General features: G+C 41.3%; 3 protein-coding genes across 5 annotated transcripts; 1 reads left to right on the top strand and 2 right to left on the bottom strand.

The window, feature by feature from the left end:
• Positions 1-19,736: 19,736 nt before the first annotated feature.
• sec22bb (SEC22 homolog B, vesicle trafficking protein b) lies at positions 19,737-27,158 on the bottom strand. Its single transcript, XM_034081452.2, has 5 exons — positions 26,954-27,158; positions 24,924-25,033; positions 22,700-22,860; positions 21,735-21,881; positions 19,737-21,156 (listed from the first exon to the last, which is right to left on the bottom strand). The coding sequence occupies exons 1-5, from the start codon at positions 27,026-27,028 to the stop codon at positions 21,002-21,004; spliced, it is 648 nt and encodes a 215-aa protein (XP_033937343.1). The 5' UTR covers positions 27,029-27,158; the 3' UTR covers positions 19,737-21,001.
• Positions 27,159-30,465: 3,307 nt separating this feature from the next.
• On the bottom strand, positions 30,466-37,244 carry npl (N-acetylneuraminate pyruvate lyase (dihydrodipicolinate synthase)). The gene is made up of 12 exons (XM_034081685.1): positions 37,141-37,244; positions 36,517-36,599; positions 36,271-36,344; positions 33,720-33,807; positions 33,560-33,617; positions 32,474-32,549; positions 32,225-32,317; positions 31,955-32,100; positions 31,787-31,833; positions 31,609-31,693; positions 31,476-31,515; positions 30,466-31,366 (listed from the first exon to the last, which is right to left on the bottom strand). The coding sequence occupies exons 2-12, from the start codon at positions 36,594-36,596 to the stop codon at positions 31,272-31,274; spliced, it is 882 nt and encodes a 293-aa protein (XP_033937576.1). The 5' UTR covers positions 36,597-36,599; positions 37,141-37,244; the 3' UTR covers positions 30,466-31,271.
• Positions 37,245-38,287: 1,043 nt separating this feature from the next.
• On the top strand, positions 38,288-59,138 carry edem3 (ER degradation enhancer, mannosidase alpha-like 3). 3 transcript variants are annotated; one of them, XM_034080827.2, is made up of 21 exons: positions 38,288-39,498; positions 39,605-39,650; positions 40,616-40,716; positions 40,938-40,977; positions 41,317-41,429; positions 42,048-42,201; positions 44,152-44,286; positions 47,484-47,589; positions 47,798-47,895; positions 48,531-48,656; positions 48,745-48,828; positions 49,084-49,167; positions 49,482-49,606; positions 50,213-50,384; positions 53,311-53,456; positions 53,553-53,697; positions 54,386-54,577; positions 54,834-54,999; positions 56,046-56,231; positions 56,589-56,603; positions 57,708-59,138. In XM_034080827.2, exons 1-21 carry the CDS (start codon positions 39,377-39,379, stop codon positions 58,226-58,228), a joined length of 2,877 nt encoding a protein of 958 aa, XP_033936718.1. In that variant the 5' UTR covers positions 38,288-39,376; the 3' UTR covers positions 58,229-59,138. The 3 variants fall into 3 exon arrangements, with proteins under 3 accessions (XP_033936718.1, XP_033936717.1, XP_033936719.1); XM_034080826.2 differs by having other exon boundaries at positions 56,589-56,636; XM_034080828.2 differs by lacking the exon at positions 56,589-56,603 and having other exon boundaries at positions 39,381-39,498.
• Positions 59,139-59,667: the final 529 nt, after the last annotated feature.

Genomic DNA, 59,667 nt, shown 5'->3' with positions numbered 1-59,667 from the left:
CTTCACACTGATTTGGAGCTCATCAGTCAGGGTGACTGCAGCTGTCAGCCGGGTAGATGTATACTGCAGAACAGGGTGTTCAGAGGGCAGATAGTAATGACTGATTACACGTGTGTGTGTGTGTGTGTGTGTGTGTGTGTGTGTGTGTGTGTGTGTGTGTGTGTGTGTGTGTGTGTGTGTGTGTGTGTGTGTGTGTGTGTGTGTGTGTGTGTGTGTGTGTGTGTGTGTGTGTGTGTGTGTGTGTGTGTGTGTGTGTGTGTGTGTGTGTGTGTGTGTGTGTGTGTGTGTGTGTGTGTGTGTGTGTGTGTGTGTGTGTGTGTGTGTGTGTGCGTGCGTGTGTGTGTTCTTGAGCACACCCCTTATCCCTAAACACGCCATCTTCTTCAACGTGATAGCCATGGGAAACCAAATCAGCGCCTGTAATTCAAGACGAAGTCACCCGGCCTTTACGTTCTAGAGAGCAGGGGAGGCAGCATGAAGTATATATATGATGCCTTTCTATAATTAGTAGTGGCAGGGACTGATTCAGTTTTCCTAGCTGTGGCAACTGATTTGCTTGCATACACAGTCATACATACTGTAACTGAGGAAGGTCTTGTTCTTGGTTCAGAGACACTCAATACTTTTAATCACGCTTTTTGCACCATAGCATTTTGCAAACTGTTAAAGCAGCCCTGAACGCTACACTGAGATCAGGTTTGTTGTTCAAGCATTTTGTGCTGGCTTTGCAGAGATGAACATGTGTGAACGTCAGGCGTTGGGTGTGAAGTTTTGATGCCCCCAGTGCCCCTCGTCAGCACGGAAGCATCGTCTGTCTAAAGACGTCTTCACTGTGTAAGCAGATCTGTGGGACAGGAAGTTAAAGGGGATATATTTAGAGTTGATTATCACCTCCTTTCTCACTGACCTGTTTTGACTGCTGCAAAAAAAAAAGCCCACTTACAGTTGTACACATGTGTTACTTGACCCCCTCTCTGTCATAGTCTGCAGACATGTGGGTGTATTGAGTAAAGTTTCATATTGAAATCAGATGGGCTGGAAGACGGTGTGCTGCTCTGTGATTGACACCATGATAACAAGTAAGAGAACATCACATGAATTGAGTATCAGTAGTTAGAGTGTTGCCACTAGTCATCAAGATGAGGAGCCACACAGTTAATAAAATGTAGATGTAGAGCTTATTCAAGGGTTTTCCAAGTATTTAATTACAGTAAGTCTTTTTTTTCCTGTGTGAATTTGAGGTTATACGAGTCAAATGTCAACATGGGTGCAGATAATGCGCACACAATAAGCAAAACAAATTGGCACTAAATCAGTGTAATCATTTACTTCCTGGGAAGTAAACATACCTGGGCACGTTTTACTGCCTTTGGTTTTATTGTAAAATATTAAGATAAAGGCTGTGCCGCAGAAAAAAAAGCTCAGAACTGATTTACGAGAGAGCCCACTAAGATTAAGCTACGGTTATGTAATTATGGAACTCATTTTCAAGCTGTCTTGGTAAAGTCCCATCGCTTCGCCAACAGTGAAACGATGCAAAACAAGGAACGCATTGTAACTCCACCTTGAAAACCTTGTACGTTTAGCTTCTACCGACATATTTTAAACAAAATAAACAACTTGCAGTCATACATTCTGGAGTTAAGGAGTGATTTTGTGACTATGTTCGTGTGAAAAACCAAGATAGTGTGTGTATAAGTGTATGTGAGCATTCGTGGGAGTCAGCAAGCGCGAGGACCCGGCGTGATGTGGGCCGAGACCTCCGCCAAAAGGTCTCTGATGGGGAGGGAAAAGGGGAGTTGGCGGAGAGGTGAGGAAACAGGTGATAGAGGAAAGGTGTGTGTGTGTGTGCGTGTGTGTGCGTGTGCGTGTGCGTGTGCGTGTGTGTGTGTGTGTGTGTGTGTGTGTGTGTGTGTGTGTGTGAGAACATGTCCTTTGGCAGGGCCAGGTGGATGGGAATGTGTGGTTGTGTGTGGATGCGATCCTCCCTTGAGAGCCCCTGCCTGCCCACCGTCACCCCACACTAGCAGGCTATTTATATTGCACTGTGGGAAAATAACGGCCCCACCAGTGTCATCTGGGTTCTGCAAGGTTTATACTTCCCACCCACACACGCACACACACACATGCATAACACCGCCACGCTTCCAAAATCCGTCAGTCACAAACAACTTCAGGACAAACTTGGGAATAAGTCATTTTGATGTATGCAGAGGAACAAGTTGTGAAACTAGACACACAAGGCAACACAATAGTTTGTAATAGGAAAACAGGTCTTAAATACATTGATTAGAACACACAAACACCTGTACCTTTACTCATGCATGCACGATTATTATTTGAGGAGAGCAAACATTCCTGAATGTGCTCCAGGGATGAATTTAGTGGGGAAGCAAATATTGATCTTAAATTAAGATAAAGCTTTACGTTTTGAAATACTTCGTCATGCAGAAACATAGCAACCCTTCTCTTGACTTACACACAATATAAAAGACGAACTGTTGGCACATTTTGCTGATTCATTGAGGAAGTTGCAAATAGTATCTTAAATGCCATACAATGCAGAACTGATGGTCAAATTCACAAAAAAATATAATATGCTGTAACCTCAACCCTAAGCTGGCACAAACGTAAATTAAAGATAAAACATGACCTTCCATATGACCCTATGTGAACAAATGTGACACTTGTCGTTAACTTTAAAGGGTGGAGGCATGATTGGATGGTGGGAGTTGGTGGTGTAGTAAAGGGAGTTGGAGTTGAGGACCCGGAGTTAACACCTTGACCTCTGCATGTAATTCACTGCTGGGGACATTTAGATTCAACAAAGGTCTCACTGAGGTCAAATGCAGTCTCCCAACCAAGGTCGTCTCAACATACATACATTAAGGGGTGCGCATTTAAGCACAGCTGCACGTCTGTTGCATGCACCAAAACATAAACACAGAAAATAACTCACACACACATTTGGACCCGAGCCCTGGTCCCCGAGGCCCAAGGGGAGCAGCAGGTCAAACTAATCTGCCACAGGCCGTGATGTTGATGATACCACACAGACGGGATGAAAACAGCACATCGGAGAGGAGAAACTACACTGAACGACAAACAGGATTAAAACATAGTTTGATGTTTAAAGAGATTAAGTGCATAAATGATAAATTTGGTTCTAATCTGCCATAAAATATATTCAACACAAGTGCCCAAATAAGGACAAAACAGTCATTAAAGTCATTTTAAACATGGAAATGCATTGAAAATACATAGTTAATATCTGTCGTATCTGTTTATCCAAAGCGAGGGGGGGGCTTATAGGGCTAATAGGTGACATCACATGTCAAAAGTAGCGGGCTTCAATCAGTTTAACACAGGTTATGTGATAGCAAATAGGTAAAGGAAAACCACACACACACACACACACACACACACACACGTCACTGCAAAGAGAAGTAGGTAAAGAGAACATCAATCATATCTCAGCTCTTAATGTCCCAGCTGTTTGGCATTAAGTGGTGTTATGGCCGACACACTGGTGTGAAAATAAAGCGATAAATACAGAACTAGCGCCCAGACTGAGTTTATTCCTATAGCTCCACTACAGCTGTAGACCAAAATACACATGAAACAGGAATTGCAAGTGTTATACTCTTTGGTGTCTGGAAAGTCTATTTAAAGGTTTTTAGAGAAAACGGCTGGGCAAAAGGTGACAAACACGAGGTATGACTGAAACTGACATACTTACCCAAATAGAGACAAAACAGTGATAAAACCATATGAACATGGCAATGCAAGGACAAAAAACAGACACACGAACATGAAGAATATGGTATGCATAAATCTAAAGTGTGACATTCTTGCACAACATCCCTACATGGTTTCCAGAACATATTTCCTTTTCGTATTCCTCCATGCTCAATACTTAACATGTGTGCAGACTGTGTTTCTCTGCATGTCTGTGTGTTTAACTCACACGCTGAAAGTTATAGAGAGTGTAAAGTGAGTGTGCTCTGCATATCTTCCAGGGTTAATTGTACCATCAATTCACAAGCTGCTAAAAGGCAGGCATGGCTGGAATTCACACTTGAGCCTTCACTTTCTCACAGACACAACTCTGCATTGTGTGAGAGCTTGTGTCTTGATATGACACCGATAATATACCAACAATGGTTACTGTCTGAAGAAATGGAGAGATAAATAATGAAGACACTGGGAAATCTGAGAAGTTTAGGTATAAACTACAATCATTTTATTCATGTAGTGTATACCTCTGTCTGGTTTTGTGTTTATTATCTTTGCTTTTGAATGACTGTTTTTGAAATGCCATTTTATAACGTGATTCTGCTGCACTATTTCGTAATAGCTCTTAATGTTTGCTTTGAATTGCCTTGTGTCGGAAGGTGAATAAACGTGCCATGCCTTGCATTACAATATGTTTAAATAAGGGACCTTTACAGGGTCATTTATACAACAATAGAAATTAAAAAATCTTAATTAAGAAGTGTTTCGTTATTTAATGGCTCTGGGCAAATCACCTCACCCAGTGTGACATATATTTTAATGTGTTTAGATTGTCTTCTTTCTCACTTTTGGTCACATTTCTCTCCCCCATATCCTGTTGATGGCATATTCATACACACCTGAAGGGCAATCCGAGCACACAGTATGAGATGTGCGCACGTATTTAGTGCTGGGAAAAAGGCTCATTTATTACATCGGTTTTATTACAGAGTCTACTCTTTTTTAAACATGCGGTATTATGCTGGCGGGGTGTGAGGGGTCATCATAGGTCTGTGATGAGATGATAAAGAACACAGAGTGCAGAGCAGGTCCACACTGACCCCCCCTGTGAGAAGCTCCCAGTTCCCAGGACCCAATGTGTACGTTTGGGGGCAATAACTCACCAGGTCCCTCCACTTCCTCTTTCGGCCTTCTGCGTTTTATGGCCCTCTCCTGTGCCGTACAGCTGCTGTCCTCGCAGCTTCCCTCGGCTCTAATTGGACGAGAGGCGAGCTGGAGGGAAGAAGATGAAGGGGAAGCAGCTGGGATGAGGTGGTTTGGTATGGGATGCTACAGAGGTTGTTTTTCACATACATTACAGATGACAAGCTGGAGACAACTTCCCTCTGTGTCGTCCACATGCACTGTTTATATTTCCCACCACACTAGCCTGATGATCAGAAAGAAATCCCATTTTGCCGACTTCGTTATACATCATTTCTGGCATAAAAAGTGTGATAAAACTTTAAAGTCCTTTTAAATCTGCAGCGGAAGAAATAGTTAAAAGGCTGCTGTCTATGGTGAATTGAAAGCGAATGGTCTTTAAAGCCCCCACACTGAAACGCTGGGCCAAAGTTTTGGTCAATTTAACAACAACTCAGAAGAGGTTAACAAAGCAACCCGAGACAGAGGTTGTTAGGGGTTTTCTTGCTCCAGGGTTGGCGATGGTGGCCTTTTGCTTCGTTTCTGCGTAACACTTAGATGTGTTGCTGTAAGAGTTTAAACAAATATTCTCTGCATCTCAGCCAGTGGTGGAAAGTAAGCAAGTACATGCACTCAAGTATTGTACTGAAGTAGTTTTTTGACATATTTATACTTTACTTGAGTACTTCTATTTTTGCTACTTTAGCAGCCACTGCATTTTAGAGGCAACTATTGTACTTTTTACCCGACTACATTTATTTTTTAACACTCACAGTTACTAGTTACATATGCTAATACATATACATACACATCTTCCGGCGTAGACTGAAAACTCATCTCTTTCGACTCCACTTCGAGCGATAGAATTACTAAAAAAAGCACTTATATACTAACAAAGGACTGGCTTATCTAAAGCCAGTTGAGTAGCACTTGAAATGTTTTAGCTCTATGAAACCTGATGTACTTATATGATTCTGTTTTCTTCAAAGTTTGTATCTTGTTGGTCGAATGCACTTATTGTAAGTCACTTTTAGATAACAGCATCAGCTAAATGTAATGTAATAGGGTATAATGCAGTACTGTAGTAATCAACACAGTATTTTAAGCATCTAGATTTTGCACACAATGACCAATGACTAAAATGCTGTACCATATATAAAAACAGGATGAAATAATGATATAATATAAGTGTGAAAAGATCCATTCTGCATAATATTCTTTTTATTTAGCCGATTATACTTCTGTACTTTCTATTATTCCGAAATGAGCCATTGTGCAGAATGAGTACTTTGCTAATAGGTTTTACTTCTACTAACGTAACATTTTGAAATCAGGACATGTACTTATAATGGAGTATTTTAAGACCATAGTAACTGTACTTTTTCTTAAGTAAAGGATCTAGAACACTTCTTACAACACTGGTCTTAGCTTTTTGTTGATACCACAGATCTGCTCTAATTTTGGATTACTCTAATTCTTTTCTCAAACTTAAAAGTCCTTATTTGTTGTTTTGTGAGCACTGGGTCATGTAAGGCTCTGACACAACACATGGTATTAACCAATCAACCCAGCACTGTGTCAGATCCTAACTTACATCAGCTTTTAACTCGGGGATTTCTTGCGTACATTTTGTCTGGGTGTCTTTGTCACATCCTGTGAGAGGTTGAGGTTTGAACACCCTCAGGGGAGTACAAAGACCCGTCAGTGTGCAGTGGGACCGACCCTTTAACATGTTTACACTGAGGCGCCCTTCTAACGAGGTCAGCCGTTCACGAGACACAGGGGAACTATCAATTAATTTGCAACTGAGCATATTGTCTGAACAAAGTTTCAGAAGTTGAAAGCTCACGTGATTGAGCTACTTCGACTGAAACATGACTGAAACTCTCGCTCTGCGTCTGGATTTGCATGCTCGACTGTTCCAGTGACACAAAGTGGCTGAAGGTGAAGGTCGAGGTCACGCTGATTTAATAACCTGTTTCTTTAAGATTACACCAGACCCAGGAGGGGCCGAGTGTGGGTGGACGGTCTTGTGGTTGTGACTGAGCCCTTTGACAAGAAATGTAATCAAGATAGTGTAATACGAGTTGGCAAAAGTAGCTCACACGTCATGGTTACTTCTCTAAAACGAATAAAAAAGCACAGCAGCCTTCCTTGATTTGTGAGTTAGTGTTGTGTGTGTGTTTAGCACATGCGCCGTATTCCTGACCCTTGATCACACAAAGTATTTTAATCCAATCAGCTTCGTTTTCACATGACTGTCACACACTCGCTGCTGCCATGGTAACCTGCAGAGGAAGGAGAGAAAGTGCAGGAAAGAGAGAGAGGTATGTCGTCCTCTCTTTAATCACTGTGACATTCTCACACACACACACAGATTTTACTCTTAAAGATGTGGTACTCAGGTTTCTTTCTCTTTGTTGATTCTAACTTCACAAAAATACAAACACTCATATTTGAAGGATCTCTTTATTCCATCTTAACGATTATAGAATGTGGTGTAAGAAAAGAGAAGAATCTTGTTTGGACTTGGGAGATTACCAATAACATGAAACGCATCCACTGAAATATATTTTGAAAAAGGTACAAATGCAAAAGGTCATTCAAGTTTTTTTGTGTCAAGAAAGTCAATCGTATCACTAATCAGAGAGAATTGTTGGGAAAATACTTACAATATGATACAAACTGACAGAATATATAAACAGAACACATGACCTTAGTGTAACACAACAGCTCTACACAGAGACATAACAAACAAGTTCTACATTGGAGGTTAGTAAAAAAAGGAAGGTTTTACATCAGATACTCGCAAGTAATAACTTGGTAGAACAAGATTACAGAGAAAGATGAGGTTAATCACAAATTAGGCCAATAGTCACTTCCCTTGAGAGGTGAAAAGGTTAGCTGTGCCCTGTGGTTTGATTTTGGCACGCTACCCTCTGCTGCTTCTCATTTCTGCCCTGACATTTCCTGTTCTACCTCAAGTTGAAGTCAGCCTGCCGCTCTGTGGGCTAGTGTGACGTTCATCTGCAAAAGTATGTTTCCTTTTTTCTCCTTCTCTTACCCCAGAAAGCTGCAGCCTGTACTTTTCTGTCCTTTTAAAGTAACCTATGATTTTGAGCTCAGCTTGCAGAAGGCCACTGTCAGCAGCAGAAGTTGCAAGTCAGGGAGATTTCTCTTTTATTTACTGCATCAGTGCTACAGTGAGGAAAGCACTCCACCTGCTGGTCTGGAGAGGTATCACCAGACTGTGGCAAACACCAACAGAAGGAGGGTAGAAGTGTTTCTGCAGGTGTGAAGCTGGAAGTGCCCCGTGAGTCACTGGGTTTCTTACCAAGAAGTAAGGGATGACTATACTTTTTTCTTAAGGTTTTTGGAATATATTACTCAGAAGGTCATGGGAAACCGTCTTATGGGTTCAATCTCAATCTTTTTTTAAATGATAAAGGATATACACCCGATTGGTTGACATAGCAAGTCCCTCTCATACTTATTTAAATAACCGACATTTGCATTTCAATAACCTACTTGCCGGTGGCGAGTGCTCCTGGAATTGTCTATATCCACCGCTGCTACTGTGGGGGTGAGCATGAATTAATTCCCTCATCAGGGAAAAGCCATCCTGAATAGTGCTGGTAATGTTGACAATGCTGGCATTCATCTGCTGCATGCTGTCTGAATTTCGGATGGATGTTTGCTCCATTAGCTCCAACATCCTCTTTTTTATTTTGATGTCTTCCTGCACTGCATGGTCAGCTGGAAGTTTTCTCTTCAGGCGGTCACTTCTGTGAATGTTCAGCTTTGCCTTGAATAAACCAGAGCATTTTTATTATTATTACACAATAGGACCATAGCCACCAGATAACATAAGACCAAAGGCATGTTGTGAAATAGCTCTCAATACATTCTACTTTTACAAAGCTTAAACATGTTCAGTTTTTCTGTGGAAGGTACTGTATCATAGTATATAACAAGCCCGTTAAGCTTGAAATCATGAACATACCTTGAGCAGATCCCTGCGATGCTTTACAACCGCAGCTGGCATACTTTCGCTGGATTCGCGCGACTCTGGCTGTGGCGAATCATTGGAACGCTCCAAACTTAGTCCGGAAGACGACTCTTCCAGGTCCCCCGCCTCGATGCCAGAGCTAATGGTGCGTGTAGCAGGCGAGCCACCCCAGACCTCTTCACACAGCTCGAAAAATAAGAACACAACACGTCCTTGGCCACTCCGACGCCCAGTGTCCACCGCATGCCTGTACTTCATGCGGATTTGTTTTAGCTTGGCGGCAAGCTGGGCCTTTGTAATGGTGCCCACGCCGTGAGGGAAATCCTTCGCTGTGTCGGTCTTCGGATACTGCGCCTGAAATAAGTCCTCTATATCGCTATACTTCAACTTGCAGGACTCCCAGTCAACATTCTCCTGTATTTTGGTAGTTTTGTAGTCTAATGTGACCCTAAGTAGAAGTTCTACCTCATCATCAGTCCACGAAAAGACCTCCTTTCTTTCACAAATATCAGCCATCTTCTACCTTGTTTGTTTGTTTGTGCCTTACACATCCGGGGGGGGATCTTATACTCGCTGCTTTTGGTGGAGGAAGTTACAGCGCCACATACAGGCTCAGCATATGTACTGCAGCTTTTCCAGCGGTTGGAGCTAAACCGAGCTGTCTCGTGTGAACAGACACTTTCCGGTGTCTATTGCGTGTGGACGGAAGCCTTTTTTGCGATTGTGTTTGCGTATGCGTTTTACCGTATGCGTCCTCGTGGGGCCGGGGCCTTACTCTCACGTACTTTACTTGTTATGTTCCACAAGATACAATGCTAACTTCAGAACTGACGGCGCTCATGCCTGGTCCCTCAACTCATGCCGTCCTCCCGGCCGGGCCACCTGTGCATCAACAAACAATGTCCCCCTGGCAAACGTATATTGCAACATGTTCCCTTTTTTATATCAGTAACGGCCCGTCCACACAGCGGCGTGCGTTCACGCTTCCCCATTCACTTTGAATGGGGTGACGTCACTTTTAGCCGAAATGCATCGTGGGAAGCGACGTGGAGCGTAGCTGGCGTGGCTCCCTGCAAAAGTTGAGCAATGTTCAACTTTTGACGCCTCGGTGAGGCGTCAGCCAATCGAATCATATGCCAGTACAAGCTCTAGCCAATCAAACCGCTGCTTGTGTGTCAGGGGCGGGAGATTCATGTGATTGGTTGTTGGTCGAGTGTCAGACACGCCCGCCGGCAAGCGTCAACGCACGCCGCTGTGTGGACGGGCCGTAACTGTCCACAAACTGCCAATACTTAACAAGAATTAACACAAACAACAATATTACACAAATGACTAGCAGTCACACATTTGAACAACATTGTATCTTAATGTATTTTCCTGTATCCATGTGGCGAAGGTGGCTTTGTCACTATGGACTGACGGCTTCAGGCCGGGTGATATGGCACTTTGTTAGCGTGATTGCACAGTATAGGTTGTCTGTGGCTGATGATTGTGTGCACCTGGTGTCCTGTGGTGTCTCCTCCCCCCTCACCTGTGTCTTGTTGTGATGATTGGAGGGTGGGTATTTAGGCTCTGTTGCCCTGTCTGTTGAGGGGGCTGGGTGTGTGTGTGAGATCCTTGTGGCTGCAGGATGGGTGAAAGGAGAACCGCAGATTGAGGCGGTGAACTTTGTGCCCATGTTTTTAATAAATGCCCACGCCGGGTTATATTTTTGGACGTTCTGCCTCTGCCTCCTTGCTTGGTCGTGCCGCTCAATTGTCAGCTTCACAAGTGGTGTCAGAAGTGGGATTTGACCAAGTGAGGAGGTGAAAATTGCGAGAGGGAAGAGGAGGGACCAAGGAGAGGAACCGCGGCTGGGGGTGGCTGTGCCTGGAACGGACCAGGGGGCCACGGCTGTTGGGGCAGCAGGAGGCGAGAGACGAGAGACCAGCAGGAGGAGCAGCGTTTGCGGGTCGAGGAGGCGGACCCGGACCCACGAGACTGTACAGACACTGTGCTTCCGGGGGAGAGGGGGAAGGAAATGTGGCGAAGGTGGCTTCGTCACTATGGACTGACGGCTTCAGGCCGGGTGATATGGCACTTTGTTAGCGTGATTGCACAGTATAGGTTGTCTGTGGCTGATGATTGTGTGCACCTGGTGTCCTGTGGTGTCTCCTCCCCCCTCACCTGTGTCTTGTTGTGATGATTGGAGGGTGGGTATTTAGGCTCTGTTGCCCTGTCTGTTGAGGGGGCTGGGTGTGTGTGTGAGATCCTTGTGGCTGCAGGATGGGTGAAAGGAGAACCGCAGATTGAGGCGGTGAACTTTGTGTCCATGTTTTTAATAAATGCCCACGCCGGGTTATATTTTTGGACGTTCTGCCTCTGCCTCCTTGCTTGGTCGTGCCACTCAATTGTCAGCTTCACAATCCATATTATCTTGTTCTTTATATACCTATTCACTAGTATTGAGTAAGTATAACTGTCAGTCAAAGTCCTTCAGATGCGCCGGCCTGTCTGACAGGCCTGTCTGACCTCGTGCGCCGAGTGTGGGGCATCCGTCCGGCCTCGTTTATGCCTCTGCGCTGCTGCTCTCATCCTGTGTTGGTTCAGGCTCACCATTCAGCTCAGCAATAAGCTCCTTCCCCTGCTTTGATGTCCTCATCTAGCTCTTTGGTAATCCTGATATGTCTCCCGTTTCTTCTCAAGACCTGACCCTCCTCTGTCATTACTTCATAGGACCATTGCTCTACAGGTTGAATGACTGTTGCTTTGTTCCACCACCACTTTTGCCCAGTCAGTGGTTCGATTCGCACCCTGTCCCCTCTGTGCAGTTCAGGTAAGTCTTTTGCAGTCGAGTTGTAGTGTTCACTTTGTCTCATTTCACTTTCTTTGACACCCTCATTCAGTCTGCTTGCTGTTGGTCTCAACAGAGCCTCACTCATAAGCAGAAGGGTTTTGGTTTGTCTCCCCATGAGCATCATTGCTGGGCTGCAGTCCGTACCTTGCAGTGGAGTGTTCCTGTGATCCAGCGTGGCTAAATAGGGGTAGCTGCCTGCCCGTTTAGCCATCAGCCTTTTGGCTGTTTTAACAGCCGATTCCACTTTCCCATTGCTTTGCGGGTATCCTGGAGAGGACGTTTTGTGTCTGAAGTCCCATGACTTGCTGAAATTCCTGAACTCCTCCGATGTGTATTGAGGACCATAGTCTGAGAACACCACATCTGGAATTCATATCTACCAAAGTGAGCTTTTAGTTTCCGAATCACTGTTTTAGATTTTGTATTCTCCAGACGATCCACCTCCCAGAAGTTTGTTAGATAGTCCACAGTTATCAAGTAGTCCCTGTCATTAAACATAAACAGGTCGGTTCCTATCTTTTCCCAGGGACGCTTTGCTGTCTCATGTGGTCTCAGCGTCTCTTTTTGCTGCTTTACTCCCCATGCACTGCATATACTACACTGTTCCATGAATGTTTTTAGTTGTGCATTCATGCCTGGCCAGTATACACACTCACATGCTCTTCTCAGACAACGTTGATGCTTATATATTCGAGGAGTGAATTCTCTGCATGATATCTGACCTCAGTGCTGCAGGCACCACCACTCGCTCCCCTCTGAAAATGACTCCATTCTGCATGCTCAGTTCATCTCTGTGGTGAAAATACTTTGCCACTTCTATGGGGACATGTTCTTTTATCACAGGCCATCCCCGCTGAATAACACTCTTTAAGACCTGCAGTTCTGCATCTAGCTCTGTCGCTCTTTGAATTGCCTGCAGTCTCTCACTGGACACTGGCAGATAATGTACCATGTTGATTGACTCCACTTCAATCTCTACTGAGCCTCTGTCCTCCTGCCCTGTAAGCTAGGCTCTGCTGAGCGTGTCTGCCAGCAGTAAGTGTTTTCCAGGACAATAATAGAGTTTGATCTCATTGGCTTGTAGTCTCATCAGCATGCGTTATGCGTATAGTCTCTTTGGAGCACTCAGCAGTGGTTTTTTCATAATACTCTCAAGGGGCTTATGGTCTGATTGTACTTCCACTGGCCGGCCATATGTGAACTGATTCAGCACAAGAGTCTGTGAGATCATCGTTTTAATCCTTTCAAAAGTCTGTTCATGCCGCTGTGCCCACTCCCATATCACATCCTTGTGGGTCAGCTCTCGCAGAGGTTCACACAGTTCAGATAGGTGTTCACAGAATTTTGCCAAATAGATGACCATGCCCAAAAAACGCATTACTGCTTTTGCATCTGTGGGCCGGGGCATCTCTCGGATTGCCACCACCTTAGCTGGGTCCACCTTTAACCCCTCTGAGGTCAAGAGATGTCCAATGTATGGCACCCCTGTGCGCCGATGGTGCGTTTACACCGGACGCGATGCGAATATTCGCTCCTCTCTAATCGCTCCTCTCTAATCGCTCCTATCTGTTACGGTAGAGTGAAGCAAGCAGGACCCAAATGCAGATAATACTGATAATACCTTTATTTTAAGGATAAGAATAAAACTCGGACAAACAGAACACTCCCCGGTGAACTCAGTCACCAACAAAAGACGAACCAACACTGAAGACAACACTGAAGACACAAGACTAAATACAGGGAGGGGTAATCACGAGACGAGAAACAGCCGGGCAGGGGAGGAGAAACACAAGGGCAACAGGTGAACACAATCAGACAATTAGACACACCAGGGAAACTAACGACAGGGAGGAAAAAAACACAGGGAGAGGGACCAGACAATTAAGCTGATAACCCAGGGGCACAGCGGAGGACCCGGAAGGGATCTCGGGCGGACGGCCCGGGGGCAAAGCAGAGACCATGGAGGGGTCTCGGGCGGACGGCTAAAATAATACTTTACTCCGAGTGTTCTTGCTTTTCTCTTTGGAAGTCATCACATAACGGCATTGTAATACACAGTTCGGCTGCATTAAATATTACACATCTGCCGTAGTTCTTTATTTATAGAGCCCTGATGAGAAGACTTCTGGACAAACAGGAAGAAGTGCCGCCGAAACTGAATATGTAATAAGGTCTTGAAACAATATGAAACAATATGGTCGTTTTTTGTAGGAGGACAGACTGATGCGTAACCACCTGTATCGGCCAAAAGGTGTGACAAATGTTGTGAGGTAACTGGATTCTTCCTCCAGCTCCACATGCCAGAATCCATCTTTCACATCGCACACTGTGAACACACGTGCCGCGTTCAGGTCAGGCAGTATATCTTCCATAATTGGTAATGGGTGATGACTTCTCTTGAGTGCTTTGTTCAGTGGCTTAGGATCCATGATACTTCTCAGTTTTGCTGTGGGCTTCCTTATTGTCAGTAGACTACTGATCCAGTCAGTGCTCTTTTCCACTGGCATTATGATCCCTCTCATATAAACTTGCAAGTTCCTCCTTTAGTGGCTTGTATAAAGCAACTGGCACCCTTCTCTTTGGTAGCTTAACTGGTTCTACAGTTGGATCCACTTCAAGCTTTAGCTTTCCCTTGAGGCACCCATCACCTTGAAACACAAGAGATGAGCATGACCATAAGACTAGACAAGCTACATCAGGCTTATGTTTCTTACAGTGCAGACGCTTTTCTGTTTGCTCTTGCCTCTGCTTACTTTTTATGCTGATTTTCCTATTCTTATTCTCTGAAAACTTCTAGCAGCGGCTCCTGGACATTAACTTATCACTGGGACAGTTCATCTTCGTAAATAGACGGAGGGTTTCAGCCATATTTCAACATTTTTACGACGACCTCAGTCTTACAGTTGCGTGGCCTAGCAACAGCTAAAGCCTGGTAGGCTACTGCATGCTATTTAGCTTAAGCTAAATGCCTCCGTTCTCTACAGATGACATCCACAAACTTATACAGAAGATGGCTGTGTTGGAAATGAAAATGCAACGGTTGGAAGTTAACGTGGAAGTGAATGGACTATGTCGTGGGAATGACACCACTTTACCAGTGTTGCAAAATAATGAAAAAGGGTATGCTAACTCACAGCTAGTTAGCAGCTACAAGGATGCCAAGGAACAAGAGGTCTGTGTACTGGGTAATAAATCTACAAGTGGTAGTCCTCCCTGGAACTCTCTGGGTGCAAAGCCTAAGAGTAAATCATTTTCATGGGATTTGGGAGGACGGATAACAGGCAGAGCCCAGCGCTCAGACATCTGTGATGCGACCGGCTGGCCTGCATTGTTATCACCCAGGAAGAGCGCCTCTTCAACCCCTAAACAGCCGTGGATAGCTGCTAAAGGGAGAATTACAAACAATCCTCCTAAACCACCAAGTGTGCCAATCCAGAACAGATACGCTCCGCTGACCGAGAGCCGGAGATCTCTTTCTGATGACCTGGATAACCCGTCCTCTTCACACAGCAGGGTAAGGACCAATAGCTACTCCAAAAGTAAAAGGCTAGAGGGAAAGCTAACGACTGGGCCTGAATCTCGGATTGTGGGTGACTCTGCTGTAAGAGATGTAAAAGGTCTGTGTAGTAAGAACAACACCAAAGTACTCTGTTTTCCCAAGGATGTGGTCTCTGACTTGGCTGAAAAGATCCTGCATATTGGGGCTGAACATCTGACTGTAAAGAATGTGGTACTACACATTGGAACAAATGATGTTGTGAAACAACAGTCAGAAGTGCTGAAAGAAGACTTTAAATGTTTGTTGGAAACTGCCAGTTCTCTAAATGCAGATGTGTTCATCAGTGGCCCTCTACCGCCAGTCAGAAGAGGAGTGGAGAGATTCAGCAGATTGTTTACACTGAACACCTGGCTTTCAACTGTCTGTACTGACCATTCTGTCAATTTTATTGACAATTTTAACTTTTTCTGGGACCGCAGACATCTTTTCAAGGCAAATGGAGTTTGCCTGAACAAGTCAGGAGTAAAATTGTTTATCTCTAACATATTCAACTGCCTGCGTCATCAATCTGTTCCCTCTGCCAAGGACAAGCGGCAAGAGGAATCAAAACAGGAGAAAGACACAACACATCGCTCAGAAAACCCTGAAGAATTATCACTGCACCCGCCTGAGGAATGTTCTGATTATGGCAGACATATGAGACACACGGAGGAGTCTCCACCGCCCGTCACCCCGCCCCCTGTCAACGCCTTTGAGGATACTCCGTTCACCCTTTCACCCTCGCCCACCCTCCTGGAGATCGCTGAACCCACAAAGGAGATACAGAGGGTTGGCACTGATTCCTTCCTGGAGTTCAAAGACCAAACTAAGGCAATACGCAGGGCTGGCACCATGTCCTTTACCCCCGCTCCTCAATGACGCCCACCAAAATCACCGCAGAGACGCGCACCATCTCCCCCGTCTTCATCACCGCGCCTACGTCAACCACCTCCCCCCCCTGGCAGCATGTCCTCTACCCCCGCACCATCTCCCCCGTCTCCATCACCGTGCCTACGTCAACCACCTCCCCTCCCTTCAAGAAAGCATCTGCAGTCTCCGAAGCCTGATAAGAATGTGTGTGTACAAAACACAACAAACTCTTACTGATATGTGCTGGGTCCAGGCTCAAGGGCGTATGGCACTCTCAACTCTTTCCAGGACATGCCGGGGCCCTGCCTGCCAGTAGCTTTGCCGATATCTGTGTTGATAGGTAATAGATTAAGAGCGGTGAATCAGCTTAGAAACAGGAAGCGCTCAAACGTTTGTGTGAGTTTATCTAATTTAGCAGTGATTCCATGTCAGCCACAGCTTGTTACAAAAAACATGACTGATAGTGTGTTTAACAAACTTAAACTAGCTTTATTAAATGTCAGGTCTTTGGCAGGAAAAACATTTTTAATTAATGATTTTATCACTGAGCACAATCTCGATTTTATGTTTTTAACAGAAACTTGGATTGAACAAAATAACAGTGCAGCTGTTCTTATCGAATCAACACCTCCCAACTTTTAGTTTTATGAGTCAGGAAAGAATGCATAAAAAAGGGGGTGGAGTTGCTATTCTGTTCAATGATTCCCTTCAATGCAGGAAGACATCGTATGGAAACTTTGATTCCAAAACTTCCAAATACCTTGTCCTGGACATAGTTATAAACTGTGCAACAGTACAGTAGGCCCACACCAACTGCAGAACACTGGTGCTTTGGGAACACTCAAATGATTGAATTCCCATTTAAAATCAGGAGACTAAATAAGAACATTGTGTGTGTGTGTGTGTGTGTGTGTGTGTGTGTGTGTGTGTGTGTGTGTGTGTGTGTGTGTGTGTGTGTGTGTGTGTGTGTGTGTGTGTGTGTGTGTGTGTGTGTGTGTGTGTGTGTGTGTGTGTGTGTGTGTGTGTGTGTGTGTGTGTGTGTGTGTGTGTGTGTGTGTGTGTGTGTGTGTGTGTGTGTGTGTGTGTGTCATACTTGCCAATGCCAACCCTGCCGATTTTCGCGGGAGACTCCTGATTTCATTGCCCACTCCCGATTTCTGACAAAATCAGATTTACTCACAACTGTTTCCACTCAGACTTTAATACAGCTACACCATTATTTGGTTTCCTTGGTAGCGCGTCTCTTTGGTAGCGCGTCTCTTTGGTAGCGCGTCTATTTGGTAGTGCGTCTCTTTAGTAGCGTGCGCAACTCAAAGTCTGAGAGGGTGAGGATTGGAAGATAGTCACAGAAAACTGAACAAGAATCGACAACTCGACCCTCTGCTCACTCCTTTCCTGTAAAATACAGGTCCAGCCCACACATATGCTCCATGGTGCTACAGGCATTGCAGCCATCCTCATTAACTACTGTAGCGTCACCTTGGATACGAGTCCAAACAACTCACAGACTGCATCGGGCGCTGAAATTCGCGCCCTATGACTATCAGATCTGACGACGCTAATTGGCTGAAATTATGTTTCGGTGGCATAGTTTGATAGCAACAGTCAGCAATGGGTTGGCTGCTGCTGCACTGGCTGAGGGGTCCTTTCTTAGCGCCCAGACGAGAGAGGGTAATGATGCACGCTGCGGCCAAGCAGGAAACATGTGACTTATCAGTAACTTTAGACATCGTAACACAATTTTAAACGAGATTCTATTGTAGATTATACATTTTACTGATACCAACTATATAATATTTACCTTGTTCATTAAAAATAAAAATAAAAAATATATTTTTTTCTTAAATATATTTTTTAATTTATTTTTTATTTGTAATGACAATACAAAACATGTGGGAAGAGGGGGGCGGCGCCCCTAGCGCCCCATATGGGCCGGCTGTCACTGGTTAGATCCATGTACAAACAGAATTCCTCCTTCCATCTTTTCCACGCATGTGACAAGTTAGCATCATCAAAGTCAATTTTACCTGGCGGTTTGATTGCATTCTCCATGTCCATTCCTGCGTAGCGCTGTCACTCGGGTCGTCTTCTTAGCTCCCTCTCGCTATAGCCACTCACTCAATCCTCGTGGTGCGCTAGAACGCTGTTCTCCAGGGCTGGATTCGTGTCGCTGCCACCATGTTTCAATATGTATTGTGTACTATACTGATAATAACGACACACTCTATCTTACTCTCACGTACTTTACTTGTTATGTTCATTCCACAAGATACAATGCAACATCCTAGCCGTGCTAACTTCAGAACTGACGCTCATGCCTGGTCCCTCGACTCATGTCGTCCCCCCGGGCCACCTGTGCATCAACAAACAATGTCCCCCTGGCAAACGTATATAGAGTGGCAAAGTCTCCCCCCTTCTGGTGGACCTCCATGGGACCTTATTTCGAAAAAAGTATGTATTGAAGTCAATGGAGAGAGAAAGATTATCTTTCGATCCCGTTTGAATTGTGCCACGAATTACACATATGATGTTTGTCAATTTAAAAGATAATTTTGCAAGTCAAAAAAAAAAAATGTGTCGTAAAAATGTGAAGTAACACTTTTTTTGTGTGAAACCGCTCAATGAACTACATCTCCCGTCTCGCACCACACACAAAGACAGCCGTCACGTTATCACATTTCACTTCTTTCTGTCAGAATGAGGCGAAAAGTATTAAAAGAGGTGAAAATCACTCCAAGTCTGGGCACGTTGAGAGCTGTACATACACAAAAGGGGAGTTAGTCGGTTCCGTAAGAGCCAGCATGCGGGACCGGGATTCTGGGATTTGTAGTCTTTCTAGTTACGTATTTTTCATAGTCTTATATTTCAACAGTGTTACGACAAACTGTGACTTTTTTGACACGGAAATTATTTTTTAAGATTGACAAACATCATATGTGTAATTCGTGGCACAATTCAAACGGGATCGAAAGATAATCTTTCTCTCTCCATTGACTTCAATACATAATTATTCCGAAATAAGGTCCCATGGACCGGAAGTAGATGGGCGTGACTTCGCCACTCTATTGCAACAGACCTCGGTTCGTTTTCGTCTCTGTGTGGCCGGGGCCTTAGAAACATTTGGAAATGCAGTTTTGTGTTTGTGTCATAGATCTTAACCAACCGTGAGAATTCCCACCACACACACAACAACACAGACTATAACACCCCTTAAATACCAACCAACTATGTGCAATATGTGATATTTGTGCAATATATATTCCATTAATAACTGTGCAATATATACCTGGCTGCTAAATCCTAAGAACTGTTACAAGATGTGTATTTTGTAAATTGTGTGACTTTTTTATTATATTTTGTATTATATAACCTTTTTTTTTTAATGCATTTAACATATGTAACATTAAGCTGTCTTTGGCTCTTTTTCTGCTGTAACAACGTAAATGTCCCCTCTGTGGGACTAATAAAGGTATTCTGATTCTGAAATGTTCTAATGCACGCATCTCTTTGCATTCTTAGTATGAGAACATCAGTTCAACTCAAGGTCATGAAAGGAAGGAAGCGAGTTTTGTGCAAATCATTTTATTCATTGATAGCAGACAGAACAGAAAAAGAGACTCTCTGGTTTACATGTGGAAACTTTATACAAAATAAAAAGGACCCAAGCAGCACACACTTCTTTTTTAATATGCCTGCTTATAGAACACTGCTGGTCCACAGTCGTGGTGCCAGGGAGGATAAAGTGTGTATGAATGTTGAGGTGAGGAACTTTAGGACATTTATTAGCGGGTGGGGGCTGTGGGCCCTCCATTTTTTCTTCCTCTTCTCCAGAAAAAAGGCATACCTAAAAGGCTAAACTCAAAAATATAACATGGAACTAATTATTGTGAAGGCTGATGTGAAGAAGAGGGGAACTAATGCCAGCAGAGATAACTCGATCAGTATTATCCATAAACATAAATATCCTTATGCTATTTTTCCTATAATTGACAGATAAGTCCTATTCACTGGCGAAAAATATCAAATTAAACTTCGACAGGATTGTTGTCATTTGCATGATACATTTTTTTGAGCACATTTATGACCAACTATGCACACTAAATATATGCTTTGTGACAATCACCAAGGCTGAAATATAAATTTGGATTTATATTAAGTTAACCTCTACCCTTCTTTCAGCAAAAAGAAAAACTCCATGACTTTCCTCCTTCTCTGACCTTAAAATGTTTGTGCAGCCACTTATACCACCACTTCCATGCGACAGTTTACTTTTAAAGTACTTTCCCTAGTTGATAGCTGAGTCAATTCAACTTAAAATGATAAATGCCATTTTTGCGATTGTAACTGTGGTACATCCCGTTTGATTATAATGTAAATGAATGCAGATAGCCATATGACGTGCTCAGGATAAATAGGCTTATGTTTTCTTTGCTCTTCTCTGTATTATTACAGACATTATACAAGAGTGAATCAGTCATGTTACAGTACAGATTTGTAAACTCACAAAACAAGAAATGTCTTTACTCTTCATCATCTTCAGAAACAGCAATCACACCAAAACACTCACGATCACTCATTTTGTTTTAACCTTTCTTCAGGGCAATTACAAGCGCAATACTGAATAACTGTTAATAATAAAACTATGTGATATGACATCATTTATATTCAGTCCACACATCCATGGACAGGTGAGAACAAAACGGGCGGTGGCATGTCTGCAAAGTCTTATTAAGATCCTGTTTTTAGTCAAAGGTGACAGCTTTTCTTAGTGTCTGCCGATTCTCTGCAGCTCATTTCCTTCTTCAATTCCTTCTTCTCCTCTTTTTCTCTCTCAGAGCCACCAGAAGCGTACGTAGACAATGAGCATGATGAAAAAGACGCCGCCGGCTGCCAGCTTGGCATAGGTGGAGCGGGTGTTCAGATACTTGGCGTCGCTCCTGTACTTCTTGGACAGGCTGGACAAGTTGCTGGCCTTGGAGTCCAGCGCTGCAAATGGGAGAAAGAGGAGGAAACGAGACAAGAGGAGAGAGGAGAAAAAAAGAGGGGAATGAGACAGATAAGGACAACATCTAAAGAGGATCACAGTGTGAATATGAAAAGCATCCCTCCCCTCTGCATTGATAAGACCTACTGTAACGACCCCAAATTGGGACATTTTGCGTCACAGCAGCATGCTAAAACAATTACACATCAATTGAAAAATAAAAACAGTAGAATAAAACAAATAGAAACATCTCAAAATAGAAAATAAAACAGAACTAAAAAGTAAAATATATACATATATTGTCCTTGAAAGGTACAAATCTGTAGACTATCTGACAAATAAACACGAAGAAGGGCCAAATTAAATCCAACACGGATGTAAGTAGGTGTGCAAGGAAAGGAATGACATATTAAATTAAATGTAAATGTACACTTTGAAGAAAAGTCCAGTTATAAGTTAACAAAAGAGATGGAGCAGTGAGTTCTCTGCCAGCCGGGGGTGAGTTGTTATACAGACTTATTGCGGTCAGCAGGAATGTTCCCCTGTACCGATGGTTTAACCCGGGTTAACGTGGTCTTACCCGACAGAGCCTCTCCTCTCTGCAGCACCTCCTCTATGTTAGCCACCATGATCCTCTGGACGTCCTGCAGCTCTGTGTTGATGCTGCCCAGATTCCTCCTCGCTCGGCTGTCGATGTACGACTTCTTGGTTTTTTGGATGTAGGTGTCTGGGGAGGAAGCGGCATCAAATGAAACAAGCAGATAGGCGTGTGTTCCTCAAACTGCAGCATTAGTTATGCATCAGCTCTTTCTACCACAGTCTTGATATACTTTTATATCCGAGTGTTTGACAACTTCCCCTCTCTGATAGAGTTAATAAGAGGCATAATAAACTAGAGAAGGGGCATTTGAGTTGGCTCCAAATTGATTTCCTATGCAGTTCAAGGGACATTGTTATAACAAGAAGTGTGGGGTAGCAGAAGGGACCAGCGATGCAGGGAAAGTGGGTTGAAAGGTATAAAATGTACATCTTATGAAATGGAGAGCAACATCTGCTTGGAGGCTTTGTTGTGATCTGCCAAAAAACTGCCAAAGAAAAAGTGAAGCAGTGCTGGGCGAGTGAGCGCCAGCATTGGCAGTGATTCATGATATCTCCCCTTCAAGGACCTGGCTTATAATTTGCATGGATGTTAAGACTGAAAGCTTATCTTATTGTGTGAGTAACTGATCAACAAACTCGATACAATGATTGAAATTAACCTCATGCTACATGTCACAGATCTACATTAAATCTTATTTCTTTATCAATTAGATTAAAAAATAGTTTAGTCAGTCTTTCTTTGTTACCTTCTTTTGAAAACGACCCCAAGAGCCAATTATCAGTATATAGATTTCACATTTTGGAAAACAAAGCACTGATCAGAAAATAAAAAAGGTAATGTGGCATTGCAACACATCATAAAACATAATAGTCTCGAATGTTTATGAAACAACTTTCTGCACAGAGTAAGTCATTCAGTTGTTTCTGACTCTCTTGCCTTCTCACCAAATTCAATGAAGGAGTATGGCCGTGAAACTGTAGGGACCTTCTTCCCATGCTGCTCATGAAACTCTGCCTGCAGGTCTTCAAGGTAAGCAAAGGCCAGCTTCTTAGCAAAGCTGGCTTCACACAGCACCAGGTACACCACGCCTTTCTCTATAACATAGCTGCAGGAGAACACACATGTGGGGGAAACTGTCAAGAAACCATTGGAGGGGAAATGTCACTGTAATGATAATTGTTGATAAGACACTGTGAATTTAAAGTTAGAAAATGTGTGTTTCGAAGTGCAAGCTGGATTGAACTCTTTGAAGATGATTGTGTATAGATTTGAGTGTTGCTGAAATCTGGGTTACAATTTCTAAAGCAATATTCTAAGTGTTGTATATATTTTGTCTTTTTGTTCGTCGTTTGCTTTGTATGTTTTATTTTGTTGTGTCTATTATGAGAATGTGTATACTTATTTACTCAGTTTTTTAATTTTGAAAATATTTGTTGCTGTTTTCTTTCATGCTGGGGGTGGGGGGTATATTTGATCTGCTTTTTGGCAGTCTGGTTTAAATGTGCACTGTTGCATCTACAGTAGTGTTGTCACGATACCAACATTTTGGTTTCGATACCGATACCAAGTCAAGAATTGCGATTCCGATTCTTTTTCGATACTTTTCTTAAAAAAAGGGAAACACGGAATATCGGCTTTAAAATTAGGAATAACAGATTATTTTAGCAGTCAGAACAACTAAAGCAGCAGTGTTACTAAGAACAGAAACACCAAAGAGTCACATCTAATATAAATATATATAAAAGCATTTATTTTAATTGTGTAGCAGTGAGTTTAACATTTTGGCAGCACTGTTGAGCATTTTGAAAATGTATTTTCATGCCTCTGTGCAAGGCTTAGTCTTTCTATCTTTATAGCCACTGGTGTAAAGTAACTAAGTTCATAAACTCAAGTACTACTTGGGTACAATTTTGAGATACTTGTACTTTATTTAAGTATTTCAATGTTTCTTTTGCTACTTTGTTCTTCTAATCCACTACAGTTCAGAGGTACATGGTGTACTTTTACTCCACTACATGTATTAATCCCTTTAGTTACTTCACAGATGTGGATGAATGATGTGAAATATAATCAAGTGTTAAATCAGACTTTAGTTCCACCTGGAGTAAATCCACAAGATTCAAACTAGCTGCACCTTCACCAGCTTTGAGAACACTTTCATGATCAATCATTATAAAACACATCATATATATTATTCTGAAATGGACCAATCTGCACAATGACTACTTTTACTGTCGCTACTTTAATACTTTTACTTGAGGAACATTTTGAATGCAGTACTTTTACTGTAACAGAGTATTCTACACACTCTGGTGCTTCTAGTACAAGACCTGAGTACTTCTACTTTTACTGTCGCTACTTTAACTATATTTTGATGATAATACTTGTACTTTTATTTGAGGAACATTTTGATTGCAGGATTGTTCCTACATTCTGGTACCTCTACTTTAACTCAAGTACAAGACCCGGGTACTTCTACTTTTACTCAAGTACAAGATATATACTTATACCACCTCCGTTTATAGCCTATGAAAAAAACGAATAGAAAACGAAGGCTAAAGCTAACGTTAGCAGATAGTGATGCTAGTTTGCTAGTTAAGTTTGCTCAACGATAATATTGCGACAGAAACACTTTTCAGTGCACATCACGCTCTGCAGCTCCGACAGGGAGCTCTGCTCTGAACACCTGAACGGCCCGTTCACAGACTTCTGGCGTCTTTTTTGTCAACAAGCCGAGGCGCAGCGGCAGTTGCACTCCCACTTGCAGCCATGCTTCTCGTTTTCTCACATGCTCTGGCAGCTAGCGCGTGGCCGCGTGCACGAGAGAGGGGAGGGACTTAGAACGTGCTTGAGAGGAGCGGGACTGCAGGCACGGCTGCAGTGCAGGGAGTGGAAGCAGAGCGCTGAATACACACGGCTCTTATTAAAACGGCGCTTTTTCACGGGAGTACTTTTCCCCGTCATTCTTAAAGTACCGATACTAATGAAACGGAGGAATCGTACCGTTTTTAACGGCAGGGTATCGCGGTACCTTTCAAGTATCGGTACACCGTGCAACACTAATCTACAGTATGTATTTGACGGCCCAATGACATTCTGTATGATTTTTTCTTTATAATGTAAACTTTCAGAAAGAAAATGTATGTTTCTCGTGCTCTTCATACTCACTGGAATGCCATGGAGCCGGCCTCTAAAGTGCAGCGTGATGGACTCTGTTCATTGAGTTTCCTGAAGAGCTGCTTAGCTTGACTCTGATACTGCTGAAGGTCCCGACCCAACTGAACATACAGAACAGAAAACACATCAGATACCAGACATCTCACACAGAAAATATGCAGTTTCATCAGGGCAAGAAATTGACTGTTGTTTTCCACATTTGCATGTAGAGCAAATAGCATTTATTTTTAGCATCAGAGATATAAATGACAGATATGAGCGTGTTAACTTGCTTAAATGTTTAAAAAGAGAGATTGAAAATATATTTTGACAATTTCTTGCCCTGTTTAGTGTGCAGGATATAAACCGTCGGCACAAAACACCACAGACAGACTCAGCAGTGTGATGCTACAACTGAGACTGAAGGCAATGCTTTATTTTTGGACAAAAAGCCACTCCAGCTGTTAAACCGTTTATGTGAAGCATGGTGGTGATTGATGAGATTGATTCCATTAATGTTATTTACTCTAGGAAATAAGAAATGTTCCTACAGAAACACTGTAGCATCACAGAAACACGTATGAGGTTGCAGAGCAGAGACACAACAAACCTTTTCACTTCCCTTTATGAAAGCAAACGAGAGAGTGAGGGAGAGATGTTAGACTCCTGGCAGCTCATGCTCAAACATAACACAACAACTTAACATGGTACAATGTTAACGTCTTTCATATGTTAAGTTTATGTTTGTGTAATAGAGTTTAGAGGATAATATCAATCTTTTAAAGTTTTTTTTTGTACCCTTATTAGACATTGTACAGGGTATAGCATGCAATCCAAGCAGGCACGTTGCACCATTCAGCCACTTGGGCACTCTAATATTTAGGGGTCTTTAAACAACATATAAAACACATAAGCCTGTTATCATTTTAAAAACACTTTATAATACTCCCCCTGGTTATTAAAACATTTCAAGCACAGTATCTTCGGAGTAGATCATTTTATATATTTGAAATAAATGAGTCAGTGCCCTCTGCTGGACACATTGTGTAATACGCATTTTTTCAAGTCAAACCTTTTTGTTTCACTTGGATAAATGTATTTAGAAATGCAATAACTCTAACCATCCCTATTGTTCAAACCAGCTTGTTTTTTTAATACATTGTATTTATTTAAATGCTCTGATCAGATCCCCTTTATAATCCCAGTTGTATCTAAGGAGGTCAGTAAAAACAATTGTTTTATGTTTTTGTCTCTTTCTGATTGGAGTAGGTGACCCGAAAAATAAATAAATAAATATATATAAAATATATATATATATTCTGTCATCCTTTTGGTTATTTAAAGATGTTTTGTAATATTGAGACCAATTGTCTTTCTTTTCAGTAATACTTTCATTCATCTGTTTTGTTTCCATTTTTTTGTTATAGTGTCTAGTCTATGGTTTGGCTTTTTTCATTATTCTGTTTTTGTTTCCTTATTTTAATTCAATTCAAATGTTATATTTCATACCGTGTATACTATAGATACTATACATATTTTAGCATAGGCCTATCTTTTCTTTGTATATTCCTTTCTCTTGTGCAATGCCTTATAATCTGCTCCAATTTCACAATTTGGGATCAAGAGCCTATCTACTTATGTAATAATTCAATAACTGTTATATACACAAATCTCATCAAAAGCAACAACAGCCTAATGTCGTGGCAATATCAATATTGAGCCATTTGCTACAAAACCACATTATATTAGATTATCTCCACATAGCCCAGCCCTGCCTCACACAGCATACAGGCAAAGTTATGCGATACTTCATTATAATGAAATAAGGTCAGGGTTGAAACACGGTGAGCCTGTTCTGTGCTTAATGAATCCGTTGCTTTATGTACATAAAAGGCAGGCTATGTGGACATAAACAGGCCTACGGTAGCTGGTGGATGTTAGCTAACGTGTCACTACCATAGCTACAACTCAGAGGCGTCACAGCAGTGATCCTGCAGTGATAACAGAAGCAGCTTGCTAATAAAAAAAACAGAAATGTTAACCTGCTCGTCCTCCTGCATGGAGGCGGCTAACGGCAGCCCGTCCGCCAGCCGAGCGATCATCGTCAGCAGCACCATCTCTCCGGTGACGGTGGTTCTCCGGTGGTTCTCCGGGGGAACAGATATATATCACAGGTGAAGCAGAGAGCGACTGACAGGGAGCTGACAACACCACAGGACTGACGCTGAGCTGGCCGGAAACGTAAGAGCTTTGGGTGTCACCGCTAAATAATTCCGCCCTCTCGTTATGCGGAACCAGGGGATGATCAAAACAGTTCCGTGTCATTTTTTACTTGTGACGTGTTTTTGTTTTCTAGTCAGTTGTGGAATACAGACCCTTAATTGAAATGAGGCTAATTCATTTTACTGAAATGTTTACAGTAATTAAAAACAACTCAAGAAATCAGCCCTGTATTGAGCCGTGGGACAGCTTCTTTTATGCATTTTACAGCTGAGGAAGAATTGCATGACACATATCCTCTTTAGAAGGCAACGTTATAATACACACATACAGTTCTGTGTGACTTTTATTTATATATGTTCTATAAATACATGCTTTGTTTGGTTAATAGCAAGGGGGTTCAATTCAGCTCCCTAATTGAACCATTATAATACAGTTGAATGTGGAAATACTCCACTATAAGTATAATAATCACAATATTTACAGTATTAAAAAAAAGCAGTCCTGTTTCTCGTTTTGTGACAATGTATTTTACATTACATGGAGCTTTATGCAATAGCAAATACTCCGCCTAAAGTATGTGACTATTAAAGTAAAACAATGTAGCCTAGTCATTGTGTAATTTTGTTTTCGTTGTGACGAGGCATTTTACAGGTGATCCAAGATTCCAAGATTAAATAGATCATTTGAGATAAGAATTGTACAATTAGTCTAGTTTGACTAATGTGATGATCTTTTAATGAATGGTTAGTTAGAAAGCAATGATTTGTGCTGTTAAATTAGTGAGTATTATTTTTGGGTTCCTTATTTATTTCAGCAAATATGTGAATATTTATATTTATTTATTTTCACACAAAATGTGCCCTCTGACTTAGAGATAACATGATGTAACAAATTAAATGCCAGTCTAGTTTTTATTTATTTCAAGGCGGCCGTTAAGAATCCTTGATTCTGAACAATGAAAGTGATAGCCTTTTAACATGCCCAGGAAAGGATGCAATATCCACAAAACAGGATGCTCTGCTTGACCTAAATAACTACATAAGTCACTTTTTCATTTCCACTATGCCTCTATGGCACAGAAGGATATCAGTCTTTCTCCACTCCTTTATCGTACTTTACACCACGAAGCAACCAAAGATTGCAATGACTCCGTTTTTCTAGGAGTTGTAAGTGCAAGATATATACAGCTGAGGGCAGCATTGGTAACTTGTAGGGGAAGCCTCAGGAACACAGGCTTCCTCCATTACATAAAGAAAGGGATAACTTTTTTATTGGAGCAACAGGATTCTGTCATCTCTTGAAAAAGAGAATTCAAGGCTTTTCTAAGGTTTTATTATGTAGGTGTCCTATATGACTATAAGAATATATAAACAACTGACTTTAAATGTAAGATGGAGCAATGAGCTCCACTAAAAGCCGTACAGCAAATCATTTAAGCTCCAGCTACGAAAGCCAGCAAGAATCCACCTTTTGTGGTAGAGTTTTAGCATTGGAACTCTTTCCAAATCCATACACACATTGTAAAACTAAAACCCAACAAATGACTGTATATAGGTCTGCACTCACAACCAATCTATGAGACAGCATCAACTACAGAATACTTTGTCCAGATAGTGAGAGTCTCCTTCTTCAAGCTATTGGCAGCCTGGTGAGTGATGCAGAGAGCAACAGACCTCTCACAACCCTTCAGTTTTGTCACTTGTGAGCGAGTCAGGCTGCGTGTCCACAGGGAGTCTCTGTCACCGGCTGCAGCCCTGACCCCACAGACCCCCGGCATCTGCCACACAGCACGTCTGCTGCCTGTCTGACATGTTACTAAGGCCAGAGACGTGGCATGTTCTGAGAGGAATGGAAAAAGATCAGAGTGTATCAATTTTTTAGGATATTTAGAAGAAAAACAGCCCGTTTTCATTTGGAAATCATTAACAAATTATTCCATTCAAAACATATTTGCTTTCCATGCATGCAGTGCTTCTTGTAGAGTATATACGCACATTATATTATATAGCACAGGCTAACTATTTACCAGGATGATAGCAGTGACCATATGACAACAAAACACAACTTTAATAGCTCTAAATTGACACACACACACACACACACACACACACACACACACACACACACACACACACACACACACACACACACACACACACACACACACACACACACACACACACACACACACACACACCAGCCTGAGGCGATGGGTTGCTGAACATGCACAGACTGCACTTGTTACGATTTCAGATGTTTTATTTGGGAGCCAACTCATGAATCATGACTTAGAGGTAGAGACACAAAAACAAAAAATAAACATAAGGCGGTGGGACAGAAACACAGCTACAGAATTCTCAAAAGCTGGTTATGACTAAATATTTTTTTATAATGCTTTTTATTCTCACATCTGTTTCCATACTGATTCTCTAAATTCACATTTTTTTAAATGGCAAATAGAGATGTATTGAGAGCCTACAAACCTTGTAGGCATTTTGAACAGCAGTGATCTACAGGTTTGGTCCAACCATTGACGAGGTCAACAATTTGCACGTAGTCCAAGAAGTGCAAAAAGGCTATTACATTTCTCTTAGGATTTTTTTAAAATGCCCCAAACTCTAAACTTAGAATCAGCAGAAAGATATCCACACAGAAATACAATTTAACTATCAGCTAATTCAATGAATCAAACAAGCACAGGAAATCTGGCAAACTATAACATTAAAGGAAATGTTAAATACAGAGCTAGGATACAGCAGGGAATATGCAGAATTTCCATCTGTATGATTGTGCAGGTTTTAGATATAATCTGAACTTCTGATTTGGTAATGGAACATGTTGGAGCTATATATCTCTTTATATTATTTAATATAACATAGTTTAACATTTATTTTCTTGATGTTTTATAGTGTTTATTGTAAATGTATTCTTAGTTAGTCTCATAAGTTAAAGTAGTTTCTATGCTTTTATTTTGAAGGCATGTTTTGGGCACTGGGTGATTAGAGCACCTGGTGTCATTGTATATATTTGAGACAGGTGGAGGTGGGAGCCAGAGCACTAGCAGGCAAACGGTTTTTTATCAGGGTGTTTCAAGCTGCACAAAGGAAAGCCATAGGAAAGGCTTAAGGAACGAGATATAGGAAACCTGTTCATTGTATTTTGTTATAAGAATAAAATGCACAACGGAGAATCTTGTCTGGACCTGGATCATTGCCCTGCGTAAAATCCGCTAACTAGTGCCTCAGCGGCTGTTAAGTTAACTATCTGTTTTAGTTCTATATGATTTTGGCCGCTACAGAACATAAAAAACAGACATCAAGTCAGAGACCAGTAATTATCAATGGCTTTATTAGTAAGACATTTGCGATTAGTTGTTAGAAATAATACAAAGGATTGGTAAAAAAAGTCACACATCAAAACAGGTTTTATGCTCCCACGTAAAAACTAGGATGTTTCATGACACCCTTTTCCCTTATTTTTGGAGTGATCACTTGTCATGTAATATTGTTCATATCAGAGCACCTTTTATCCTTCATCTAATGCTTAAACCCTGAACCAACCGGTCAGGGCTTTCCATAACTGTGATTTATGAAGAAGAAGTCATTCATGGCAAAACGTTCTACTAACATGAACCACAGCTTTAAATAACAAAGCTGTCACGCCTATTTTATGTTAGTGTATTGCAAAATATGTTTCATGTGCGAGTGCATTTATGAAATATGAAATGACCAAATCCCTCTGCAGGCCGGAGTCAAACAGTCAACGCAGAGAGCTTTAACCAGTGAACTATCCGGTGGCCCTCGTTTTTATTTTATTTGTCACGTTGCGTGTCTGACAGAACAGAACTCAAACAAATGAGATTCTGCTCACACAGTACAGAATAATAAAGTAACACTGTTAACTTTTGATTTTCTCTAAATATAACAAACTAAATTGCAAAAAACCCACGGGTAATATGAGTTAGTAAATTAAAATTGTATAAAATTATAGACACCAAGATTAGAATATTGGTTAAAATATAACATTTCCCTTCTTTTAACTGAGATCTGATTGAAAGTTGAACCGTTGTATCCAGTATGAAAACATTAGCATTGAGGAAAAATGCTTTTATATTTTTGTTTGATGGACGCAGCGACATCAGGATGACACGGCATCAACGGGAGTCGGGGGGGGCCCGAGGCTCAGGCCGGACACCTCCACCATCAGCTGCTTATTCACTCCCACATCAAAGCCTGCAAACAAATATAAAAAAGTGTTACAGGTGGAGAAAGACTTCTAAAAGAGCATTCATTAAATTACATATATTTGTTACAAAATCCTCATGACGCAAGTGTCTCTCACCGAGTTTCATGGCCGACCCGAGAAAGTCTTGCAACTTGAACTGCACATAGAAATGAAACAAATATGTCAGTAACCACAAATGATGTCAAATATGAATGAGAATTGGGAGCAACAGCATGGAGATGGATGGTACCTGTATTGTCCTGGCTTCGACAAGTTCGCCTTTCTCAAATGCTGATAACAGCTTGTTGAATTGGCATCCTACATAGTTATATGTGCTGCGGGCAGAGAAATGAAACCAGTTTAAATGTATAACTGTTAAGCAGGAAAAAACAAAAGGAGACAAACTGCATGCAGGATCACACACTGACCTTCCAACTGCTCCGTCGGCTCCCAAAACCAGACCCGAAAGCATTTGCTATAACAACATGAGAGATATTGATATTCAGGCTGGCTCTACTGTGGAGTCATAAAACGTCACATTGCATGATTAGCGGCTACCGATGGATCTCAACAGATGTGGCGGAATAAAAGCTGACCTCGTCCACGCCGTAGAGGAGAGACCAGTTAGGCTTCATGAGGCTGAAACACAGGCCGAAGTCCATCAGGTCAATGCCGCTGAACTTCACACCTCTGAAGGAGGGAATCTGCTCCTCAATGCCGACCAACAGATCTCTCACCAGCACTGAGAAAAGAGAGAAAAAAGGCCTTGCTGTCATCAAACACGCTCTGACATTCAATGTGCTTTTGCCATAGTTAGGGATGCAGAATTCTTCCATTTCTAAAACGGCATAATCAATGGCACTAACCATTAACTCCGGTGATAGACGGGATGTGATAATAGTAGAAAGGCAGATTTGGGGCAGCTGAAGCCACTGCCTTGAGGTAAGACCTCAAAGCATCTGTAGGATGAGAGGGCAAATAACGGTCATATTTTACTGAGATAGACAGGTAGAGTGTTGACATGTAAATGAAACGTAAAAGTGGGTGTTAAGCGGCACACATTTGCATTTCAAGAAGTGGAAATACATGCTTTTCCCACAAAAACTATTACATACGGGCATTGTTGGGCTTGAAGAAGGAGGGGGAAATGACTGCAATCGAATCTGCCTTGATCTGTGCTGCATGGAGAGCCTGCAGGGAGCATGAACATTGAGAAATGAAAACAAAGGCAATTTGTAGTTCATGCTACAGTACGTTGAATACATTACAAATTATAGTTTGAACAGTAAACCTTTACTGCTGTTTTTTGATGTATAGATAGTTTAGTTGCCTTTGTAAAAAGAAATCCAGTGTACCAAGTTCTAGTCATGCAGTAATTCAAGCTGACAATTTGTTTAAAGAAGTCGTTTTTACTACTAAAGCCTCTGGGTACCCACCATCTGCTCAGAGTCAATAAATAGTCACAAAAAAAGTCACTCGTAAAATGGTGCAATTCCTTAAATGCCGAACTATTCCTTTAATGGGGCATTCAATCCCACTGACACAGCTCAATACTTCCAAGACCACAAGCATTTTCTAGATTAAAGAAGGAACAAAACATGGGAAACATTTGTGTATTTATCAGGAAAGTGATATATACTTGTATATCACCCTCACCGTCTTCACTTACACATTATGTAAATACTTTCTGAACTAAGCTGCCAACGCAGGCTGAAGGAAATCACATCCAACATTAAAACATATTAAATCATCACTATGGCTGTGAAATCAGAGGAGTGGGAACTGCATTGCTATTTGTTAGTGCCGTAACATCAAGCATTTTTGCATTTTTTGGTGATCTGCGCTTTGCATGTAAGCTATAGAATTACAATTGAGAGAGTAGCAAAAGTCGGAAAAGTTTCTAACACTCCCATTCATCAAACTGTAAATACCCGCAGGAAAAACATTGCTTTCAAAAAAGCAAAAAGCCAGAAGGTAGAATTGTCAATATGGCATTTAAAGAGGAAATAATCTTATATTAACTAAACTTAGTTTTTAAACAAGACTTGCCTTTAATGCAATGTGATACTTCCTTCCTTCATTCATTTAAGAGCCTCAGTGGGACCACGCTTGTCTGATAATAATTAGTAATCATACTTCATGAAACACTTACTATTCCTCTTGTGTGTCATGTCTTTTGTTCACATATTAAAGCCACTCACCAGGTCTTGGGAATCTTTAAGACTCATGCAGCCGACATGCACAACAACATGATCCATTCTGTAGAGACATGCACACACATACAAAATAAATCTGTTCACTTTTTCGTGGCCCTCAACATATCAACACATGTCCAGATAAAGATGATGAGTGGCCACTTACTTGCCCTTGGCTTTCTTACACCACTCCTCAGCCAGGAGCTTCCTCTCTGCGACAGTGAGAGACATGCTCTCTCCGGTGGTGCCATTCACTGAAAGCAAGAAAAGTCTTGTTTAATAAATACTGTTTCCCTTGTAACAAAAGCACATCTTACAAGAAAGGAAAGGGAACAAACACACCTAGAACTAGCTGTGATGAATCAGAAAACAATAGCCCACATTAAAGTACAATAGGGCTGGGCGATATAAAGTATCAGAAATACCTTGATATCCATATTGCGACAATATCGTAGGCTTGAATATGCTTTCTTAAAAATATTAATACAATGCAAATATTTGTATAAATAAATCAGTAATGTGGATTTAAGTGGAGGTGAGCAAAGACATAATACAACATAAACGTTACTATAATGCAGCCTTTAAAACCAAAAAGAGATTATTATTATTAAAATCCTAAATCTATGATGATATACAGTCTCAAATCATAATATTTATATAATATCAAGATGCAAGGCTTTTACTCTCATTCGTACATATAGCTACAGTGTAGTTATGACAATGAAAATCTTAGGTCACAGGCTCCTCCAACAGTGCAACACAATATAACAGATAATAGTGCAAGTAAATTAAATAGAATAGAAATAGTCCATATGCAAGTAATTGGAATATTGATATATAAGTTGCAAACAAACATAAACAAACAAATCAATATACCACCCTGTCCGTGTGTGCAATGCGTGCTGGGACATAATCAAATATGGGTAATGTGAGTTATGCAGGCAGTGACAGGAGGATAAGAACAATGTTGAGCACGATTGATTCTATGTGAAATCTAACGGAAAGCAGAGTGATATCTGATACACAGGAAATGCTGAGTAGTCTTGATAAATAGGGAGATAAGGGCAGACTTTGGGTGTTTCTCAATCTCGAGTACGCTTGCTTGGTAGCACATGTCTTCCGAGCGTCTTGCTTCAGAAGCGAGGCAAGAATACTTCCTGGCATTCGGAAAACAAAGTGTGGAACAGGCTAGCAAGTGTGCAGTATATGAGAGGCCCCGCCTTACATTTTCCGCCACAGATTTGGGGAAATTGGTCCGTGCACAAAGCATTGTGGGGATTTTAAGACCGCGGCGTCTACACATGTGCAGCCTCGAAATGTCTACAAACGAAGTACGCCGGGCTCGGTAGATTTCCAAGTATGCTGGACATTGGAACAGTACTTCGGCGGCACTCGATGACGTAGTATGCTTGAAATAGTGGCTCTGGAGCAGCTTTACTCGCGATTGAGAAATACCCTTTATCTCTCTATAATGATTTGATCTTTTCTGTGTTTCTGTTCCAGGGTCAATGAGCAAACAAATAATAATACATTCCTTTGTTGCCAGAAAGGTCATTTAACACTAAGTTAACTGAAGAGCAACACATAACTAAAAGTAAGGGTTTCTAATATGCTTTTCCTGGGAAATGATATGAATTTCAAATGACAGATAATGCCTTCAACTTGTTTGCAAGGCCTAAAGACATTTGTAGTAATTTGGTGAGCAACATGTAAGCATTAATCCACAAAGCACAGGGATAATGCTATAATGTCATTATTTGAGATCATTGTTTTTGAAATACATATTTTAAACAGAATATTAGGGAGAATAATTCCAGCTGATGTGTCTTCTAATGAGAACATCTGCACTAAAAACAAGGAAATGTGCATGTTTTGAGGAAATTATTATGCGAGTCTCACTATGAAGCAATATGTGTCAGTTACAGTGTGTTGAAAACTGATTTTTTGTATTGCTGTCTGAGCAAATATAATCAAACTAACAACCAGAGGTGGAAAGTAACTAAATACTTATACTATAATTAAGTAAAATGTTGAGGTAAGTCTACTTTACTTGAGTATTTCCATTTTTTGCTACTTTGTACTTCTACCCCACTACAATTCAGAGGTAAATCGTGTACTTTTAATCCACTAAATGTATTTAATACCTTTAGTTAGTTACTTTTCTGATTTGGATTGATAATGTAAAATATAAACAATTAAATCAGACTTTAGCTACACCTGGAGTAAATTCTAAATCTACCCTGCAGTATACAAAGTCATTCAAACTAGCTCCACCTTTACCAGCTTTGATAACACATTAATGAATCAATATTTATTATTAAAACATATGATATACATTATTCTGAAACAAAGCCATTTTGGTAAAAAGTACTTTTACTCATGGTACTTTAAGTATATTTTGATGCTTATACTTTTGTAATTATACTTAAGTAACATTTTGAATGTAGGACTTTTTCGAGTTTTCCTACACTTCTGGTTCTTCTACTTTTAGTCAAGTACAAGATGTACTTCTCCCACCTCTGCTAACACCTAACGGAAGTTGGGTATTTCTTTTCAATCCGAAAGGAGGGATAACACGGTTAACACAGGACCAACAAAATGTACATGTATACAAACCAACAAGGTGAAACATAAATCATGTAACACTATGCATTTGATTCCGATTGCAACAGATATATTTACAAATAATAAAAGGAAAATTACACTTGTAAACTTACCAAATATCTTTGTAACACCTTGTCTCTCTGTCAAGTAGTCAACATAAGGTCCGATCTCTTTTATGTTGATTTCACTGTTTTGGGAAAATGTGGAAATATTGTTCTAAAAATGTGTCAAAACAGAAAAAAAACGATGCTCCAGATTTACAGGACTGTGCAATAATCTACACTTTCGCGCAAAACAAATATAACATTTATGAGATGGATTAATGGAACAAATTGAAGTGATTCATAAAGGCTACTCACCCTTCTTCGGTAAGTGGAGTAAACGTAGCTGCAACCAGACCTGTCAGCAGTTTTTCAGAAGAAGAGGCCATGATTGCCATACACTAACAAAATAGATACAAAAGAAAAGAAAATCTAAATGGTCATGTTTCCAAGTGGAACCACTGTATTGTTGTTAAAACGCATATTTAAGTCTGCCAGGAGAGAGCTCCCCTCCACCTTTGTTGTAGAAACATATTATTCTTATATCTGTTAGCGCAATTAGCACCAGGTGCTAATAACCGGTACCTCGTTCCCTCGTTCACTCGCACTCGTTCCCACGCTCACTCGCACTTTGGCTTCGTACAGGGCAAATTAAAAGTGTAAACGGGGTGAAAAGGGTGTTACATTTACTTAATTATGAATGTTGTTACATCAAGGCCAACAATTAAGATGAGCACCAACGGTCACAAATGTTGTTCCCCCTCCCAGAGCTGCCAGCGCAGTGCCCCATCCCCAGATCTGGCGCCCTAGGCAAACTTTTATAACACCAATGCTAAGGACCGGCCCTGACTATACATACATGCCAACAGCGATTATGAAGAGGAAATCCAAATACACTGAAGTCAAGTATTAAATTAAAATAACATTTCAGCTCATGCTTACCTGTTCGTGATTTCCCTTCTGTGCGTCTTGTGCACAGTCTTGTGTCACGCGGATGTTAAGGCAGCTGAGCGTCAGGTGACGCCGCAAAGCTTCATGGGAGATGTAGTTGATGAATACAATAAACATGACAAAACAAGTAGCCTACGAGTTAAAAAAACAACTTAAAACTCATATTTAATCAATAGTTTCCATTCTCGGTTCGATTTTATTATTTAATTTACAAAACATGGACGCTTGCTTCTTGTTAGTATATTTTAAGATGATAGACCTTACCTATACAAACTTAAAAAGGACGTCTTCTATTTTAATCGTGATGAAATCCAAATAGCCTTTTTTTGTGGTGTGTAAAAACAAGCTGCTAAAAACATCAATAGTTGTTTTATTGATTTAAAACAATAGTGATTATGGTATAATGTTGTTATTATTATAAAATAGGCCAACATGACGTAGTAGCCTATCTATAATTCTACATCTGCACTAAAAAATGTTTTCTGAAGAAATGACACTGAAGCTGATCGAAATGAGCATGTGAATCCCACATTATGAAGCAATATCTTTCAGGTACAGTGCGTTGAAAGGGAAACAAGTGTAGTAGCCTTACACATTTAAAAATATAAGACGCTGATTGTCATGGCAATGAATTCCGTTTGCCATTACGACACAGGTTAGAGTTATCCAGACACATAACAGATGATTTCCTGTCTTTGAATGCAGTTTAGCATTTATTTCATTCAGAGTTGTACAATACCACGGATGAATCCTCCAGTCAGTGTTTTGGAATTGTCAGAGCGACTATGCGCTCTCTCTCCCTGTCACCTGTGGTCCTGTTTATACACCCTGTGCAGCTAACCCCCGGCACCAAGTGTTCAAAAATAATATGGCATGATAAATGTAAAAAAAGGCAACACAAGGGAGAATAGGTTATTATTGATTTTCCCAAATGTAGACTTTCAGGTAAATTATCAAACCTCTTACAAAAAAATTCGAATCCTAACACACATCTTGTTTTTAAAGTTATATGTGTTTAGTTGAATGACTACAGTCAAATCTAAAGTTACGAGTGCAATATCCCATCGAAGGCGGGGCGATATGTTTCTCAGCCTGCGAGGAATGTTTGCCTGAAAAACTAAACTCAGGGCGTATTCCATGCCACAAAGATCCAGGAAGCGGATGTTGTTGACGTTTAATCGTCATCCGTTTTTTTAGACAAGCTAGCTTGGCGTAACAGCTTCTTACGGCGGAATTATTACACTTTTAAACAGAGGTACAGAAAAAACAGATCGCACAGGTGCGTTGCTCTACAATGGACGCGTTTTTTGTGGATTTTTCTCGCGTTATCGATCTGTCCGTTATCGCGAGATCGGCTAGTTATAGCGCGGCTGGCTAACAGGCTAACAGGCTAATTAAACCCTGACAACGATAACCTGAAGATAACTGTCAAAGAGGAGGACATCATTAACTTATAATATCTAAAAAAGGTTTGACACACCAGAGTGATAACAGGAACTGGTATGAACAAGTCGTTTCCAAATGGGTTATTGGTTTGACTTGTATATTAATTTATTGTGTTGTAAACGAGTGGGGTTTTCAACACAAACAACATAAGGGTTGGTGTGCTGTGCTTTCTTTGGTTTACAGTGAGTCTTAGATAAGGTGTGTCGTGTTAACGGCATTGTTTCCTTCATCGCTGTTGCTATAAGACTACATCTAGGAAATAATATTATTGTCATGTTTACATTGCAGGGTTAACTTGGGATAACCGGTTTGCTTTAGGTGAGAGTTACATGAAACGTGGTTATGTCAACGTGTCACACCTGACACTTTGGAGAAATAAGCAGGTATAACTCACCAACCTGCGCACAGCAACTTTGCACTAATCCTCATGTCTGGTACATCTCTGTCAATCACACCTCGATATCCGGTTACTTGAAATAACATTCCTATTTAATTGCAGTTTAAGTGCACTTCATACATAGTCACAATAGGAATAATATTGCTGTTTTCGATGTTCGCTGATAAACAAGGACGCTGTGTCAGTGGCCAAGATTCAGCAACCTACTAGCATTACTCTGTGAAGCTTTCTGTGCCTGTAGATGATTAAGTGGTATATCTTAGGCAAAGCCAAACGTGCTTTAAAATGATCTCAGAGGTATAACACTGGTTAGTTTCGGGTGTTTGGTTAGGGCAGTGGTTATGACTAGGTATTTGCTCTGGGTCTGACTGAGAGCGGTAGTTTATGCATATTGCTGCGATCTTGCCGCCTACCACAATGCCGGCTGTACTGTTCTCATTGATGCTGCTTGGAGCATTATGCAGCCTCGGAGAGAGCATGTCACGAGAGGAGAAAAGCCGCTTGAGGTGAGTTGAGAGAAATCAGACAGTTCCCATGAGCAAAAAATACATTTTCACACTGAAAACAATTGAACAATGCTGACTTTTGTTTGTGTTTTCCCCCTCCCTAAAGGAACCAAGTGGTTGAGATGTTTGACCATGCCTATCAGAATTATATGGTAAGTAAATATCTATTTCCACTACCTACAGCTGTTTGTATTTTTGTTGCATGCAGCTTTGATATTTCAATTTGTTTCCAGATTAGATTATCAAGTGATCAGAACGGTTCTCTTTTGCATCCCTGCCCAAACCAGTTAATTGTAATAGAGTAAAGCATATCTATTGTAATATAAGATGTGATGTTTGTAGTTTTGATCATTTATAGTCCGTGCTGGCTTTTTGGATTTTTCTTTCAAGTATCATGTAGCTTTAAGATCAGTGTATAAACTAGACTGTAATTGAACTTAGTTGGAGAGTTGCCTAAAGTGCCTCTGCCTTGTCATACCAGTCAAAGTACGGGGACCCACGATGAGAGCGGTTTAATTAATTATTTCCTTCACAGCACTTGACTGTCACAGTTAAAGGTGATGTTGATGATGATTTTAAGACTAAACACACATCAGGAAGAGCTACAACACTTGGTTACAAACAAATCAAATATTGCTTTAGCCGGGTAAGCCTAAACAAGCTATTAATAACTATAAAACATAATCACAACTTACTCAAATAATGCGTCAACTGGTGAAGAGAGCACGTGGGAACCAGCTTGCTGCCACAGACACGGGAGAGAGACTGAGCGGCTGATTTCAGGCGTTAAGTAGGATCAGGTTTCAACTTTCATGGCTTTTATTGTCATGTGTGCATAGCTACAGTGAAGTTATGACAATGGAAATCTTAGGTCACAGGCTCCTCCAACAGTGAAATACAATAAGACAGATAAAGACAACAGAGCAATACAATAAAACAGATAAAGACAGGAGGATTTACAACAATCAGACTGAGCTGGCCTACTATTGAAAAGACACAAATGTATGGTGCATGGTGTTTAAATTATGTTTTGTCTTTTTAATTTGTTTTGTAAAGCACTTTGAATTGTCGCGTACAGAAAAGTGCTATATAAATAAACTTGCCTTGTGTTTCTCAGGACCACGCGTACCCAGCAGATGAGCTGATGCCACTAACGTGCAGAGGAAGAGTGCGTGGGCTTGAACCCAGTCGAGGTGACGTGGACGACGCTTTAGGAAAGTGAGTAACGCGCTGTTCCTTAAGATCTAATGCAATAACAGAGCAATTATGACATGAGTCAGCACACACACACATAACCACACCTGGTTGAGCTCCTGGCAGAGGTGGAAGTCTGTACTTATAATTGTATATTACATTACTTTTACATTCATTCTAAATGCATTCATTATTGTGATTCAAAATCAACTCCCTTGGTAAATATATTTGTCTCTCTCCGACAGGTTCTCTCTGACGCTCATAGACACTCTGGATACTCTAGTGGTGGGTATTTTCCATGTGTTGTTGTCTTGCAGTCATTATTTATTTGAAAAGGACAGAATACTGTGAAAGTATTTATGAAATTGGAGAAATGTATGGATTTGGCTATACAATTGCAAGACAAAAAATACTGAACTGCAGACCACAATGAAGTCTTGAAAAGAGAAATAAACTATTTATTCAGAGCCTTGTGCTGACATCCAAAATTAACAAAGCCATTCATTTAGTATTATTAAGGGCAGTTGTTTTAAGACCATCTTGAGTCTTTCACTCCACTTTTAAACTATGAAATGCCTTGTACTTAAACCTGATTTTATAGTAATGTTTTTTTCTGATTGACAGCTTTTGAACAAGACGACAGAGTTCGAGGCGGCAGTGAGAAGAGTGCTGAAAGATGTGAGGCTGGACAACGACATTGTGGTGTCGGTTTTTGAAACCAACATACGAGTGCTTGGGTGAGATTGGATCAGACTATCAACACATGTCAATGCTTAACAAATAGCTCTTATGATGTCATTCTTTTTTATTTATTTTATTTTATTCAAACTTATTCTTTATAAGTTATTTTCTCACATTCCCCTTTACATCCTTTAGTACTCCAATGTAGATGAACAGTTTCTTTAACAAGGGGTCACAACATGTAGGAGGTCTCAAATCCAAGAAATTCAACATGAGAATATGAAAAACAAAACGTATAGAAATCAAATAAATATTAACACTGAGAATGTAAATAACACAGGTATAACAAAAATAAAATAAAAGATGGGTTATATATAAGGTCATCCTACAATTACAATAATACAGTCCAATATACTTAGGAAAAATATCCATGTACCAGAATATTTCAAAAATAATAATTCCTAATTTGAAAGAAGCCATATTATATTATTTTGTGGTGTCACACAGTCATTTGTAATGCAGCCTTTATAATCCTTCCATTATTAATCCCAGTTCCCCCCTATTAGTTACCTCCACCAATGGTGTCCATCGTTCTTTAACAGTTTCCCTCTGTAATCGTATTATATATGATGTACTTGATTCTTAATGTGGCTCTTGGTCGTGTCTCTGTTCAGAGGCTTGTTGGGAGGGCACTCCATGGCCGTGATGCTGAAGGACGGAGGTCAGAACATGCAGTGGTACCAGGATGAGCTCCTGCATATGGCCAAAGACCTGGGCCACCGCCTGCTGCCGGCCTTCAACACCAGCAGCGGCTTGCCTTATCCCAGGGTGAGACCACTGCACACAATACAGAATCCAACCCAAATCAAGCTCGGAAACAAACCTACACGCACTGTAGTCTGTCTAATGTGGGGATAATTAACAAGAATGTTACACATAGTTGTTTTTTGTAGTTCTATTATTCCACTTGTGAATATGCTTTATTGTAAATAAATGTAGCTACTCTAGATTAGGTGAACCCACTCAGTTGCAGTGAGAGAAGTCAGTGAACATTGTGTTCAGCACATAAAAACACTTAAAGGTCCCATGACATGCTTTTCCGGTTATCACCCGTCCCCTTGTGTTATGTAGCTTTTTCTGCATGTAAACGGTCTGCAGAGTCACAAACCCTCAAAGTACACCCTGTAGCGAGTAACACTCTAACACAGAGAAGACCTGTCTATGCTGCCCCAGAACGCCTCGTTGGACATTTTTCTTTTTTTTTCTTTCTTCCCGATTATAATAATAATAATGCATTACATTTTTTATTAGAGCGCTTTTACAGGTGCTCAAAGCGCTTTACAAGTACACATTACACATATTAGACATGTAAGAGTCATTACTGCGGACATTACCCACAGGAGCAAATGCAGGTAAAGTGTCTTGCCCAAGGACACAACGGCCTGATGCAGTGGCGGCCGAGGCGGGATTCGAACTGGAGTTCACCAACGCCCCTTGATCTGATGACCAACGCTCTAACCACTGCGCCAAAACCGCCTCACAACCGCCCCACAGTATAGTGACGTAATGGTCATAGTGACGTAATAGCTCCGCGGATTGGTCCAAATGACCCCAGTCTGCGGAGCTCCTCACACACACACTCACTCAGCCTTATCTTTTCTCAGCAACATTCTCATCTGTTTGTCATTACTGGTGTCCTTTTATGGTTGCTAACAAACGCCATTGTAAGGCAAGGCAAGTTTATTTATATAGCACCTTTCAACACAAGGCAATTCAAGGTGCTTTACACATTTTTTTGTAATTATTGTAACACATAATCACTGATGTTCCGCTGTAACGGTGGTGGACTCATCAGAACAGAGTGGGCGAGCTGACCAATCCGAGCACAGTGGGCTCATAGGGAGGGGGGGCAGGAGCTCCAACAAGGCGTGTAGGACAGAGAGTGAATACACAGAGATGCTGTATGAGAAACCAATGTGAGTTTGGAACATTGAACAATGTAAATCTATTCTAGTAGACCTCAACAATGGAATTATGATCATTAGAAATGGCCATGACATGGGACCTTTAAGATGTTAGAACAACTTTTCCTGGCTTGCAACATTTTAAAATGACACTAATAACCTCTCAGCTCATGACCACATCATTAACATTTTGTGTTCCACTTCTCTGCTGGCAGCTTTGGAACATTTCTTGTCTGGCTAGTGATCATGCAAATATTTCTTGCAGAACAAATGCGACTCTTACAACCATACTTGCCAACCCTCCCGATTTTCGCGGGAGACTCCCGATGTCATTGCCCTCTCCCGGTTTCCTCCCGGGGTCATATTTCTCCTGCATTTCTCCCGATTTCTGACAAAATCAGATTTACTCAGGACTGTTTGCACTCAGACTTTAATACAGCTACACCATTGTTTGGTTTCCGTGGTAGCACGTCTCTTTAGTAGCGCGCGCAACTGAAAGTCTGAGAGGGTGAGCTGATAGTCACAGAAAACAGAACAAGAATCGACAACAATACCCTCTGCTCACTCCTTTCCTGAAAACTACAGGTCCAGCCCACACACATGCTCCGTCAAGGATGGTGCTACAGGCTGCAAGACAGTGCACTTCTTACAACTACAATAAGCATGTGTCGATGTTAATCTAATACAGCTCCGGCGATCCTCTAACAACCCCCCTCCCCCGCGGTGGTTTTGAAATGCTCCCGATTTCTGAGGTCTCGAGGTTGGCAAGTATGCTTACAACAGATAGTTTGATGGTCTTTCTTCTGCTTGACAGGTGAACTTGAGACACGGTGTCAGGGGTCCTGAGACGAGAACAGGCACAGAAACAGACACCTGCACTGCGTGCGCTGGAACCCTCATCCTGGAGTTTGCCGCCTTAAGTCGATTCACTGGGGATCCTGTCTTTGAGGTATCAAATCAACAACTACATTAAAATATCTTGCTATTACAGCTATATGATCATGTTGTGATTTATCATGTAAATAGCACTGCTTTTAAATGCAGATGTCAAAAGTGTTCATTTTTTTTATTTGACCACATATTTGAACAAAACTATTTCCCAACAGTCATGATGTCATTTGTCACCAGTGTGAACAGAGGTATACTGCCAAATAAAGTATTATTTATGAGGGGCGATATATTTTAGCCTCCATACTATTCTTAGATATAAATACCTAATTAGAGTCAAACTACTAGCTTATCGGTTATGAACAAGACTTCACTTTAGAATAGGGAACATATTCTTGGATAGAAATACCTAATTTTGAGTTATTTAGACTTAATTAAGGCAAGGCAAGGCAAGTTTATTTATATAGCACTTTTCAACACAAGGCAATTCAAAGTGCTTTACAAAAAATGAAAGACATTAAGAAAATGGCATTTAAAATCAGTCATTAAAAAGAAAAGCTAATAAAATAAACATTAAAAGAAAAAGTACATGGATAAAAGTTACAGTCCAGTTTAAGATGTGAATAGTTCAATTAAAAGCAGCGACAAAAAGAAAAGTCTTCAGCCTGGATTTAAAAGTAGTCAGAGTTGCAGCGGACCTGCAGGTTTCTGGGAGTTTGTTCCAGATATTTGGAGCATAATAACTAAACGCTGCTTTACCATGTTTAGTTCTGACTCTGGGGACAGAGTTAACACTTATAGTTGTCTAGATGTCTTGTTACATAAGAATAGATCATATTTGTTAAGTGTTATTATGGGAGAATTACTATTCTTGTGCTACTACTGTCTTATTAGGCTCATATTGAGCAGCGCATATTAATACCAAAACTCATGTACAACAACTTCCTTACTTGCAATAAATACGCACTAATTAGAGGGTTATTGAGGAAAAACTCTCAACTAATGGCTTATTACTTGTCGAATATGGTCATGTAGAATAAGGAATTAATTAGTGTTTTATAATGACTAATAAAGAGCCAATATACTGCTAATATTTAAACCCATCTCTTCAAAAGAGCCTTTGCCTAGACCTTTTTATCACCCTTTTTTTTTTTTATTGCTTTTTTATTAATTCTACCGTGTTGTGTAATGTTTATTTATACTGTTCATGCTCACTACTTGTAGCACTTCGGGATTTGAATTCAAATATGAAGTGCTTTATAAATGGAACCCATTATTATTATTATTATTATTATTATTATTATTATTAATATGCATGTTAATTAACAACTAGTTGATGGTGAATGTGTGTTCCTTAATATAAAGTGTTACCAAAAATTGTTATTTGGAATAATGACTTAAACGTTATCAACTCAGCTAAATACATATCAACAAAACTATTAGAACAGACAAAACTAAGCTTGTGGATCTACTGCGATGTCATTCTTATGGAGAATCGTTGACATATTGCCTATCATTGACAATGTTTTAAAAACACGTCTAACTTGTTTAGCTACATTTTGTCGGCTTACAGTACGAGTCAAAAGTTTGGATACAACTTCTCATTCAAAGGTTTTTATTTATTTTAATTATTTTCTAGATTGTAGATTAATACTGAATACATCTAAACTATAAAAGAACACATGGAATTATCTAGTATACAAAAAAGTGTTAGTCAGCTTCATGAGGTCGTCACCTGGAATGGTTTTCCAACCGCCTTGAAGGACTTCCCAGAGGAGCTGAGCACTTGCTGGCTGCTTTTCCTTCACTCTGCGGTCCAACTGATCCCAAACCATCTCAATTGGGTTGAGGTCAGGTGATTGAGGAGGCCAGGTCCTCTGACGCAGCACTCCATCACTTTCCTTCTTCGTCAAATAGCCCTCACATAGCCTGGAGGTGTGTTTGAGGTCATTGTCTTCCCAGTAAGAGCAAACCAGATGGGATGGCATGGCGCTGCAGAATGCTGTGGTCGCCATGCTGGTGCCTTGAATTCTGAATAAATCACCCCCCCCACACCAACACACTTCCTCCTCCATGCTTCACGGCGGGAACCACTCATGCAGAAACCGTCCCCTCACCCTCTCTGCGTCTCACAAAGACACTGAGGTTGGAACAAAAAAAACCTCAATTTGCACTCCATCAGACCAAAGTACAGATTTCCACTGGTCTGATGTCCAATCCTTGGGTTTCTTGGCCAGAACAATTCTCTTCTTCTTGTTGTTCACCCTCAGTAGTGGCTTCTTTGCAGCGATTGGACCATGAAGGCCTGATTCACGCAGTCTCCTCTGAACAGTGGATGTTGAGATAGTCTGCTACTTGAGCTCTGTGATCATTTATGTGGGCTCTAATCTGAGGTAACTCTGATGTGTTTATCCTCGGCAGCAGAGGTGTCTCTTGCTCTTCCTTTCCCGGGGGGTCCTCATGAGAGCCAGTTTCATCATAGCGTTCGATGGTTTCTGCGACTGCACTTTTGGATTCATTCAAAGTTCTTGACATTTTCCGGATCGACCGGCCTTCATTTCTTAACAGTAATGATGGACGGTCGTTTCTCTTTACGGAGTTGAGTGGTTCTTGCTGTAATATGGATTACAACAGTAGTCAAATAGGGCTATCCACTGCCTCTGCACACAACTGATGGTCTCAAACACATTAAGAAGGCAAGTCAGTCCACAAATTGACTCTTGACGAGGCACACGTGTTCATTGAAAACCATTCAAGGCGACGACCTCATGAAGCTGACTGAGAGAAGCCAAGAGTGTGCAAAGCTGTCATCGAGACAAAAGGGGGCTACTTTGAAGAATCTAAAAAAAAAAATCGTTTTCTGGAACAGTTTTTTGTTTACTAGATAATTCCATATGTGTTCTTTCATAGTTTTGATGTCTTCAGTATTCATCTCCAAAGTAGAAACATTTTTAAATAAACAAAAACCATTGAATGAGAAGGTGTGTCCAAACTTTTGACTGGTACTGTACATTTAAATCGTTAAATGATCATTGATAATGATGGGTAGGGAACCTGTATCTGCGGAGGTATTATGAAACAGTGTTAGATATTTTACCCTGTGCAATGGTATGAGAGCCTGTTACTGGTTCACATCCTGGCAGCGGCAGACTGCTGATCAAGCACAGAGCCAATCACCATAGTCTTTCTCACAGCAGACAGCGACTGCGGATAGATTTTTTCACTTTTTAAAAATCAATAATGCTCCCTTCCTCACAGGCTCATGCCCGGAGAGCTATGGACTTTCTGTGGGAGAAGAGACAGAGAAACAGCAACCTGGTGGGAACAACCATCAACATCCACTCCGGAGAGTGGGTCCGCAGGGGTGAGTGAAGGGGAGAGGGGACCTGAGGGGAGAGGGGAGGGGACCTGAGGGGCGAGTTGTTCATAGGTAGATGTAAACAAGGACATGGGAAGTGTGTATTAGGTAGAAGTGTATCTTTCTGTCTGGGTGAGAGGGGATTGGGTTGACGGGTAAAAATAGAAAACATCCGATATGTCTTTTAAAGTGATGTATGGTTGTGTGTCCCCAGACAGCGGAGTAGGAGCGGGAATCGACTCTTACTATGAATACCTGCTAAAGGCTTACGTCCTCTTGGGAGATGACCAGTTTCTGCAGCGGTTCAATATTGTGAGGACACACACACACACACACACACACACACACACACACACACACACACACACACACACACACACACACACACACACACACACACACACACACACACACACACACACACACACACACACACACACACACACACACACACACACACACACACACACACACACACACACACACACACACACACACACACAGTAATTTGATGCCTCTTATTGCATAATAGCATCTCAACGTGGCCTCTCTGACAAAAAGCGGCGCTACACTTTTCAAATTGTGCATTTCAGGATTTCGTTTTTCGTTTCCAGCACCAAAATTAAATTAAATACTTTTCCTCTGAGGCCGCATCATTAATCAAAATTTCAATATGGACTAGTGCAATAATCAAAACGAAAGAAGCAGTATATATGTTATAGGTTAACAAATGAATGAATATTCTTGACTAGTACCCATATTAAAATATCCCACCATGATTTATTTATTTTATGATCTCTATCAAATATTTATCAATGATAAAGATGCGAAATGATAACTACCTCTAATATCGTGAAACATATCCCAATTGCAATACCAGTAAAAAATAATTGCAACAAGTTATTTTTGTGCATATCACCGAGCACTGCTTTGTATGCCTCATTTAGCACTATGCATCTATCATGAAGTACATCAGCCAGCCCCCGCTGCTGCTGGACGTTCACATCCACAAACCTCTGCTCCCCGCTCGCACCTGGATGGACTCTCTGCTGGCCTTCTTCCCTGGACTGCAGGTCAGACTGGATCATAGATATCGAAGCTGTTACTCTTCTTATGTAGGCTTGTTGTGCCATTTCAGTAATCATTGTTTTCATTCTGCAGGTGTTGAAGGGAGATATCCGTCCTGCCATCGAGACACACGAGATGCTGTATCAAGTCACAAAGAAACACAACTTCCTCCCCGAGGTAATCTGTCTTTGTGTAACCAACATGAAAATAGGTATAAACAGCTCCACAAAAAAGTCACTCGGTGTCTTTTAGTTTGACCGTGGAGTATTAGTAACCCCATATGGCTTGTGTGTGTCTCCAACTGTCACTGTTTGGAAGAGAACCAGCTTGCGTTTCACACGACGCGGCTGCTTTTTAGCTTCGTCTGTCTGTTCTTATTAGGATGCTTTGGATGCTGAGCTGACCCCTTTGTCCTTCTCCGTCTCTCCCCAGGCCTTCACGACTGATTTCAGGGTTCACTGGGCCCAACATCCCCTGAGGCCCGAGTTTGCAGAGAGCACCTATTTCCTTTACAAGGTAATTTATCACAGAAGCCTTTCATAATGCAGGAGAGCCTATCATCAGGCACCAGATTTAGCTCAATTACATTAACTTGCAATTATGAAAAGACTCATTACACAGTTTCAGACACACTACCTCCATGTCTGCAGTTAATGAGCATTATTCAATACTTTGCCTTTGGCCTTCTGGTGTCTTGTAAAATATGTATGAAGGAAAATCTTCGCGTCTGATCAGGGCTCACTGGAGACTTCTCTAACGTTGATGTTCTGTCCTCTGTTATTTTTATATACAGTACAGTCTTTGTTCTGAACGTTCTTCTTTACTCCCAGGCCACAGGAGACCCTTACTACCTGGAGGCCGGTCGCACCATCCTGGACAACCTCAACCGCTTTGCTCGTGTTCCCTGCGGCTTCGCTGCCATGAAGGACGTGCGCACTGGGAGTCACGAGGACAGGTGAGGACATAAAGAATAAAGCGTTTGTGAGATTTATGACATGAGATTATGTAACACATTGTATAAGCCACAGCAAGTGAGGCAATGGAGGGTTTAACAGTGAGATTTCATTAAACTATAACTGAGCTGGATTCATATTGAATTAATGATGTTAATATTTCAGATTTGAAATACATAATTGATAATACATAATGGCTAGTACTTGTGTTTAATCAAACACACATATGCCACGGTCTTTGAAATGATCAAATGTGTTTATTTAAAGAGTTATGTAAAAAAAAAGCGGGCGCTAAAGCAGGTTATTTTAACAATAAAAGCAATTCAAACATGTTACAATTATTTATTAGGAATATTTTAATATTAGAGTAAATATCTGCAATCAGTATTATAAATTAATAAAATGATAATATAATAATTTGAAAGATGCTTAAAAATACATGAATTAACAAGTCAAATACATATCGAAATGTGACCAACAAAACATGAATGTACCACATAGAGAAAACAGCGCAGATAAGGTGAACACATAGTAAGTCTGGCTCTACTCTGAACGCCCTACATGATTATCTGATCAGTTATAACCTCTCACCTCTTCCCTTGTATCAGGATGGACTCGTTCTTCCTTGCTGAGATGTTTAAATACCTCTTCCTGCTGTTTGCTGATGATGAGGATTTACCGTTTGATATCGAGGACTACATCTTCACAACCGAGGCTCACCTCCTGCCCCTGTCACTCTCCACGACGCCTCACTCGCAGTCTATTCCCTCAAACAGAACGGTACTCCATACAGTAACAATTAAAACATGACTTTAAAGGTCACCTATTATGCAAAATCCACTTTTTCATGTCTTTTCTACATCAACATGTGTCCCCTCTGTGGAAAGAGACTCTGGAAGTTTCAAGACCCCCTCTCTTTTTGTCCTGATCCATTTCTATAAAAACCTGTCTGAAAATGAGCTGATCAGATTTTGGCCACTTTATGATGTCATAACGATTTGTTGGCTTGTGTAACCATTAGCCAATCACCAGCCAAGGTAACCCCCCCCCCCCTTATCACCTGAATCTCCTCCTAGAGCACCTTTGTGTTCTTTGTAACCAAATCTCTCTCAGAGGGGCGTGGGGAGGGGCTCCTTACTTTCATCTACAGTGACAGACAGAGAATCAGCACTTTTGAAACAGGGCTGAAACAGAGGGGATTACAGTGTGCGAAAAAGTACACGTCCCACCGTCCGGGACGTGTTATTTACAATATCGGACAAGTAGATCTTTCAATTGACTTGTCCGGAGGACAAGTGACGTTTTTCGCCCCGATCTATTGACAAATTATTGATGCATTCAGTTTACAAAAGGCAGAACTCATTCTCAAATTGTCCGTGTCCGCCATTGTTCGCTTAGAAATGTTAGTTTCGGTTCTGCATGTCGGAAATTCATCTCGCCGCTTTCTGTACAGTTAGACGGGGGCGGGCGGGAAGTGTAGCACAGTGGCCGGGTTGGGACGCAAAACTCGGTTCCGAGTAGGAACAAATAACAATTGTCCGGTCCCGGGATTAATAAGAGTTGTGAGGACAGGAGGCGAGGCCGAGCCCCGCGGACCGTAGCTCTCTTTCTCTCTCTATGCTCCATATCAGCTGATCGCTGCACGGTGCAGCTCAGCGTCTCTCTCCCTCTCTTTCTACACACAGCGGATCCGCTGCCCGTTTAACAGCCTCATCTTTGTCAAACTTTCTTATGTTCTTTGTACGTAATGAAGGTTATTAAGCGTTTTAGCTCCTGTGTTGTTAATATTGACCGCCATTTCCTTTATGAAGTGAAGCAGCCTCCCTGTCTGTGTCCTCGCGCTGTCCTCACATCCCCGGACCCCCAGACTCGGAGGAGCACAGGGATGTCAGTATTGTTTATGAAGCAGGGTATAGAAAGTACATTATTGAAATGAAAATACTATTTATTAACTTTTACAAACAGTGAGTAGCTGGGCAGCTGCAGCATGTGTATTGCAGGACATGTGTAAGCGTGCAAGCATCTTTGAGTTGTTGAAAAGCGCTAGGCCTATAGGCTATAAATATAATAATAATAATAACTTTATTTGTATAGCACCTTTCATACAGGGGATTGCAGTTCAATGTGCTTTACATCAGTAAAAAACAAGACATAAACTCAGTGTAAAACAAGCAGCAAGAGCAAAGCATAAAGTGGGATAAAATAATAAAAAATAAAAACATGGGGAATAAAACAGAGAAATAGTGCAATGTCAATCCCAGAGAATAGTGCAGTATAATAGTGTAAAATCAGTAAAATGCTTTGGTAAAGAGATTAAGCCTTTTAAAAATGCCTAATGTATTGGCTTCCCTAATATTGTTGGGTAACATGTTCCACAGTTTTGGGGCGTAGTTTACAAAGGCTGCATCACCGATCTTCTTATGACTCTTTCTGGTGACCTCTAATGGACCTGCATCTGATGATCGCAGTGTTCTGGCAGGTGTGTAGTTCATTAGAGAGTCAGCAATGTAGCTGGGTCCTTGTCCATTTAGAGCTTTGTATGTGAGGAGAAGCACCTTCAAATCAATTCTAAAAGTTACAGGAAGCCATTGTAGAGTAGCTAAGACAGGACTAATGTGTTCCCTCCTTTTGGTATTCGTCAGTAGTCTAGCTGCAGAGTGAATGAGCTGGAGTCTTCCAATAGCTTTCTTGGGGAGACCAGTGAATAGTGCATTGCAGTAGTCTTCGGCTAGATATAAAAGCAAGAATTATCTTCTCTGCATCATTGTGATTTATGAATGGTCTTACCTTCGCTATATGTTTCTGAGATGAAAGAAAGCTATTTTGGTCACTTTGTTTAAATGGGCGTTGAAGTTCAAATCTGAGTCCAGGATGACACCGAGACTTGTCACCTCCGGTTTTATCCAAGTGGTTACATTTCCTAGATTATTTGTTAGCATCTCTCTTTTTGAGATAATAATAATGTATTATTATTATTATTATTAGGCCTATGTGTTGGACATGTGTGGTTGGACTCTGTCTCACAGGCAGGTTGCAGTGTAACATCAGAGGACACTGGGCCAATTGTACATTCTAAAACTGCACCACAACTAACTAAACAATGCAGAGATTATTTTTTTATATTATTGTATTCAATAACCGTAAGAAATTAAACACTATGAAGTGATTTTTAAATAGGAATACAGATTTGACTTAATGTTTTCATAAATATATTTTTCTCTATGGGACTTATTTTTAACCTCTCAAAGAGAGGGTTCAAATCGAGAACCGAAAATAACCGGAATCGAAAAGCAGAACCGGAATCGTTAAAATCCAAACGATGCCCAACCCCATGTGTGATGCAGTAAAATCTTACCGCTCACTTACGTTAGCGGTGTCGTAAAAAACGTGGGAAAATGTAAAATACGATGACGAAGAAGAAGATTCCAGTGGCCACAATTTTTGTCCATTCTGGAGAAGTGAAAAATGTATTCGGACAAGTAAATTGCCAAACTCACTTGTCCATGGACAAGTACTCTCTAAAAACTTTTTCTCACACTGGATTATGGGTAATGCTGCAATGATCTGTTTGGTGTTTGGAGCCAAACACATGTTTTGTATTTATCTGAGACCTATAATAAAGTAATGACAAACAGTATAATAGGGGACCTTTAAATGAAAGCCTGTATCAGTCCCTAACAGAATCTGTATTATACTCGTACTGCAGTCAGAGGAGGAGATGGACGACTCTAACTTCGAATGGACGTGCCCTAACACTCGCCTCCTGTTTCCTGACCCCGCATACCCTCGTCACCTGAGGGAACCAATCCGTACGGCTGTGGATAAGAGCTGCCCCCGTGCTGCTCCTTACAGGTATGCAAACACACTGTGCCTGCCCTTGTTATCTGCTTTCTGTAATGCTGTATCTCTTCCATGTTATTACCTTCTGGCTCCTTTCCCTCCTGTCAGGGAGCCTGGAATGGGCCGGCCTCCCCTCAGGGCGCAGGACTTCATGGCAAACAACCCTGAGCACCTGGAGCTGCTGAGGAGGATGGGCGTCACTCTCATCCACCTGAAAGATGGCAGGGTGCAGCTGGTGCAGCATGCTACACAGGTACGCTGCCTATCAACAAGGGGACACTTCTACATATCCTATTTAGTGGCTGATTAAAAGACACTGAATCCAAGGCATGAAATAATCTATTAAGTCTATTAATCGTATGCTCGTGGCAGTTTTGTATTAGATATTATACTATTTTTTTTAATTTGTTCTATGTCCTACTGCATGTTGCACTGTTGGAGGAGTCTGTGACTTAACTTTTGAATTGCCATATCTACACTGTAGCTAATGTGCACATGGCAATAAAATAAAATCCTTGAGAGAATAAAGGGGAGTAATGTTTCTTCACCAGTATATACATACGAATGTACAGCAAGATACCTCTAAAAACATACAATGCTATCTCTAATATGAAGAAAAAACACATTTTCAAAATGTCAATAGTTGTTTGTCAAAAAGAGCAATTAAGTGCATATTGTTTTTAAAGGAATATTTCACCCACAATTGTATTTCAATGATTTACCCTTTGTTACCTTGGATTTGTAAAGAAAGCAGGCCTCCACGCTAAACGGAGAATCCAAAACATCTTGATTAATTGTAAATGCTCAAATTCATTTATTTTCGCTAAAACTTTACTTTTTAAAACACGTTTGCAGAAACAGTACATGCATGTACAAGTAGTTATTTAAACTCCACAGCATTGTTTTTTTAAACCCTCTCTCTTCTTCCTCTCCGCTCCCAGGCGGTCAGTGCGGTAGCGGCAGAGGACGGCGTGCGCTTCATGCAGGAGATGATGGAGCTGTCCAGCCAGCAGCAGAAGGAGCAGCTGCCACCCCGAGCCATTCAGATCGTCTCAGATCCGTTCTTTGGCAGGGTGGTGCTGACCGCCGGCCCAGCGCAGTTTGGCATCGACCTGTCCAAAAGTGCCACAGGAGTGAGTAGTTTGAGTCGCTTTGCCAAGCTGCCAGGCTTTGAGCGGGCATTCAGTCCTCCTGTTTGTTTTCCCTACGAGAGCCTGTCACTTCTTTCCTGGCGTTTGTACGAGGGCTCTTCCTCTCCTACAATATCCTCCTGATTCAAGTGCACATGGTTTCAGCACCAGAGGAGAACACGTGGACAACTGCAGCACCTTATTTGAAAACTTGTTTCATTATTATTTGCAATAATTCCTCCTCCCGTCTCTTCCCCAGTTACGAGGTTTTGTGACGGTGGCAGAACCCTACAGCGGCTGCAGCGAGATCACCAACCCCGAGTACGTGCGGGGCCACATCGCCCTGCTTCAGAGGGGCCAGTGCATGTTCGCAGAGAAGGCCCGACACATCCAGAAGGCCGGCGCCATCGGAGGCATCGTCATCGGTGAGTGTGAGGGGCTAACGGCGGAAGATGACTGCGCAGTGACTAGATTAGAGCTCCATAAATAGATTACCTTGAAGACAGACAGTCGATTAGGGGCCTGCACAATACATGAGGACTTAATAATAAAGCACACTGCTTCTATATAGGACCTTTTATAAACAGCTGTGTGAATCCCTTTATACCACATATATATAAACAGTGTATTAATGAATAGATGAATTGTTTAATTTAGAAAATGTCAGAAACTAGTCAAAGAAAAATATGTTTTTAGTGCTAAAGATCAGTAACATTGGAGAAGCCAAGAAGCGTTATAGAAAATCATCCAATCAAAAACAACAGCTGACTCTTACAGTTAAAGTAGCTAACATCACTAGTGCCAAATGTTGCAAAATCTAGCCCGTCTCTTCAGGCCTCCCTCTAAAGCCACTCCCATTAAACGTAAACATATCATGATGGATGTAAACAACAAACATGGCAACTATGCTCACGGATGTCAAGCTAGCATATTTTGAAAGACTAGAGTATCGGGCAATGAGTGCAGAGGCAGGTAGGAAAAGGCAGGCACTTTTTACAGTCACACATTCTGGATTTTCCTTTCCTTTGTTCATGTCTGAGCATTTGCTGTTGATGAATTTAAAGAAACACAACAACATACATTTCTTAAATACATTAGCCTACCTTGTTTTAAAGGGCTTCAATTAACAATATTCAATTCAAGGATTCAAGGCTTTTATTGTCATATGTACATAGCTACAGACGGTGTAGTTATGACGATGACAATCTTAGGTCCCAGGCTACTCCAACAGTGTAACACAATAAAATAGTGAAAGTAGATATAATAGAAATAGTGCAGAATATTCAATATACAAGTAATTGGAATATTGATATATAAGTTGCAAACAGATGAATGTTATGGATGTTGTTGCGATGAAACTGTCCCTTATATAAAAGTTGTTGTAAGTTCATTTTCAATTTCGAAATCAACTATTTCCTTCAGCCCCACTATCTCTCTCTTATCTCCCTTTGCTCTTTCGCTCTCCTTCCAGACGACAACGAGGGCAGCAGCAGCGACACAGCGCCCCTGTTTCAGATGGCGGGCGACGGCCGCAGCACGGACGACGTCACCCTGCCGCTCCTCTTCCTCTTCCACAAGGAGGGCAACATCCTGCTGGAGACGCTGAAGGAGTACCGGGAGGTGGAGGTGCTGCTGAGCGACAAAGCCAGAGACAGAGGTGTGACACGACTCCCTAAATGTTCCCCTCTTTGCTCCACTCATCACTCCAGATTGATCACATCAGTGGAGTTATCTCTCTCTCCACTGGCTGAGCCTCATTATGTTCCTGGCTTCATGAAATAAAGATGAGATGTAGGGATTCAGGCATTATTTGAAGTCTCGGAGAGCGTGACTCATGCCTAAGCTGTGGATTATAACAGTGGGTGGTTAGGAGTTTTACACCCTTATCAATATTGCATCCTCATTCTTTTATTCTTACCTCATTTGCCAATTCCCTGTGGTGGTCTGTAACGGTGCCTCTCCTCTCCTCTCTTTCTTTTCTTCTTTCATAACCCTCTCCCCTTTGGATGAGCAGCAACAATATTCAAAGGTAAACCTCGTCCTGGCAGCCAGATCGAGGGCAGTAAGTATTATCTTCCTTCTTCCTGTGCCTGCTATTCTCTTTCTGCATCCTTTCTCTTGCTTTTATCTCCATTTGCCCTCGTCCTTTCCTCTCCGTCTGCCCTCAAACCACAGGATACGGTTTGTGTTTGATATAAAAAGCTTGGTGCAGTCACAGTATTGTCATTTATGATTTTACCCTTCAAAGCTGAGGACACGGCAGCTCTTTTATGTCTGTTAATCACGAGAGGAAACCAATAGCTGAACATGACAAGGCTGGAAAGCATTACCCCCCCCGAAGCCTTACAACAGTGATTTTACATGACTGTTTCTGGTGTGAGACTCACAGTTTATTTTTGATCTGCTTTACTTAATTTGAGCCTAAAATTGCTTTTGATTATCCAGCGGTTTCCTGTCAAACGGGTTATAAAATGGTCAGATTCCAGAACTAATGCTAGGAAGCCGAAACAAAGGCCATAATCTTTACAAGTAACCTGGGTTGTTTATACAGGATCGGATCCATAACAACACAATAAGAGCTGATATGGATCTGGCTACATGCTTTCACAGACGAGCTGCTTCCCAAAACAGACAATTAGCCACAAACCTTGTTCTTATTTTCAAATAAAGCCACCAGAATACAATAAAGACCAGATACCTTTTGCCTTTCTGTACCTAAATTACACAGCCTTGAAGTAACAGTCATTGCATGTTGTCATTGCTTTATCCCCTTGACTGTAAAGTATAATTAAAAGACTTGTTCCTTAACACATATTCACTCATGAATTAAATATACGGGAAAACATGTTTTTAAACGTGTCATATCAACTTTCCCAATTCACAGTATATTTTTTGCCAGATGTCATTTCACAGTTGACTCTCAATGTGGTTGTGCAGCTACGTGAGAAAGTCTTTATCCCGTGGGAAACATGACTCACCGGCAGCATCATGCTGTTACAGTTGACAACCTCACGATGAAAACGCTTCTATTTTTGCCCAAGAATGGCTAACAGGGGGCATGTTGTAAAGATGGCTGACTGAGGAGGAGTATACAGGCTTTGTGCGTCTCTCACACCTCTGCTTTCTTTTTCAGGTGCAGACGTGGAAGCTGCTGAGGGAGGCTGCTTAACTGAGGCAACAACGCCCACCAATTTTGAGCCAATTAGTCAATCGCTAATTAACTCTTTGGCGCTAGACGAGATTAAGCCATCACAGGAGGCTGTCAGTGATGTAGATCAAGACACTAGTCCTATGGAGGAAGCTAGCCCTGAGGAGGGAGTTGGACCAGCCGAAAAGGAAGCTAGTCCCGCAGAGGAAGCTAGTCCCGCAGAGGGAGTTGGACCAGCCGAAAAGGAAGCTAGTCCCGCAGAGGAAGCTAGTCCTGCAGAGGAAGCTAGTCCCGCAGAGGGAGTTGGACCAGCCGAAAAGGAAGCTAGTCCCACAGAAGAGAGAGCTCCTCCTACAGTTGCGGATTCGACTCAGCCCAAAGAGGAGACGGACTCTGAAAAGAGCGAGGAAGGCGACACAGACTCAAACCAGTCAGTGGATGAACTGCTGGCTGATTGGCGGGAAGACTTGGAGGCGTTCCAGCAGATGGAGAAGGACGAGCTTTGACCTTAGGGCTCTGACAGTCGTCGGGCGTGTCGTACCCTGTGACTGCGGTGGGATCCCTCCCTGTGAGGAGGAACACGGAGGGGCCGCATCATCACCAGTCACCGGGCTCAATCTGGTGAGCTCCAAGAAAGCTGGAGAGACTCTCTGTGGACGGCAACACGTGCCAAGGCAGCCCAAACCCTGCATCTCCGGACCACAAGGGAGTCCTTTTTAGCCTGGGTTTTTACCTCACTTTCTCATACAGTTTCTGTTTATCTGTCATAGGAAACCCTAATGAATGACATGGGCCAGACTGTGTGTGTGTTACAGCTTCTCACTTCAAATTACTTCTCACACTGTTGTTCTCTCTATGCATTGGTCCAACAATTATGAATTAATCCATCGACCAATTAATTTGATTTTAAATGTGATGATTATATGTGATACATTTACGTCTTTGGCCTAATCATTTGTACACATTGATGTGACTTGAGGACTTGATTCATTTGGGGATGTGTGACTGCAGGATCTTTTTTTGTACGGGTTTACGGTAGACAACGCCAAACTTGATCTTTCTGGAGAATATATGAAGTCATCTGTCTATGTAAATATGTATTTGTGGAGATATATTGATTAAAATAATATAGTGCTGCTTTGCTCAGGTTCTGGTTCACCCCACAAACAGCCTCTGGACCACATCGGGTGGAGCAGACTCCCTAAGCAGCTGCTGGGATGGATTACACGGCTGTAGGCGGCCACAGGGGGGCGCTATGAGATCTGTCTGTCATGCTTAGCTGCTGACTGATTGGAAGGAGCAGAAATAAGCCATTAAGTTAACGTGATAAAATGTAATGAAATAAAAGATTAAGAGGGAAACTGGGCAGTCTGGCTTGGTAGTTTGTCCTGTTTTTACACTGGATGTTTAATTTAGTTGTTAAAGTTGATACAAAAAAAATGTATTAAAGGAGATTCAGGATTTTAGATGTAGACATGGCTGAATCCAAGTCGTTTTCTTACTGAATGTTATAGCACTAGAAGGGATTTCAAAGTTACTCTTATACATCATACTGTTTAGCATCTCTTTTCTGAGGACTTTTTGAGGAAATGCCTTTTACAAGAAAGCGGAATAGATGAGAGAGAGAGGTAACATTTTTAAACCAGTTATTTTCCAAGAATCATGTTTCTATAAACTGGGTGTACACCCACATAAAATCAGTTAAATGAACATGACATTCTCAGTATGCACAATATAATTACTGTCAAACTGATAACAGCTGCAGTGGAATATATTTTGATTAAGATTATAGAACAGGAGCTATATTCAGTTACAAGTGAATCCCTGCATTACAATTGGAAATAGAAAAATGCACTCTAAGTATCCAGACTAAAAACTGTTGTATCTATTGGGATTATTATTACGATGTATACATCGTAATAATCGTCTGCCCTTTAATATTACA

Source organism: Pseudochaenichthys georgianus, chromosome 4, assembly GCF_902827115.2.
Source record: "Pseudochaenichthys georgianus chromosome 4, fPseGeo1.2, whole genome shotgun sequence".
In the NCBI taxonomy this organism is placed as follows: domain Eukaryota; kingdom Metazoa; phylum Chordata; class Actinopteri; order Perciformes; family Channichthyidae; genus Pseudochaenichthys; species Pseudochaenichthys georgianus.
The sequence above is the reverse complement of the archived record's forward strand: the minus strand, read 5'-3'. Positions and strand labels throughout refer to the sequence as shown.

Bases quoted from the DNA above. Each gene is read 5' to 3' on its own strand.
- sec22bb (XM_034081452.2), bottom strand. From the start codon at position 27,028: ATGGTGCTGCTGACGATGATCGCTCGGCTGGCGGACGGGCTGCCGTTA. The intron at 25,034-26,953 runs GTTAACATTTCT...CTGTATGTTCAG, and splicing joins CCATGCAGGAGGACGAGCAG to TTGGGTCGGGACCTTCAGCA. The intron at 21,882-22,699 runs GTGAGAAGGCAA...CTTCCTCCCCAG, and splicing joins ATACTCCTTCATTGAATTTG to ACACCTACATCCAAAAAACC.
- npl (XM_034081685.1), bottom strand. From the start codon at position 36,596: ATGGCAATCATGGCCTCTTCTTCTGAAAAACTGCTGACAGGTCTGGTT. The intron at 32,318-32,473 runs GTATGTAATAGT...CTCATCCTACAG, and splicing joins CTTCAAGCCCAACAATGCCC to ATGCTTTGAGGTCTTACCTC. The intron at 31,834-31,954 runs GTCAGCTTTTAT...ATGTTGTTATAG, and splicing joins TCCTCTACGGCGTGGACGAG to CAAATGCTTTCGGGTCTGGT.
- edem3 (XM_034080826.2), top strand. From the start codon at position 39,377: ATGCATATTGCTGCGATCTTGCCGCCTACCACAATGCCGGCTGTACTG. The intron at 47,896-48,530 runs GTGAGGACACAC...TGCCTCATTTAG, and splicing joins TTCTGCAGCGGTTCAATATT to CACTATGCATCTATCATGAA. The intron at 49,168-49,481 runs GTAATTTATCAC...CTTTACTCCCAG, and splicing joins GCACCTATTTCCTTTACAAG to GCCACAGGAGACCCTTACTA.